We start from the raw sequence: 69743 nt of genomic DNA on the forward strand, positions 1-69743 counted from the left end.
ACAGAGCTGTTTAGATTTTAGGAAATTTATTAACAAAGAAAAACATAACATGGTTTTAAGTATTCAGACCCTTTGATCAGTTTTTAGTAGATCCTCTTGATCTAATACACAGCCATGAGTTGCAAAGATGCAACTTGTTGAAAGTTGAAAGATGGAACGTAAACCTTCGGCCCAGTCTGAGGTCCTGAGCACTCTGGAGAACGAGAAGTCGGGGATATTCCTCCTGTACTTGGGCGCATTCGTCTTTCCTTTGATTGAAACCATTCGTCCTAATCACTGATGCTGTAAAAAAACCCCACAGCATAATGCTGCCAACACCATGCTTTACTGTGAGACTGTACTGGATACGTGATGAGAAAAACACATACCGCTTAAAATTAAGACCAGAAAGTTCTATCTTGGTCTCAATAGACCAGAGAATCTTATTTTTGGAGTCCTTCAGGTGTTTTTTTTAGCAAACTCCATGCAGGCTTTCACTTGTCTTGCATTGAGGAGAGGCTTCCATTGGGCCACTTTGCCATAAAGCCCCGATTAGCAGAGGGATGCAGTGATGGTTGATCTTCTACAACTTTATCCCATCTCCCGACTGCATCTCTGGAGCTCAGCCACAGTGATATTTGGGTTCTTCTTCACCTCCCTCACCAAGGCTCCCCCAATATAGCTCAGTTTGGCCGGTCGGCCAACTCCAGGAAGGGTTCTGGTCGTCCCAAACGTTTTCCGTTGTGTGTTAATTAAGTGAAGCAGAATTTTTATTAACCTTGGCCAGATCTGTGTCTTGCCACAATTCTGTCTCTGAGCTCTTCAGGAGGTTCTTTTGCTCTGACATGCATTGTGAGCTGTAAGGTCTTATATAGACAGGGGTGTGGCTTTCCTAATCAAGTCCGATCAGTATAATTAAACTCAAATGAAGGTGTAGAACCATCTCATTCTGCCAAAATGGGGTGCTATTGGGTGAAAAGATAGTATTCAAAGGGCTTCATACAAAGATTATAAACTCTTACGCCCAGCATTAAAGGATCAAATAATTTTTTTTTTCTGGCCACCCCACTCAAAATTTCCTGGATCCGCCACTATTGGGCAGCAGTGAGGAAGATGTGGTCGGAGGAAATAAGATAAAAAAAAAGCATAAAAAAACAAAACAAAACAAAAATACAAAACAAAATAAAAATTGCGAGCATCAGCTGCGAAAGCAGAATCTTCTACTTCATAGGTTTCTACTGCTACTCATACTCTCAACTCTCATAGGTTTGGGGACCTCACCAGAGGTCGAAAGTGAAAGTGAAGTGATTGTCACATGTGATACACAGCAGCAGCACAGCACACAATGCACACAGTGAAATTTACCCTCTGCATTTAACAAATCACCCTGAGTGAGCAGTGGGCAGCCATGACAGGCGCCCGGGGAGCAGTGTGTGGGGACGGTACTTTGCTCAGTGGTACCTTGGCGGCTCGGGATTCGAACCGGCAACCTTCTGATTACAGGGACGCTTCCTTAACCGCTAGGCCACCACTGGTCCCGCTAGGCGACCACTGTCCCTGGTTGTTCTACATGCAATGCCTCTGGTCTTTTTTGGTGGAGATGGAACTTGAGAATTTTTAGGATCAGAAATCACGTCCTTCTCCATGACGACGTTCCTTTTCCTGCCTCTTCGTGGAATGGAGGAGCCAGTCACCAATGCTGACTTCTGCAGGTCCACCACCATTTTACAAAGGTCAGGATGCCATCTCACAGATTTCTTGGACGCAGTAGCAATGCTGAGCGCCGTGTGAGACAGTTTCTTATTGTCATTTACAGTTTTTTTGACCGATACCCTCACCTTTCTTGGAGGTCTTCCCCGGCCTCTTTTTACAACACGATTACTGGAGTCACATGTTGATACAGCTTTCGTCTCTAGGGTCTTCGTACCTCTCCTGTTCAGATTCTTCTCCGGTTCCACTGATGGACGAACGTCTGTGTTATGGGACAGTTTTGACCGTTTGGTAGAGGTGTACAGATTTGCTTCACATCTTACATTTGCTTTTCTGCCACGTCCAGACCTGAATTCCAATGATTTTTAAGACTTGTCTTTCACAATAACTTTTACCCCAAACGGTAACTGCTTCTGTCCATCCTTCCTGCCACGCCTAGGCCTTACAGATAAAATCTTTATACCGCTTCTTAATTTCATGTTTATGTAGTAAATATATGAATGTGTATTTTTCTATAAATTAATTCATATATTCTAAAGAATTTATAAAGAAGTTTAATTGAATTTCATTTTCTAACTGCTGGATGACAGAATTGACACAAAAAAAAGAAGCCCCCAGAAGCTCACCATCTATTCTGACCAGCTGCATCACCGTCTGTTTTGGGAACTGCACCATATCAGACCACAAGACTTGGTATCGATACTATCCATAATTTGAATCAATCCACTCACCACTTACTGGTGTCCCACCCTTCATCGTGTCCCCAAACAAGATATGGCAAGATGCTACACAGGAATCGCAAAAATGAACAGAATGACATAATATTTGGTTACTATAGACACTAATGACAAATCAAATGCACACTAAAAAATCTTTAATTGCAATTTTTGCCAAATATATTCCATTTCTTTTCATCAAACAAGTACAAATATCACACAACAGTCTAACATGCAGTAAAAGCTAGCGGTATAAAATAACAGATAAAAAAAAAAAAAAAAAACATTTGGAATGATTAAAAAAATAATAATTCAATGATTAAGAACGGCACATAAACGGCAGATTATGTACAACTGGCCGCTTGAATCAGCGGCAGCTCATTTCCGCCTTGTGCGTCTGAGTGGAGCTGCAGGTTCAGAATGGACCAGGGCATCTCCAGGACTCTTCTGACTCCTGCCCCTTCGAAACACTGACTCAGTGCTGACCAATTCTACAGATGAGGAAGATGCGGTCAAAGGAGATAATAATAAAAAAATTAATAAAACAAACAAAAACAAAAAAACCTCACTCACCAGGAGCTGTTTTGCGAGCATCAACTGCGAAAGAAGAATCTTCTACTTCTTCCTGAACTTTTCTCCGTCCCCTCATAGGTTTGGGGACCTCAAGTGTTGATCCTCCAGCCTGGTCTTCAGCCTTTGCTCTTGAGGTTGTTCTACATGCCCTGCCTCTGGTCTTTTTTGGTGGAGATGGAATTTGAGAATTTTTAGGATCGGAAATCACGTCCTCGTCCATGACGACGTTCCTTTTCCTGCCTCTTCGTGGAACGGAGGAGCCAGTTTCTTTAAGAGGTTCAGCTTTGGACTCTTTCATCTGGCAGTCTCCTGCTTCAGGAACCATTGTTAATGGAGGGTTGGGTTTTTTGGCACTCCTTCCCCTCTTGGCGGTTTTAGACTCCAATGCGGGCTTCTGCAGGTCCTCCTGAACCACCACCGTCGCCACCTCTTTTATACAAAGGTCAGGATCCCATTTCACAGATTTCTTGGACGCAGTGGGAATGCTGAGCGCCGTGTGAGACTGTTCGGTATTGTCATTTACGGTTTCTACGTCAGCGACCCTCACCTTTCTTGGAGGTCTTGCCCGGCCTCTTTTTACAACACCATTACTGGAGTCACATGTTGATACAGCTTTCGTCTCTAGGGTCTTTGTACCTCTCCTGTTCAGATTCTTCTCCGGTTCCACTGATGGAGTTTCTGGAGGAACGTCTGTGTTTTGGGACTGTTTTGACTCTTTAGTAGAGGTGTATAGATTTGGTTCACATCTTACACGGCGATTTCTTTTTGCAGGAGCTTCAGCTGATAGCTCAACTTCAACTGGTGCAGCGGCTCTCCTGCCACGACCTGATTTACCCGCGAGTGCTCGTCCCTGTTCCTCGGCTTTTGTGCCTTCCTTTATCGGTTCAACTGATCCTTCACCTTTTGCTTTTCTGCCACGTCCAGACCTGAATTCCGATGACTTTTCAGCCTTGACTTCAGGTTCAGTGTTCGGCTTGTCTTCCACCATAACGTCTGCCTCACACGGTAACTGCTCCTGTCCAGCCTTCCTGCCACGCCTAGGTCTTACAGTTAAAGGCTTCTCGCTCTCCACTCTAGCTGCAGCTTCTGTAACCCTTCGGCCACGCCCAGATTTGACAAGTGGGGTTTGTGAACTTCCCTTCGCTGAAGGAACGGCGTGTAGTTTGGATTCAGTTTCTTGCACTTCCTTCACCTCATTCTGAGAGGTTTCCTGCTTGGTCTTCCTGCCTCGTCCAGGTTTGACTGCTGGGACTACAGGTTCATTTTCTGCAGGGACTTCACCAGACCCAGCCTCAGCCTGGAGTTCACCATCCTGAGCAACGACTTCTTGCAAATGGGTCTGCACTTGGTCTATCTTTATCCTCCTGCCCCTTCCGGACCTGGCGACCTGAGAACCTCTCTGTTCCACCAGCTCTGAAACAGAGGGTCCTGCTGCTGGTTCAACAGCCACAGCCCGAGAATTCGGCTGCCCTCTTCTACCCCTTTTCAGTGTTTGGGTAACAGGGATCACAACTTGGCCACATTCAGAATCTGGGCCAAGATTGCTAGAAAAGTTGCCGAGACGGCCGAGGCTCGAGGTAACAGAGGTTTTTCCTCCTCTTTTGACGTTTACAGGTGATGGGACAGTGGAAGAGGCATTATCTACTCCATCAGTCTCAGCACGTTTGGGATTTCTTCCTCTCCCTGGTTTCCGAGCCGGGCTTTCTAGAAGAGTGTCGTCTCTTGACTTCAGCAATTTCTTCCCTTTTCTGCCTTTAACAAGCACAGAAAATATCTCCACAGTGCCCTGATCATCCACATTTTCATCTTTTTTTGTCCCATCTTCAGATGATTCTTCATTTCCTGTGACTGGAAAAGCAGCAGTGGAGCCGTTCTGAACAGACTGATCATCAATCAGCGTCTCAACCAGAACATCTTCAGCCCTTTCAGCTTCTGTTGGAGCCTGCTGGGTTTCCCCGAGTACGTCTGCAGCCTCCATCTTTTCCTCGCTGCCTTTGATGTCTTCCTCAGGACGAACATTCTCTTTATCTTCCTCTTCAGATGAAATTTCTAAATGAACAACATTAAAGCAATGAGACTACAGGACCACCAAGAACCACCACAGTTTTCTTTTAAAATGATTTATAGTTTTGGCTCACCCTTAGACTCTGATGTGACTGGATAGCTATTTGCTTCTGGTATCTGCAATAAAAAATAAATAAAAATGTCACAGACACACAAAAAAAAAAAAAAAAACAAAAAAAAAAAACAAGGGAACTGCATACCTCTTCTTGGAGAATGACAGTCACAGGCTCTTCCAAAAGTTCTGCAACTCCTGCAAAATCCTCTACTGCGTCTCCCACTTTCTGCTTAGGTGTCTTCATGAGTTTTTTGATGCCAAACTTGTCTGTGACCAGCTGCCCTTTGACCTTTGGAGTCTTCAGCAAATGCTTTACACCAGTCAAGTCCTCAACAGGCTCCACTTTCTCTTTTGGAGTTTTCAACAACCTCTTCAGACCAAACATTTCCTCAACAGGGCCACTTTTCTGCTTTGGAGTCTTCATTAAGTGCTGGACTCCTGTCAGATCTTCCTCAGTAGGTTCCGTTTTCAGTTTAGGTGATTTCATCAACCTTTTGAGAGCAGCAGAACAAACCACTGGACTACTCTTTACTCTTGGGGTCTTCATTCGTTGGATTCCAGCCATGTCCCCCGCTGGTTCACCCTTTACTTTGGGAGTCTTCAGGAGTTCCTTCAGTCCAACCAGGCTTTCATCTGAAGACACTTTGGGTTCTTTGGGAGTTCTCAGTAGTCTTCCTCTCAGGTCTTCCACAGGCTGTGCCTTCTGCTTTGGAGTCTTCATTAGACGCTTGACTCCAGTGAGGCATGATGACACCTGTGGCTGCTGTTTGAATGGTGTGACCATGGAATGGTGCGACACGGCATCAGAAGAAGAGGATGACTCCTGAATTTGGCTTGCAAATGGCTCACAAGAGAAACTAACGTCCTGTTCATCCTGCAGCAATCGTATGACGGCATCACTGTTGTATTTTCTGCATGTGGAGGTGACACTCAGGGGGGAGACCACCATTTCACCTGTGAGCAGAAAATAAAGACGTCGATTCAGTTTTTCATATACATGAATACTAAAATACTATAATACTAGTGCTGCACGATTAATCTAATCGCAATTGTAATCGCGATGTCAGTCTGTGCGATTACATGAACGCAAAAGGCTGCGATTTAAATGTGACGTGCTTGGTCACATGACTTTCAATTCGGTTCAATGGAGACCTCAGATTCGTGACTCACATAGACATATAAGTACACGTACGTCAACGTCGCCGCCATATTGCGATAGGCTGTGTTGTGCAGTGAAGCATATAAATGTCTATGGAGAGACGTGCATAAAAATGCCTCACTCTTGTGCTGCTTGGGGCTGTATAAAATCCCGTTTTATAAGTCTTAACCGTAGCTAAGCTAGGCTAAGCTAGCGAAGCTATGCATTCCTGTGTTCAAGTCATCCTCCAAACAACGTTTTGGCTAAACGTAGGATTTAAATATTTAGACTGTTCTTAGCTGTTTAATTAACTTTTTTCAAAGTTTGAAGGTTTCCTAAAGAAATTCACCTCAGTTAAACTAGCTAAGCTAGGCTAAGCTAGCAAAGTTATGCATCCCTGTGTTCAAGTCAGCCTCCAAACAACGTTTTGGTTAAACATAAGAACTACAATACGGGATTTTATAATGGCCAAATATCATCAAAACAGTTGTTTAGCCAGTAATGTTTTTTTAAAGTAAAGACTTTTTTGTGATTATTTAATTTAGTAGAATATTGTATTTTGAAAGCACTGGGCATTTCAAAGTTGTTATAAGTAGTTTGTATGTTTCACTTTGAAATTAAACATTTCACTATTAGTAATTTGTATGCGACTTTTCATTGATATACAAGCAAGTGCCCTTTATCATATCGCAATCGCAATATTGATCTCAATAATTGCAATATGTCTTTTTCCCCAAATCGTGCAGGCCCTATATGATACTAAATATAACATGTTTAGACCACTCACCAGTTTCCTCTGGAGTGTCCAAAGACATCTTAGAAACCGATGAGGGGTCACTCATAGGGGTTTTAAGATCCCTGCTCTTTCTGCTGACTGATCTCTCCTGCTTAGAGTCTGCAGGAGTGTTGAACATATCAGCAACACCTGAGAGAGAAACATGAAAACATAAAACTATGATAAAAACTAAAGATAAACATAAGAAACAGGAAGAAGTTGCAGTGTTGTACAGGAATGAATGTACAATATTACTTGTACCTGTGAGATCTTCATCCATTTTCATGTCCTTTTTTTGAATGGCAACATTGGTGACCATCTTAGGAGCTCTTCCGAAAGCCTGAGTGCTTCTCACATGGGCTCTGCCCACAACAATCGTGGCAGGGGAGTCTGCATGTCCAGTGCTGAAGGAACTTTTCAGCATCTTTGCAGGGGTCTGAGAAAATGAGACATTTACAGCATTTGGGAGATGCTCTTTTCCAGAGTGACTTACATAAGGGCTTTAAAAAAAAGTCCATCATAGACATCCATTACATTACATTACATTAACAGCATTTATCAGACGCCCTTATCCAGAGCAACTTACAATTGGTAGTTACAGGGGCAGTCCCCCCCTGGAGCAACTCAGGGTTAAGTGTCTTGCTTAGGGACACAATGGTAGTAAGTGGGGTTTGAACCTGAGTCTTCTGGTTCATAGGCGAGTGTGTTACCCACTAGGCTACTACCACCCTACCACATCCCTCATTTGGTTCATTAGGACCCAATCTGTAAAAACCATTATTTTGATAACTCACAACCCAACTGTTTAATTTTAACTTAAGTAGAGTAGAGGTACTTGTTCACAGTCTCATCACTTTCAGTCCATGTCACAAGATACCATTTCCCTGTACGTTTTAGAATTGTTATATTCTATGAAGTAACTAAATGAGGATATGCATTTCTAGGGATTTGCTTCTGTTGAATGTAGAACAACCTGAAGGAAATTTAGATGAAGAATTTATATCCTGTTGTCCTGATTGATCCTCCATCTTGTTCACCTGTTAAACCTATACGAACTCTCCCTGCGACTGATATAAAGCAACAAGACACTAATGTTGTTGTTACTTCCCACATACTTTGGGTTTCGGTGCAGCAGCCCTCTTCTGTTCTTTTCCTCCTGCTGTCGGCTTTTTGGCTACAGCACCAGTTTGAGGTAGGCATTGTCCGAACTTCACAATGTCTGCCCAGGAAGACATAACTAGAAAAAAAAAAAAAGCCAAAAATACAAAAACATGAAATCACATGTGGTAGCCCTTCAGTTTTTTTTAACCAATATGGGTTAATACTCACCCTTCAGATTTGCCCGAGATGCTCCACTGCGTCTGGAACGGACTACCTCAAGGACGCCCTTCTTCAGGCCCTTGGGGGTCTTCGTCGACGAAGCCTTCATGCTCTTCCTCCTCAGGGGGATTTTGGGAGTAACGCAGTTACACGGTAGGACCGGCGACGGGGTGCTGATGCGAGACACTGAGAAGCGTCCTCGCACAGTGGGGGTCTGGTCCAGGGAAGCTGGAGAGGGGGTTTTTGCCAACGTGCTTATGGTCTTGCCTGCAGTGAGGGACCTGGGTGAAGATCTTTCTTTGACATCTGAGGACTTAGTACCCTTTTGGGATCTGCTGGGTGTGTGCTCAGTTGGAGACTTCTTGCTCTTTGGACCCTGTAGTTTATCTTGTAAAGGAGTCGTGGGTGATGCGTTGGTGTTTAAAGATCCAGGATTCTTTGGTTTCTGTGTGGTCGGAGAAGGTGTTTTGGCCTTGGTTGTCCGTTTTGCTGGTGAAGGTGATTTTGCTTTTCTAACATGACCTTGTGCAGCTTTAGGGCTTCCTGGAATTGAGGCCTTGAACTTCAAACAAAGACATATAGGAGGTCACAAAGATAACTCTTGAGAAAATGGAGTTAAAACTTAAAATGATCAGAGGTGAGATTAGAGCCAGTCTATGCTCATTACCTGCAGGAAAGCACCAGCTGATGCCCTCCTGAGAAGGGACTGTGGCTTGTGGAACAGTCCAAGGCTACGCCGGCCTGGGCTCGCCCCACGGCGCAGAGGAGAGTCAGGAGGCAGACGTTTGTCAAACAGCTCAGGGCTCAGTTGCCCTCCAAAGGAAACTCGCTTCCTCTTGGGTAGTGGAGTGGGAACATCCATATCAGGACCACCACTCTTCCGCTTTTTACCAGAAGAACAGTTATGGCCTGGACAGACAAAACGATACGAACCGGTTATCAGATGATCACAAAACCTCTTTGTAATAACACAATATGATGGGGGTTTATTTGAACCTCACCTTCATCAGAAGATTCAATTTCATGCAGAATGTCCTGGACTTTAAACCTCTGTCCAGCGTTGGTTCTGGGTGAAGTCCTGGGTGACTGCTTCACATTGTCCTCACACTTCACCACATCGGCCTGAGAAGTGACCTGACTCCTCCTCCTGGGGGTTGGTTTCGCTGGTTTCTCAGGACTGTGAAGCTCAGTAAGGATCTGCTGAGGTACATCCTCGGCACTGTACTTCTGAGGAGTCAGCGCAGTTTTTGGACTCTTCTGAAGAAAAGGAGTGGGGCTCTGAGGCTGTGCTGAGACCCTTTCTGGGGTGGGTGCTGTGACCATTGAGACCTGTGGCTCCGCCTCTGTTGCAGTCACTTCAACTCTGCTGGAGGATCTGCGCTGCTTCTTCTGGACAGATCTGGGAGTTTCAGGAGCTCTCTGCACAGGTCCCTGACCCACATCACTTGTTACGAGATGTTTCTCTGAGCCGCGACCAGGCACTGGAGTCATGGGTTTTCCTCCCTGCGTTTTCCATGGAGACTTGGTATCCAGGGCCTGTTTGCTGATTTGGTACAGCTCAAAGAACGGAGACATGGCTTGTTTTTTAGAGCTATCTTCCTTCTTAACCTCAACTGTGTCGTCCACGGTGCTCTGCAGAATACTGGCGTCATCTCTAAATCCACTGTCTGTGAGGAGTAAAGAACATTTGCTTTAAATACAGTAATTAAACGTACATTCATAACACAAACACACATTAAATATACACTGCCTGTCCAAAATATAGCAAATAAAGCCTCTCATTGGATAATTACTACATGGAAAATTATGTTTCTCATCTCTTAAACCAGAAGACACACTCGAAACATTATAAGGGTAGAAATTTGTACATGCATCAAAGAAAACATCTAAGGAGATCAAATGATCCACCTATAGTGATGTGAAAGTGATTGTGAAACACTGCAGCACAGCACAAGGTGACAACAAATTGTGTCCTCTGCATTTAACCATCCACCTCAGTGAGCAGTGGGCAGCCATGAAAGGCAGTGGTCTACCTGCTAGGCTTCAATTGGATGTGTTCACTGAACAGACATAAATAATATGCAAACTCTTCACTGAATCTGAACACTCACCAGCACACGGAGCAAAATCCTTAACTTCAGCGGCTACAGTAGAGCTTGTATCTTTTTCCTGGTGTTCTTGTAAGACCTGCAGATATCAGAGGAACCTGATGAGGCTTATGGATGAACCCAGTCCATATGATTATACAAAGCCAACCGGCCATTGAGACTGTATAAAACTTATCAGGATGAGCCCCCTCCCCACCACCACCACATCAAAAAATACATACAATAGACCTGTAATGACCTTAATTTACAGCTGTTGCACAAACCTGAATGCTTTCGTTCTTCCCTGCTGTGGAATTCCGCTTCCTCTTCGGAGTTGGTGGTGGTGGGGATTCAAACCTGAAACAAACAAATGAAAACCCACGTTACCAAGTACCAAGCACAAAGTGCTTGAAAGTGAAGCGATTGTCATTGTGATACACTGCAGCGAAGCACAGCACATGGTTACACAACGAAATGTGTCCTCTGCTTTTAACCCTTGGTGAGCTGTAGCGGTTAATGGCTAGGCCACCACTGTCCCAATGGTTGATGGGTGGATTAAATCAGTGCTCACCTGAAAGAGCGATCAATGACTGTGATTATATCTCCATGCTTCAGGCGCTCCGACTGATGCAAAGGTGCCCCGTTAATACGCGTAGGATTCACCGAACTTAAATTAGTCAGTATGACCTGGAACAACGATACAGGAAACGTCAAACACCCCAGGGGAGAGAAGGAGAAAAAAAAAAAAAAAAAAAAAAAAAAAAACTCCAGCTAAACGTGTGAAATTCATACAATTACCTCTTTGTTCTCATTTAACTCAATCCTGCAATGTTCTTTGGAAACCTGAGTCAGCCGAATACGGATGTCGCAGTCAGGGTTCCTGCAAGGAGAGAGCTGGGTCAAATCAGGGTTTTTTGCATGCTTAAGGAAGCCAAACCTAAGACTTTAAGACCTTTAAGGCAAATTTCATCAAAATTTAAGACCCAAATGTAAGATCGGGGTAGTCAACTACATTTGTCCAAGGGCCAGTATTCTGCTCTTAACGTGTACAGAAACCAACAGATAGCAAACAACTTCAGAGATAGCCAGAAGCTAGAGAAGCGTTACTGTTTGCTCAATTATCCTTAAAAAAAAAAAAAAAAAATTTTATTAAAATAAATAAACGATTTTGACATTATTTACTTTACATATCAAAGACCAGTGCAATGCCAAAATGAACAGAACACAGACTAAACTTTCACAGGGCACAGAGAGCAGTAAACTGGTTACCACCACGAGGCATAGCAAAACACTGCCTAATCATGCGCAGAAGTACGACTCATTAATACCATGGGACTGGATCAGCCTGGATCAGTTGGAGTCAAAAAGTACTCATTTACGTTAGTAGAGGGCGGCAAAACCCGCGGATTACTGACAGATTGAAGGCTTGTTTCATTTGATTGATTGGGTCTGTATTTTTAAGACCTCTGGCTGTAATGATTACTAATAATTTTTACATTTACAGCATTTATCAGACGCCCTTATCCAGAGCGACTTACAATCAGTAGTTACAGGGCCAGTCCCCCCTTGCTCAGGGACACAATGGTAGTAAGTGAGATTTGAACCTGGGTCTTCTGGTTCATAGGCAAGTGTGTTACCCACTCAGCCTCTACCACCCTATGATATTAAGGCCTTCATTTTGAAATTTTGAGGCTTCTGGAATCCCTGATCATATCTGTCAATTTTTACCGATATATTTTTGTTTTACCCAGGGAAAAAAAATTAATAACACCATATGCTCCGCAAAACCAGAAAACTCTCCTGGCCCCTGCATGTTTTGTTTCAGAAGACGAGATCTGCAAAAACCCACATGATTTATGGTTTAAAGTTAGGATGTCCAGACCTCTTTTTGAGACCTGGAATTTGCATCCGGACAGATTTTGAGCATCTTAAACATTGGTCACGACATGGTCATCACTAGTTCACACTAGTGCAAAATGAAAAGAGATAACGGCTGCATTAACTAAACAGAACGCCAAAGATATGGTCCCGATTAGTAAAGTGGAAAAGGCCGGATTTAAAAATCTCTTAAGGACACTGGATATACCTCAAAGTACATTTAACTGAGGGAAAAGTTGATCAACCAGTTAACAAATGTTAACTGTTAAAACCACTTAGACATGTGAAGCTTATCGACATTCAAAGTGAAATGACTGTTTCTTTACACTTCGTTTGAAAATAAGAGCATTTACGATGTTAAGCTTTTGGTTGAATTCATTATATTGGTGTGATTTTACGAAAGTAATGGCTGAATTTCAATATTAATAGTGATTTAGAAAAAATTTGAAGAGACATATATCGTGTATTTTAGTTTTACAATTTTGTGATTTTAGGCTATATTTCCCAGCCCTAAAGGAGAGTGCAATAAATAAATGACACAAAGCACACAAATGACGTGGGGGCAAAACATTCATTCACATTATTCACAACACAAAGAGGAAGACAAGGACGAGTAGTTTGTAGCGCTAGTACGGTCTGACGTCAGACGGGCGTGACGTCACACGCCGCAGAAGAGGCGCCATGCAGCTTTTAACGGGCCTGAACAGGAACGACAATGAAAAGCAGGACAGACCTTCCGATCAGGCAAGGGGCGGTGAGTGGAAATTCGGTGCCGTCCCCTCCGCTCCGCTTGATCACGACGATCTTCCCGTGTAGAGGCATCTTACCTGAATGAGGAGAGGAGTTTCAACTCCGTGTACACTTACAGCATTTACCAGGCGCCCTTATCCAGGTCGCCTTACAATCAGTAGTTACAGGGACAGTCCCCCCCCCCCCCCCCCCCCCCCCCCCCCCCCCTTGGAGACACTCAGGGTTAAGTGTCTTGCTCAGGGACACGATGGCAGCAAGTGGGATTTGTACCTGGGACTTTGTCTTTCTGGTTACGCGCTACTACCGCACATGAAGGCTGCAATTTAAATTCCACAATGGGCGTCAATAGATGACGAAGTAACTAGAAATAGACGCTTCACCGGGACGAGCACGCTTCCAGAAAAAAAAAAAAAACATCACATTTTCTTCTGGAAAATTCTAACAGCAAAACGTGACAGCGGTTAAAGATAACGAGGTATGTAAAAACTGCGAATAAAACAATGGCATGTTTATCGATGAAGCGCAACATCAACGATGAAAGCAAGCCTAAAAAAACAATAAGAATGACAACGTGTAACAAGCAAAATTCACCTTAACCCGCTGTCCTCGTGTCTGCTCTCCACATCTCCCCGTCACTAGAAGCGGTGCTGGGACACTTGCCTGTTAATTATTGCGGTGTATCCATCCGCTACTATCTTTACCAAGGACACAAAACACGGGCCGTTTTTATTCGTTTCTCAACAAATAATAACAGTATAAACAACGTGGTGCATTAAACATGTTTTAAAGCTTGTAAACCAACACACATCATATAAATATAAAATTGGAACTAGTTTGTTTATAAGTGAGCGTAAGGATCCCGGGCGAACCACCACTGTAGGGTGACAGAAATGTTTGAAATTCAGCGCGAAGGCTACTGATTGGCTGGCCGCTTCAGCGTCGCAGCAATAGACGTGAAAGAGGGCGGGGCCTATACACTTCCTGCTTGTATGCTGCAGCAGATCGATCGATCGATTCTTAAGAAGCGTTTTAAAGCGTCCCCTAGGTCTTTTTGAAGCAGGAAAACTAGGAATTTAAGGCTTTGGGTCACTGAAAACTCATTTGTTTTAGGTTAAAAGAGAAAGTGTACAAATAAATATCAATTGTTAGCTTATATGTTTTATTGACATAGAAGAGAATTTTATGAATTGTTTTAAAGGTTATATAATATTATTGCTGAAACATACTCCCCCGGGAAAAAGATAGATAGCTCATAATAATTTATTATGAATCATATCAGAAGGCACTTAAATCATCTTTGTCTGTCCCTACATTAAACATGCCCAAGGTACATATGAGCAGTTCTAAAGTACTACAGTATTTAGTACTAAGACGCACGACGAGAATGAGGGTCTTGCTAAGGGACAAAATGGTATTATAAGTGGGGTTTGAACCTGGGCCTTCTGGTTCGAATGTGTTACCCGCTTGGCTACTAACACCCTAATTTGAACCTAGAACCTTGTGCTAGTGGCTAAGGAAGTGGATCAGAATCCCGGCCCACCAGCTCTTTGTCATAGGTGACCACCAGTGTGGGTGCACAAAGTCGCGATTTTATGAATTGGCTGTACCCAGAGGTGGAAAGTAACGTTTTACATTTACATTATATTTACACACGTTACTGTAATTGAGTAGGTTTGTGAGTAATTTGAAATTGTGTAAGTTGTTTTTGAAATAGGTAATTTTACTCAATTACAAGTTTAGACAAGTATTTTACGTCGCTTCATTGGAGTAATCGTTACTGAGTAAGAAAAAAAAAAGGTAAGGAAATCGCACGGGTTCTAGCGCGGAATATTTCTCAGACCGCGGACCGTAGCTCCTCGACATGAAACAAGCGCTGGGTCCTAAAGCCGGCCATTTACCAGCCAATCAAAAAAAAAAAAAAAAAGGCCTACTCAACAGCCAATCAGAGAACAGCAGTGCTGTATCTGGGCAACGCAACAACCAATGAAAAGGTGTCCGGGAATTCTGTATACTGTTATTCTGCTATTTGTTATAACAAGTTCACAAATGACAAATTGACTGCTGTTAGAGAATGTTGCCCAGATAATTAGCGTCAGCTTTTCAATGCTGAGTGTCTTTTTACAGCTACCACATGCAGCCTGAAAGCATGCAGTAGTAAGTGGAATAGCCTATACAAATAAGGAGCAACGCCTCAGGGCCAGAATCAGCTGTGTACCTTCACCTTAAGGACAAAGGACACTCATTTTTGGACGGGAACGTTCGAATATTGGACAGAGAAGATAGGTGGTTTGAGGTGGAGTGAGGGAAGCTTCGCATGTGCAAATCAACAAACCCTCACTCGAAAGAGGTGGAGCAACTTTCAGACAAATTCACCTGGATGACTGAGAATCTTCACAGACAATAGCCTATACAGTACATCCAGATACTATTCACAGTGAATTCATTTTCCACATTTTATACAGCCTTATTCCAAAATGGATTAAATGTGTTTTTTCCCTCACATTTCAACCCCATAGGCCAGGTGATGTGCCTGGGTTCCTTCAAATGTGACACCTGGCATTCATCCCAAAGACCAGAGAGTTACGTTGATCATGGTTTGAGAGTCCTTCAGGTTGCTTTTGGAATTTACTAAGGGGTGGCTTCCGTCTGGCCACTCTATCATACAGGACTGATTGGTGGACATGCAATCATGGTTGTCCTTCTAGAGGTTTCTCCTCTGTCCACTCTGGAGCTCTGACAGAGTGACCATCGAATACTTGGTCATCTCCCCGACTAAGGCCCTTCTCTCCCGGTTGCCCAGTTGAGGCGGCAGGCCAGCTCTAGGTTTTGAACTCCTTCCACTTATGGATGATGCGGGCTTCTGTGCTCATTGGGACCTTCGAAGCAGCAGAAATTTTTCTGTAATCTTCTCCAGATTTGTCACTCAAGATAATCCTGTCTCAAGAGGTCTACAGACAATTCCTTTGACTTCTTGCTTGGTTTGTGCCCTGACAACTGTCAACTGTGGGACCTTATTTATACAGGTGTGTCCCTTTCCAAATCATGTAAAACCAAGTGTTTTTTTTCCACAGGTGGACTCCAACTAAGCTGCAGAAACATCTAAAGGTAAAATCAGGGGAAACCGGAGGCACCTGAGCTCAATTCTGAGTTTCATGGCAAAGGCTGTGAATAGTTTGGTACCTGTGTTTTCTCAGTTTTTTTATTTTTAACAAATTTGCCAAAACCTTATTAATTTAATCAATTTTGGAATAAGGTGGCAACATAACAAAATGTGGAAAACGTGATGGTGCTGTGAGTACTTTCCGGATGCACTGTATATGCTTTTTGCCTGTGTATTCCATACAAACTAAACAAGAGCCTTACAGTCTAATGCTGTAGTATCATGTCAATATACAACTGTTTGCTATAGAAAGAACAAAAAGCACAATTTATTAATGAGAGAATTGTTGATGGATACTTTGATTTTGGCTTTATTTTCTCTTTTTATTGTAGTGTTTGAGTTGGACCACAATTTGGTACAACAATGCTTAAAAATGTTTTATGGGGTGGTTTGAACATAGTTTGTACATTATACCGCCTAAATGTTATGCTTGATAATGTTAAATTAAAACGACTAGTGCTGTTGAAAGTAAATTCTGTAATTTTTCACTTTTACTCAAGTACATTTTTAGATGGGTACTTTTACTTGAGTTGAATTTAAGCAAAGTAAAGATACTTTTACTTAAATTACATTTTTTCAGTACTCTTTCCACCTCTGGCTGTACCAGGTTAACAATAGCAAGGCACACTTTCAATATCAAATGTTTTGATTTTATTTTTAAATTGAATGTTACTCTTTACAAAATTACAACATATCCTGTGTTCCAAACAGAACGGGCAGAATGCAGTGAAGATAGCATCAGAAACCGGATAATCCCCAAAGTACATTCAAAATCTGCAGGGCATCACCTCCGCAGCCACGCCCCAACACTCCGACATGCTCTTGCCATCAGATGGAGGACTTGTCCGAAGACACAATAATGAAACAGAATGTATGATATCGATCGAAAATTGAAATTGGACTTTCTGAGCTGTGAGATGTGGGAAGGGTGCAGTTTTCCTGAGACATCAGAGAGAACGTGGGATGGTCAACCATACGCGAGTCTGACTGTGCGCTGAAATACAGAACCACAATGACCTTAAACACACTTCCAGTGATGAACGCAGCTTGCTACCCGCCGTTCCTCTTCTGGATGATGAATGTTATTGTGTTACTAGAGGGTCAGAAGACTTCTTATCTGGTCCTCAGTGAAGGTGGAGAATTGAAACATCAACAAAACACAAATACGTAGAAATTATGTACAACCCATGACGTAACGGACATTCACTCCTGTGAATGAATGGAAACTCACCTGCCGCGTCCTTTTTTTTTTTTTTTTTTTTTTTGCAGCAAAATTAAAATTTTTTGACTCATGAAAAGATGAGACAGAATATAATCTCCAAAAAATGTTTTCTTTTAAAAACTCATTCCATACATGGACAACTCCATCACAATCATTCCTTCATTTCTATAATCATAGAGTTATAAATTTCTGTAAGAAATCTCTCTCTCCACGCTGGAAAAGGAAAAGTGTCCATCTACATATTCTTTCATTCAGTCCAGAGTTCAGTTCTGATGGAACCTCCTCTCATTAGAACAGAGCAGCGTCCATGTAGTCTCTTGTCCGACCCACACCTGCACCATCCATGCTGCTACGGCGACTGTGTTGCCGGGCTGCTGTGGGCGGAGCTTGGCGAGAGGCTGGGGCTGCAGCTGCCAGGAGGACGTGCGGTGGGTCTGCTGCCCCCAGTTGAGCTCTCGAGACCTTCAGAATTCTCCAACATCTCCTGGATGAGGGGAGGCATGGAGCCCGGAATCTCCATCTTCAGAGTGATGACCCGCTCCGCACCTGAGGCAGATAAAACCGCATAAGATTAAAACTCACAGGTGTACAGCTACAGTGTGTGTAAGTGAGTGTGAAAATAGGGTCAGAGGTCAAGCTGCCATTGGTCTTTCACCTTTGGCGCTGATGCTCCGTAGGTCTGTGATCTTCATCAGCATCTTGGGGAACATGTGTGGTTTGTGAGGCCTCCTGTTCCTGACGTAGAGCTTCAGAGCCTCCAGCAGAGGCTCCTGCAGAACATCAACCTTGTCCGCTTGCTCCAGGTCCTGCCGGTCTAAACAGACACAAACCAGAACACGGGCATGAACATTCATCAACAGCAAACTAGCAGCTCTGTGTGCGTGTATGTGTGTATACGCACCTCCACAAAGCAGGCAGATGGCACTAAGCAGACCAGTCTCGGCATCATCCATCTCTAGTGGCAGCAGCTGGTTGGCGAAGGCAAAGACCAGGTCGGTGAGCGGCCCGAAGCCGGCGTTGTGCATCTGTGTACGGTTGAGCGTGAGTCCGTCTGAGAACGTCATGGTGTCCTGTTCCGGTGTGTAGCGTGTGCAGATCCTCAAGATCTGGGAGGAAAAGAGCAGTGGAAGGCACCGTTAGAACCAGGAGATGATCGCTAAATAAACTAGCTTGTCGTATTATTGACAGAATAATCGGATGTTCACTGGTGGTTTTGAAATGTAGCTAGGGTGTTAGTAGCCTAGTGGGTAACACACTTGCCTATGAACCAGAAGACCCAGGTTCAAACCCCACTTTCTACCATCGTGTCCCTGAGCAAGACACTTAACACCAGGGGGGGGACTGTCCCTGTAACTACTGATTGTAAGTCGCTCTGGATAAGGGCGTCCGGTAAATGCTGTAAATGTAAATTTAGCTGGAGGAACGTTGCGGAACGTGTTCTGACCAGGATGTCCAGGCAGGCGGCCTTCAGAAGCGTGATCTGGTCAGCGATGGTGAGGGTGGTGAAGCCGGGCAGCTGCTTGGCGAACTCCACCGTCTTGATGATGCACTTGGTTGAAAGCTCGCTGAACTTGTCCCACAGATCCACGTCCAGGGCGACGCGGCGTTCTGAGCTGTTGCTCTGGAGATGGGGGATGGGGGATGTGAGATGTGGCAGATGTGAGCGCCGTTGTGGCTGTGTGTGAGTGGAGAAGGGTGGAGTAAAAACCACTCACCGTGGTGTACTTTCCCAGCTGGCAGAGCGAGGGGAACGTCTCCTGGTGGGCCTTCCTCACCCGGTCAATCATCTCCTCCGTGTCAGGGCTCAGGGTGCAGCCGTCGCCGGGTTCTGCCTTCTTCTCCTCCTTCTTCTTCTTATTCCGGTCATTCCGAACAGCTGCAACACGACACACACACCTGAGTTAAAGTCCACCCACCCCCAGACTGGAGGAGATATGAGGGCTGGAGCTGGTGGAGAAGGTACATGAAACTGGATGGGTTGTGCAGGCGATACACACACACAAACACGCAGACATCTGTGTTGTCATACACACACCCCTTCTTTCAAAACGCACCAGTAAATGAACAGAACCAGTGTGTGTGTGTGTGTGTGTGTGTGCGGGCACGTTTTTATTAACCCCAGAGATCATTTCATGTCGCCTTTAGACACATACCCTGCTGGTTATCACTGGCAGTCAACATGTGTGTGTGTGTGTGTGTGTGTGTGTGTGAGGATAATGGGAAAAAAACATCCTGATATCTCTTCCTGTTCCGTTTCCTTTGTCTCCCTCCAAGACTCCGCCCCCTGCGGCGTTGGCACGGTGAGGGGACGCGGCAGATAAAGAATTCCCTCCTAAATAAAAGTGGCGCCGCATGACCCCGAGTGACAAATGGCCGCTGCAGTCATGAGCTGCACAACAATTTAATGAAGTCATTAAAGGACGATTAGCAGAGCGGCCATCAGTCAACACAGCAACCGACCAATCACAGAGCAGCCAGGGAGGAAATATTGTGTTTGTGTGTGTGTTTGTGTGGCCAATGAGAAACTGCACCTCATCCTTCTCCGAGGTTTAGAGTATGTAATAATAAAAAAGTGCCAAAGGCTGCATATAGATGTGAGTGTGTGTGTGTGTGTGTGTGTGTGTGTGTGTGTGTGTGTGTGTGGAGGCAGTGGGGGAAGACAGGGATAATTTGAGAGGAGAAAATGAAAGTGCTGGCAGCTCGTCCATCACACAGATGAGATCCAATGGGAAGATAAAAATGTCAGAGACACACACACACGCATACACACACGTACACACACGGTGACAACTACTGTTTTGTAGCAGAAAAACCTAACCTCAGTCATTAAGATCAGACAGTTTCTGCTGTACGACCGTAATAAAACAGAATTTATAACCGGTGGCTGTATGTCTGTGGTTGGACTTCACCTCGCATGTCCCCCTGTGTGTCTCATTGTTTGCGTTGGAGTGTAGGAGAGAGGTTATGTGCAGATTTAAATGTACAGTTGCATCTCACACACACAACACACACACACACACACTTGCAGTTAGGTCGGTAACAGCCCTGACACAGATCCTGGTAGACTCAGTCACGCAAGGTCATCATGAAATCCCGCTGCAGCCCAGTCGCCACAGACGGTCACCTCCCTCTGACCCCCGCAGAGTCCGAGACAAGGTCAGCAGACACACAGTCACAGTGGCTGGACGGTGACGCCGCCCGTGCCTCACACTCACGTGGCCGTTTGCGTTGCTGACCACAAGGTGGCGGCGGCGGCACAAACAGAATCGTCGTCCTCAGAGAGGCGGGCAGATGGTACTCACACTCCTTGGACATCCCCACTTCCAGGCATTTCTGCAGCCTGCAGTACTGACAGCGGTTCCGTGTGACTTTGTTGATGATGCAGCTCTTCTCCCGGTGACATGTGTAGACCATGTTCTTCTGAATGCTCCTCCGAAAGAAGCCCTACAACAGAGAGTTCATTAAAGAACGGCAAATTCCAGCTGTGTGATGGAAGGACCGACGGTGGTGGCGATGTTCTGCTGCATCGTTCTCATTTTAAAAAATATTTTACCCGAAGACGGTAAGTCTGAAATGTAAAGATGTCGGACTATTCGGACACAATGGAGTCCTGAGAGCAGCTGACGACACACTTGCAGCGACTCTACACCGCCTCTCTGAGCAGATCTGGAGGAGGTCTGGTGAAGTAAGACTGTTCTACACACTACTGCTCAACCTCTGCAGTGTTAATATGTGTGTGTGTTCCAGCTTCATCTGTTCCGTAACCAGGCCTCAATTCAAACATATGCTGAGCACCATGAGGCTGGGAGCTCCTGCATCAACACTAATCCTTTAAAAGCTTTAACTCCAGCAGCCAGAGGAGGAAACACTGATTCACGACAGCAGTTGACACACCAGCTACACCAACTCACCAGGTGTGTGTGTGTGTGTGTGTGTGTGTGTGGACAGAATCAGGTTAAAAGAGATTAAGTTCCTTGCTGACATCATCCCCATACACACACACACATACACACACATACAGAGAGAGAGAGAGCTGAGTTGAATGTGTTTGGATATTTCACATTTTTGGATTACTTTCAGGTTAATCATCTAAAGATTTAAAACCAGGAGTACAGAACACATGTTCTATAAACCCGAGGTCAGGTCTGGTTTGGTGACAGGGTTCCGCATGAGTGCACCCGGGGCTTGGACCTGTCGGCGCGTGATGATGAGAAGCTGTGTGCAGCGGTGGCCTAGCGGGTAAGGAAGTGAGTTTGTGGGTTGAAATCCCGAACCGCCATGGTTCCACTGAGATTCCCTTGATCAAGGTACCGTGACCACACACTGCTCCCCGGGCGCCTCTCATGGCTGCCCACTGCTCACTAAGGGTGATGGTTAAATACAGAGGACACATTTCACTTTGTCACCGTGTGCTATTTGTCACATGTGACAATGAATAACTTTTTCTTTTAAACAAAGTTCATAAATTCACCTGTAGGGGGTGGTGTGCTGCAGAGCTGTGTGTGTGTCTGTGTGTGTGCTCACCTTGCAGCCCTCGCAGGCACTGACGCCGTAGTGATACCCTGACGACTTGTCCTGACACACGAAACACGGCTTATAGACCCGTGGTGGAGGGGGTGGTGAGGGGGGGCTGGGAACGATCTCCTCCGAACTGGAACTCTGGGTCTCGATGGCTGCAGGGACAGAGAGGAGGAGGAGTCTGATGAGCATCTTCTACATCATCCACAACCAGATATGAAATTCTACTCAACTCAACTAACTGCTGGACAGAAAAGTCGAACTTCATCAAAGTTCACAGCAATATTGGTCAGACATTGGTGGCCTGGTGTGGCAGTGGTGGCCTAGTGGATAAGGAAGTGGACCTGTAATCAGAAGGTTGCCAAGGTGCCACTGAGCAAAGCGCTGTCCCCACACACTGCTCGCCGGGTGCCTGTCATGGCTGCCAACCGCTCACTCAGGGTGATGGTTAAAAGCAGAGGACACATTTCGTGTGCTGTGCTGCAGTGTCACACAATGACAAACACCTCACTTTCACTTTTTTTAATATTAATAGTTTAACTTAAACCTCAACAAGTCAATTCTGGTTACCAGTGTATTAATAACATCAGGACACTTTGAAACAGGTCACCGACCCGATCATCTACTCATCACAATCAACATTTCACTGTCCCCTGCACTGATGGCGCCCAAGAGCATCTGGCTGCAGCCACTGTGAGGTGTGGAAACACGTGACCTTTATCCTTGGTTAGGGTAAGGTGTGGAGGTCACGTGTTTCTGTGCGCTGTGGCTGCGGCCACACCCTTCTCATGCCGCCAAGCCCTCCACTGCACTGCTGTACAGGTTGCTGTTCTGTGTGTCACTGAATAAATCCAGAATAACGGGATTAAGGTCACAGACGCAGCCTGCAGGGACATAAAGGGCCATAGGGAGACCTGTGTGTGTGTGTGTGTGTGTGTGTGTGTGTGTGTGTGTGTGTGTGTGTAATGATGTCAGCCTCTGAACAGTAGAGCTAAATATAGACCTTTTATTTACACACCAGTGCAGCCAGCCCCCCTGGGTTTGCATACACACACACACACACACCAACATGGTTCATCTCCAAGGCTGAGCATTCACAAACACATGTAATCCATGTGTGCAAATAAACACACACACACACTCTTCCCCTTCATCTCTCGACATGCCTGTTGGTCAGTTTGGTTGAATTAGATGAAATGAGCTTTAAAACACAACCAGCCTGAAAAGAGAAAATAGGACAAACAACATTTAAAAGCAGCTGAAGGGTCACACAACAGGAAGTCACACAACACAGTTGCCAGTGAGAATAGGACCATAAATGCGCAGAAACACACTAATGAGAGCTACAGCAGCAGTAATGTGGGACAGGAGGATAAGATGAAGAGCTGCTGCTGTAATTAGACACAAAGGGTTAGTTATGGAATAACACACACACACACACACACACACACACACACACCATGGCCTTTCATATCAACAATAACAGGCCTGTGAGGGCAGAAGGAAGGAGGGAGAATGAACCAGACCACCGTCAACCATCAATCATCCTCAGCACAGACATGGACTACTAGTGACCAGGGTGGTCTTCACAAAGACATGGTCCCAGGAGCAGTGGCTGACATGGTCGCACGGAACCATTCATGCACGTTCAAACCAATTCGACTTCTACAACTTTTACATATTACGCGATTGCTATCAGATGACAATATGAAAGACTTTGCTTTCCCCTAAGTGGAGGTTGCACCCAAGGTAATATGCAAAGTGGTGCTAAGGTATATGGGAATAATGCTAACATCAAGTAAAGATGTTAAAACTCTTTCTAAGCCCTGTGCAACACAGCGTAGTTACGCTGTCAGACTGCTTTATTACAGACATCAGACTGTAATAAAATAAGAATGTATTAATTAATTATGTGTGTGTCCTAATGTTACATATAATTAGCTCATAATGCTGCTGATCACCATAAGCTAAGATGAACAATAGTAAATTGTGCTACATTTATTACTTTATCTGCACGGTTAAGAACACTGAATATATCTGGTCTTTCCCAGCACTACCTGCATTCCAAATATTGCAGAGGTGTGTGGTTTATGTGCTTAAACAGCCCTGTAAGCTTTTGTGAGACATGTATGCCACCCCATAATGATCACAGATCCGTCCTGGCCACCCCACTGAAAATGTCCTGGCTCCGCCACTGCCTGTGAGGAACCAGAGTAGACCTGAGCACATGACTTCTCTAGGGCTGCAACTGATGATCATCTTGGTAATCGACTAATCAGGTGATTATTTTACTTATTTTTCAATTAGTGAAACAGCACATGGTCGACACAGTGAAATGTGTCCTCTGTATTTAACCATCACCCTTGGTGAGCAGTGTGCAGCCATGACAGGCGCTGGGGAGCAGTGTGTGGGGACGGTGCTTTGCTCAATGGCACCTGAGTGGCACCTTGGCGGCCCCGATTATGTTTCGTTTCCTGACCCGCTGGGCCACCATTGCCCCGATTCTGTTCCTGTTCCGTTTACCGTTCCAGCTCACCTGTGAACGTTACGTGTTGTTCAGTTTCTGCTTTAACATGGGTTCCCATGACAAATTTAAACAATGACCCATGCTACAGATGCATTTGGAAATATTTACAATATTAACATATGAAAGATGAAATGCAGGCGTGTGGGCACACATCGGATGTGTATCACAATGACAAATAACACTTTCACTTCATGATCTGTAATGAGGTGATGTTTCCAGCTGCTGAGAGGAAATACCACAACTAAAACAAAGTGAGACTAGTTTTCTGTGACCCGGGCATCACATGGCAAGTTTTCAACCTGCTTGTATGGCTTTTCTCATAACTTTTTATCGAACTACCCAGTAGTAAGGCACGACAAGTACTACATACATGCCACATTTGTTTATTATTCTGACCACTAGTTATGGGGATAAAGTAAGCAAAATGTCCCATGCAGCACATAGAGAATCATTCATTTGTGGCACTCTGGGCCTCAACGGTACAGTGATTTATTGTGGCTGTAATGTCTCATTTTAATTTACTGGTTAAATCAATTCATTTTAGGTCAAATGAATTTGTCACTTCTGACATTTCTTTAATGGAATGCCATTAATTCCTCTGCTACTGAAATCATTAAAATAATCACTTTTATATACACTTATATATACAATATATACACTTTTTTTTTTTGGACATTTATGATTTATCAGATGCTCTTATCCAGAACAACTTACGATCAGTCATGACAGGGACAGTCACTCTGGAGACACTCAGGGACTGTGTCTTCAGACAACCTTTATAATGCAGCACATGTACAACACATTATGGGTAGTGGAGTATTTTCAACCTGTCTAGACAGGGGCAGTCCTAGCCTGTTTGGTGCTCTGGCCGAACACCCCCTTTCGTGCCCAACGTACATGTAACGTACACGTACATTAACATTAAACATATTAGACATTTAAGAATTTTACATTGACAATTTTATAGATGGATATAGATAGATAAACACACACACACACACACACAATGTAAACTAATATACACTTTAGTGCGCAGATTTGGTACGTATTTTGTTTTTCTGCAATTTCGCACTACCTCGAAAAAATGTATTGTGTCGTAATGAGCTCGGACTGACAATATTATGAATGAACTACTACTGCTAAAAAAAACGACTTTATTTGAAGCACCCGCCCCCTCCCCTTTTGACAGATTGTGTGTGAGACTTCAGCCCAGAAGCAGCAGGCGCTCTGAGGGTCCATGCAAACCCAAAAATGCGCTGGCATGATATCGGGGCAGCATGGGCGTGCACAAAAAAATGTATTTGTCACCCCCACCATGATGTCGCCCATGTCAAAAACAGCAATGTGTCTAGCTAACATTGTTGAGAAACTAGCAATCAGAAATTCCCACCAGAATTGGAACTCTTACCTCTACGTGTTTCATGTATTCTTGTAAGACGAAATCGTATGGGGCAGGAAGAGGAATTTTCCTTTTCTACAGCTTTGGAAAAGATCTCAAACAAATGGATGTTCTGGCAAGCTGGACTCCGACATGTTCTCAATCTTAAATGCCGGGCATAAGCATGTTTGTACAACCAGTTGTATAGCAGGTCAATAGCGCATCTTAGTTGTGATCTAAAGGGTCAAAGCTATATCTTTTTCCGATGGGCAAAAACAACAAAACATTACAGTACTACTGATACTAAAATAAAATAACTAGCTTAACTCACTCAAACCGGGCTCCATACCGCCAGGATTCCTATGTTCCTTAGGGCAGTGGCTAAGGAAACGTACCCATAATCAGAAGGTTGCTGGTTCGAATCCCGAGCCACTGAGTTGCTACTGAGCAAAGCATCGTCCCCACACACTGTTCCCCTGTCATGGCTTCCCACTGCTCACTTAGGGTGATTGTAAAATGCAGAGGACACATTTCGTTGAGTCACCGTGTGCTGTGCTGCAGTGTTTCACAATGACAATAGATTAGATTAGATTCAACTTTATTGTCATTACACATGTACACGTACAGGGCAACGAAATGTAGTTTAGGTCTAACCAGAAGTGCAATAAGCAGCAAGGATACAGTTCAAATAAGTTATGTGTATACATAAAGTGATATGTGCAGGATCACTTCACTTTCACTTCATCCCCTGGACATCCTGTAGCGTTACTGTTATTACTAATGTTACTACAGGAGGATTGTATTCCATTTACATGCTTCTGTAATGCAACACATACACATATCAAAACTGTGAGTCGACCATTTCAAATTATCAACTATTTTTTTTCTGCCCTACAACACACACTTCGGGACTGAATTAGATTTCACAATTACATTTAACTGTGTCTGGCAGTGTCTAACCCATCACAACAAAGAGAGAGAGACAGAGACTAAGATCTTCTGACTACTGCATTTAATGCTTAAGAAATTTCATTAGTCTGAGAATGCAGCCAACCCACATTCATCTCTCACACACACACACACACACACACAGGCTGATCCCTGCACACGAGGAGATCCCAGTCCAGGCTCCAGCACTCTTCATGTGGAGACCACTGTGTCTGATAAATGAGCATCATGTGACCTGGTGTCTCCTGGGTAATGAACAGTGAAGTTGATGCATGTTGTAGTGTCTAAATACAAATGTGCTGCTGTCTGTGTGGTGGTGGATGAAAGTGAGGAGGACCTGTCTGTCTGCCTGTCTCTCCCTTCCTCTTCAGAGTTCAGGTCTAGGTTAGGCATCTCTCCATCTCATTAGTTCTCCAGCGCTCCAGCCTCAGACCCAGCTGTGTGGCACATTAATCAGATTTGGGCCGGCCATTAGGAGGGGGTTAAATACGTTAACTTGGAGCAGACTCTGCCCTGGGGGAGGGAGTGAGGGGCGCGCTGCCCTCCACGGAGCTAACAGATCTCTCCTAGATCACAATTCGATTAGAGACGGCAGCCCGCGGCCCACACTACTCTCCAGCCTGGCGGTGGAGGAGAACATTAGCATTTACACATACACACACACGCACATACACACTACAGTAATGCCTTCTGATTACATCCTAATCACTGATATCCCTGAAACCTACCTTCCATCGGGCCACACCACACCATGTATTTTCAGCTGGTGTGTGTGTGTGTGTGTATATATATATATATATATATATATATATGTGTGTGTGTGTGTGTGCGCTTGAGTAAATGCAGGTCACTGGGGAAACACTTGGCTTCTTATCTCCCAGCTCCGCCTTCATTTCTCCTCTCCTCATTGACTCCTCCTTCCCCCCTTGCATTCTCTGACCCAAGCTCTTTAGGGGAAGACCTGAACACGACTCCAGAAATGAAGTCAGCCCCACAGCCTACTGGGTAACGCAGGCTGAGATTGCTGGTCATGTGATGTATGTGCATATGGAGAATGGGAGTGTTCGATGCCATAAAAAAACTACTTGGCGAAGCCAAGACATAAATGTAAATAAGCCAACATTAAAAGTAATATAAATTAACACATACACACACGCAGCACCGCCAAACCCTGTCACATGACTGCATGACCAAACACACACACGCAATCTCACTTAGACATTCTCCAGAGGGGAAATGTTGGCACCTAGTCCTTCACTCTGACAACTGTCAGCTCTAATGATAATCAATGAGGTCCAAAACACACACACATACACACACACACACACACACGATTCAGCAGAGAACCTGAAACAGTGCATTTACGTATGTGTGTTTATCGCATCTGGACCTTGTGGATCAGACAGGGTCTTTCCCTGCAGACACTAATTTCCTGCACAGATCCTGGGATTTGGATCAGCTATAGTGTCACCAAAGAGAAATACACACTCGCGCGTGTGCGCACACACAAACCACGGTTACCAAGGTCACTGTCTCACTCTTGCCATATCATCAACACCCACTATGGCCTTTTGACAGCCCTGATTATTTTGAGATTCTTCACCCCCACTTTCCCTCAGACACACACCCCACACGTGTATGTTAGTTTAGCTCTATCCATTAGGCTAAGTACCACATTCATTATTCAGCTCTTCTGTACTCAATTATTTACACTAGAAGCCTGTCAGGACAGGTTCAAAAGGATGCAACACACACACACACGCAGGATTGAGATATAGGTCATTGTGTACCCGACTGAATTTGCCAACCAACCAGTTCAGTGTGGTGGCACCATGCCAGACCTCCACTAGTCACCACACCACCCGCCTACAACACACACACACACAGACACACACAGACCAGGAGACAGCGTGAGAAACTGTATGTGCGTGTCTATGTGGGTGGTTTGTTGTCGCTCTTTTATTGGGTCGTCTATGACGGGAGCTGCTCCCAGAGTCAGCAGAGGCTTGTGTAACAGAGAGCAGGAGAACGTTCTCTTGTGTTCTATTTCTCTCTCTCTCTCTCATGCACACACACACACACACACACACACACACACAAACACTTATCAGCAACACCAAGGGCAGCATCAGACACCCTCCTGGGTCACCTCATGTCAGAAACAGTGTCACCCTTTTCAGCTTGTCAGCATACATGCAAATCCTGCCCTAAGGGGAGAAAGTAGAACTGCCAAAAACTGCTCCCGTTTAATAATACACAGTCCTACCGTTGCCAAAAACTGATCCCTGATAAATAACACTCCTGCTCTACAGCTACATCTACCTTCACTTTTACTTAGTGGGAGGCTGGCAGTGAAACTGGAACTACTGAGACTGATACACACACAGAACAAATATACAGCAGGAGGGACAATAAAATGGCATCACTTGATAACTGAATATAGTGGACACAAGCTGGACTCTCCTCTGTGGTGCTCTAGTAAACATTCAGAGGAACTGATCTCAGGCAGGCATCTCAGACCAGCTCTCACTGGTCAAAGGTCAAGGGTTATGTCCTATCAAATGAAGTGGCTGCAATGTGGCTCAGCTGTGGTTTTTTGAGTATTTAGAAGAAGTGAAATTGAAAAGTGAAGTGATTGTCATTGTGATACACTGCAGCACAGCACACAGTGACACAACGAAATGTGTTCTCTGCTTTTAACAATCACCCTTAGTGAACAGTGGGCAGCCATTACAGGCGCCCGTGGCAGTGTGTTGAGGACGGATTGGGGTTCAAACCAGCAACCTTCTGATTACGAAGCCACTTTCTTAACTGCTAGGCCACCACAGCCCCAGAAGAAGTTTTCAGTACCCCCAGTACACCTGTCCTCCAGCTCTCCATCACTCCACATCTGACTTATACAATATACATACACACCTACACTCCACTGGTCCTCCATCACTCTACATCTGGCTTATACAATATACATACACACCTACACTCCACTGGTCCTCCATCACTCTACATCTGGCTTATACAATAATCATAAACACCTACACTCCACCGGTCCTCCATCACTCTACATCCGGTTTATACAATAATCATAAACACCTACACTCCACTGGTCCTCCATCACTCTACATCTGGCTTATACAATATACATACACACCTACACTCCACTGGTCCTCCATCACTCTACATCTGGCTTATACAATATACATACACACCTACACTCCACTGGTCCTCCATCACTCTACATCTGGCTTATACAATATACATACACACCTACACTCCACTGGTCCTCCATCACTCCACATCTGGCTTATACAATATACATACACACCTACACTCCACTGGTCCTCCATCACTCTACATTTGGCTTATACAAAATACATACACACCTACACTCCACTGGTCCTCCATCACTCTACATCTGGCTTATACAATATACATACACACCTACACTCCACTGGTCCTCCATCACTCTACATCTGGCTTATACAATAATCATACACACCTACACTCCACCGGTCCTCCATCACTCTACTTCCAGCTTATACAATAATCATACACACCGGCACTCCACCGGTCCTCCATCACTCCACATCCGGCTTATACAATAATCATACACACCGACACTCCACCGGTCTTCCATCACTCTACTTCCAGCTTATACAATAATCATACACACCGACACTCCACCAGTTCTCCATCACTCTACATCCGGTTTATACAAAATACATACACACCTACACTCCACCGGTCCTCCATCACTCTACTTCCAGCTTATACAATAATCATACACACCGACACTCCACCGGTCCTCCATCACTCTATATCCGGTTTATACAATATACATACACACCTATACCCCACCGGTCTTCCATCACTCTACATCCGGCTTATACAATAATCATACACACCTACACTCCACCGGTCCTCCATCACTCCACATCCACCTTATACAATAATCATACACACCTACACTCCACCGGTCCTCAATCACTCCACATCCACCTTATACAATATACTCACACCTTCGCTCCACCTATCCTGCTGCTCTCAATCACTCCACATCCAGCTTATCCAGTATACATACACACCTCCACTCCACTTGTTCTCAATCACTCTGCCTATCATCAATCACTTCATTCAAGTTGCATTCAACTTAAACAATACACATACACCCTCCACTCCACCTGGCCTGCTGCTCTCAATCACTCCATCTGGCTTAAACAATATACAAATACACTGTCGCTTCACCTTTCCTGTCGCCCTCCATCACTCCACATCAGGGTAACAGTTCTTAAAATAAGCAGTCTGGCAACCCTGTTAAACACCACTAACTTTACAGACACACACAGTCTGATGATGAAGTACGTGAACATGCAACTGTATCCAAGAAGGCTGTTTGTGTGGGCTGTACTCTGCTCCTGCTGAGCTGAGAAGGAGGTATGGAACCATTAATGTCCATGAAATGTAATTACCCAGATCAACTAGGGCTCTTACTACTCGCTTTTCATCTGCAGCCATCTGAGATGGTATTCACCACGGCCATCCAGCAGAAGACCCAGCTTTTTAATTAAAATTCCTGAGCCGCCCATTACCATCGGCCTTATATAAGAATGTGCAGCTGCTCCAGTTAAGCAGCAGTAAGGTAATTATACCTGAACACACACAGAAACACACACTAACATAGAGTGATGTCAGACATAATATGAGGACCATAGCCACCATAGCCATGTAGAACAGTGGGGGGTGAAAGCAATGAATCCCCCCCCATGTGGCACATATACTGATCTGACATCAGTTCAGATGGTTCTGATATAACAGGTCATGGTGAGGATTAAGTGTTAAAGGTCAACTGAGGAGAAGAATTGGGGGCAGTGAGGGGCTTGATGTCAGCTGCTGCCCTGAGATGTGCCTGTTAGATAAGACGGGCCTGTTCTCATCAGAAATTAGTCAAAAAAAAAAAAAAAAAAAAGACAGAAGAACAGAGAGGGATTACAAACGAGTACGGGTGGGGGGAGATGAAGGGACAGAAAAGAAACGATGACAAGTAACTATTAATGATTAATGAACGGAAGATTTTCTCCCAGCACCACCTCATTATCAGAAAAACAATGTTCTACTACCCAGTCTCATCAAGCACTCGGTGTAGGGGGGGGTCAAAGGTCATCGGTGAGTCACTGTGTCTGAAACACTCCACCCTGCCGACAATGAACTTGACTCACCTGCAACCACACCGAAGCTCAGATCTGCTTCTCAACATCCGAGACCTGGATGATTTCATAACCATCTCGTCTATCTTCCAGCCCAACCATCTCCTCACAACTATCGCGATCCTCACTGTGATCGACACCAAACTCACTTTTCATCAAGAAAAGGTCAGAGTTCACGAGGAGAGAACCACGAGAATTGTGAACAATGAAGCACTTTGAGATAAGACCCTGCAGGAGCCCTGCAACTTTTAGAGATGCTGCCCAGTCCACCTCAACCAGACCCGTGCACAAACACACACACATGCAACATGGTCAACGAAGCATCTACATCCTCACACTCACAGAAGATAGAAACAGAATGAAATTGTGAACTGATTTTGTTCCTGCAGAAGACCATAAGGCCACATCTCACAAAAACATGGAGTCAAGCCCAGAGAAGGGTGGGAATCCGGCGTGTGTGTGTGTGTGTGTGTGTGTGCGTGTGTGTGTGCGTGTGTCATGTGAGAGCGAATGAGTGCATTCCTTCATGCTTGAGTCCATAATCACTGAGAGCCACGCCCACATGAACCCGGACACAGCTGGGATCAGGGATCAAGTGGACGTGATCCTTATCAGCTCTGCTTGGTCTGAGCTCCTCCGCTCCCAGAACACATTCTCCACCAGTCACCTTTCCAGGTCACCCAGATCTGATCCTGAGCTAGCTGCAGATGTATGTAGGTTGCCGGCCCGACCCACTCCCCTTGCGGCTTGCGGCCACTGCCATTGGCTGATGGGCTTCTGGAGGCATTAGTTAATGAAACAGGGCTGTTACTGGGATTTACCTCGTGTTAGGACGCCTGATCTGATTACAGCTGGCACGACCTCCGGCATCCACAAATAAGTTGAATATATCGCCCCAATAGGCACACCGAGCGTCGGTAACGATACCCAATCAAACGGAATACTAAAAAAGGCCCGATCACGTGATGTCTGTATTGCGCGCAACTATGCAGCGTCAATCAACACATCGGTCACGTGACAGCGGGTTTACTTCTACAATCCCAGCAAGCCGGGGATGTGGCACAGGTTTTAAACTACAGCATGACACAAAAACGTGAAGCAGGCATGCGTGTGTGTGTGTGTGTAGCACCTACAGTGGTTGGAGCCGCTCCAGTGCGGGTTGCGGAGGGACGAGCTGCTGGCAACCAGTCCTTTCTCCGGTACCAGGCAGGTTCGGTTCTGGTTGTAAAAATCCATCATAAGGAACGGGTTCGATCCGGGATTCAGCCCCACGACGTCCACGCTCTCGTACATGGTGGAACGCGGTGCGCGCAGGAATCTGGGTTCGTTGTTGATAAAGTGCGGGTCACAACGGCAGAAGTGCGTCGGGTTTTAACGCGAGCCGACCGCGGCGACCTACAGTAGCAGCGCGGGACGACCGCCGCGACCGAACGGGTCCAGAACCGGCGCCGACCTCATGTCGGAGGGAGGAGGACTCGGCCTGTCGCGGGTTGGAATCCTGGTCCGGTCCGGTCCTGCAGATCAGCGCCAACTCCACGCGCGCGTCCGCAGACCGGGAGCCGCACGAGACGAGACCCGCATCAGCCGACAGCGCGCGCGCTCCCGGCGGCCTGTCCCGCGCCGCGGTTCGGTTCCGGCTCCACGTTCCGCTCCCCGGCGGGTCTGCTCTGTTAATCCTCTTCGGCCCCCTTGCACAACCGCTGCTCCGTGTTTACACTGCTGTGCCGCTGTCGCGCTCTGTGGGCCGAGATGAGGGAGAGCAGCTGTTCCGCTGCGCCCCGCCCAGACTCCGCCCCCGCCCAGAGAAGCCACGCCCCGTGTTAACCCTTCACAAGATTTTTTTTTTATTGAATCGAGGAATATTCAAATTATTGACGCTTAATCATTTCTTGCTTTGTTAAAAATTAAAACTGTATTTGATGTAAACTACTCCGTGTTACCACACCGGGCCTGGAAGTGGAAGATGTAATATGTCCAGATTAATAACTCGTGATATTTCAGAAGTGTGTAGGAGCTGCTGAAAGCTTCTGCCCCCTGAAGACCCTCACCTTCTCACTCCTCTGAACGTCATTTGCCTAATGCTATGCGCCTGAACTCTCCCTGAACTCACCTCCTGGTGACCCGTTCTCATCTGACATCATCCGCGGGGTTCCCACCTTACACCGCTCTTATCTGCTCTCCTTTTCAGCAAAGGAGAATAACAATAACCAAATAAAGACTGTCTGTTTACTGAAATGTGTACAGAGTGTGTGTGTGTGTGTGTGTGTGTGTGTGTGTGTGTGAAATCAACCCCCAATGAAGAGCTCTGTGGACATTACCGGAACAGTCTTTACCTGAACACCATCTGACCGTGATGGATGACAGCTGGGGGCAGGCGGCATGGAGCGCAGTGTTTACCCCACGCGATAACATTCCTCAGCAGCACTGTCACCACGCCACCAGCCTGGGTTAACTGGGTTAACTCAGGGCGCTCAGCTGCTGGAGAGAAGTGGCTCTCGGGACAGAGATCTGCAGCTCAGGCAAGGTGTGACAGAGCCCACACCTGTGGAACGTGCTGGAAAAAGTCAAGTCTGTAGTACGTCGGGTTCTGCGGCATTAAGGAATCAGGGAATCCATGTGTAGATCATGCACGAAAAAAGCACACCAATCTATGTCAGTTTGTCAGATGTTTCCCCACACTGAGGGACAGATACAGAGCCTCTCTCCCATCAAGCTTCCTTCCGAGTGGAATTCCTGAATAACTGAAGTGGAGGCGGTTCCAACCTGTGAAAGTATCTCACGCTGGTCCACCTGTCCTCCATCCTTGCTCTGCACAGGACAGCGGAGAGTGTTGGAGAAACAGGCGATGGGGGCAACAGGAAGGAGCAGACGTGGATTCAAAGAGGGTTTATGATACAGGGGCTCGGAGGGTGTTGAGCTATTTTTACAGCCCATCCTAAAGGGCTCCAATCCAGGGTGCTGATGAGGCCATAAAGCGAAAACCAGGAGACGCAGGTTACATTGGAGCAAGAAAAGCAACTAGAGGTTCATGTTGTATCTGTATAAGAATGTAACTAGAGTGGTAGTAGCCTAGTGGTTAACACACTCGCCTATGAACCAGAAGACCAAGGTTCAAATTCCCACTTACTACCAACCCTAAGTTGCTCCAGGGGGGGACTGTCCCTGTAACTACTGATTGTAAGTCGCTCTGGTAAATGCTGTAAATGTAAATGTCCTGTAAATGTAACTGAAAAGAGGCATCGCGCCTGTTTAGAGTTCTTCTTACTGTCATGATTATTTGCTGTTAGCCACTGCTATTACAAATGAAGCAGTTGTAGAGCTGATATAGCAGAATTGTAACAGAACATTAAAGATGATGGCTGTCAACAGTATACTTATACTGGACCACCTTAAATTCTTTTAACTGCATTATGTAGTTACAGCTTCACAATGTAGATTTATTTCAGCACATCTCTAAAGAGACTCTTTACAACACATGCTTTTAAAAAATAACAGAATCTATATATTCTGTTCAAATAGATATCATTCCTTAAAAAAGAAAAAAAAATCTAAATATTAAATAAAAAAATTAGCACTTTCTAATAACACCATCAAAGTGTCCAAGTTATGTGGTGTCACATCACGCTATTGTTTAAATTATATAATGTTATAATGAGGAGGGGCCCTTGCAGCCCAAACTTCAGACCGACCCATCGGGAATTGACCCGGCCCTCTCAATTATCAATAAGGCAATCCAGACTGTTCATGGATGTATATTTGTTTTGTTCAGTTTTTTTTGTGTGTGTGATTTTTAAATGAAAAATTATGGCGTCCTATTGGTGCTTCATTTGTGAGAACAAAACATAGTATTCAGTGCAGAGAAAATTTTATTAGAGGAAACAAAAATGTATTCTACGCTCACTTATGTGTTTGTTCAACTTCAGCTACATTCAACTCCTGAATTCAAATTAATTTAGCTGGCTAAACTTTACTAAACACATTCAAAAACTAAAACTAAACGATTGGGGGATTGCAAACTCAATGTTCATGGTGTTCAAAAACTTTATTGGTATGCAAAGAGATATTGGACTACACATAATATTTATAATATCATAATAGATAAATATAATAATATTTAAGCCTAGACAGCAACATTAAATGCATAACCTATGACTAACTTCTATTTATCAACAAAAGATCATGTGAGTGTTATGTGAGAACTACCCACATCATGGTTTGTGTGTGTATGCGTGTGTGTGCAAGAGAAAGACAGAAAGATGTGATCTTTAACACTAAATTTGTGCATGTCATCACTTCAAAAGTCTGAGTCACTCTAAAAAACAGGTAAGTAACTACAATGAAGATCAATGGGTAATGAGGAGGGGTGAGAAGGGAGAGTAATGAGGAGAGAGGATGAGTATTTTTAAGGATGACTATTTGAGGAGAGATGAGTATTGAGGGGGGATGAGTATTGAGGGATAGGGTTTGACTGAAAATTGAGGAGGGATGAGAATTTAAGGAAGGATGAGTATTGTAGATATTATCACTAGGATAGCATCCTTTCACCTTAGAAATATTGCAAAAATAAGAAACATCATCTGAATGAATGATGCAGAAAAGTTGGTCCATGCCTTTACTACATGAAGGTTACATTACTGCAACGCATTACTGTCTGGATGCTCTAGTAGGTGCATGAGTGAACTCCAGCTAGTTCAGAATGCTGCAGCCTGAGTTTTAACTAGAACTAGGAAATTTGACCACATCACCCCAGTCTTACAGTCACTGCACTGGTTACCCATCAAATTTAGGCTTGACTACAAAACCCTACTTTTAACCTATAAAGCTCTAAATGGTCTCGCCCCACAGTACCTGAGTGAACTTTTAGTTCTTTACAACCCAGCACGCCCCCTGTGATCATTTACATTTACATTTACAGCATTTATCAGACGCCCTTATCCAGAGCGACTTACAATCAGTAGTTACAGGGACAGTCTCCCTGGAGCAACTTAGGGTTAAGTGTCTTGCTCAGGGACACAATGGTAGTAAGTGGGATTTGAACCCGGGTCTTCTGGTTCATAGGCGAGTGTGTTACCCACTAGGCTACTACCACCCTGATCAACGAGTACGGGGTCACTACTGGTACCCAAAGTACAGAAGATCACAGCTGGGAGCAGATCCTTCTCATATAGAGCTCCACAGTTGTGGAACAACTCAGGAGATCAGGACTCAGACACAGTCTCAGTGTTTAAATCTAAACTGAAAACACTCCGAGACACAGAATCAAGCGGACAGACCACCAGCAGACTCCAGTGAAGAGACCAGCAGATAAAGCCTGGTTCCTGGCAACTGTTAAACGACAGCCAGAGGGTTACCACAGCCACCACTGTAACAACTAAAGCTTCAGGGATTTTCAAATGGACCAGTAGCATCATAATGGACACGTAATGTACACCATGACTTCTCCACCTCTACAACTGTAGGACTTTTTCTCTTATTGGACAAACCATCACAACCTTGCACTGACACCACTCGCAGGTCTCACTCTACCCTGGAAGGGGGTCCCTCTCTGTATCACTCCTTCTTTTTTTCTCTCTTCTAGAGATTTTTTGTGTGGAGTTTTTTCTTGTGTGCAAGGCCTGTCAAAGCCCATTGAGACATACTGTATGTGATTTTGGTTATATAAGAAATACAAATAATGTTATTGAGGGAGATGAGTATTGAGGGTTAGGGTTAGGCTGAGTATTGAGTAGGGATGAGGAGGGAAAGTACTGAGGAGAGATGAGTATTGAGGAGGGATAAATATTGAAAAGGGGTGAGTATTGAGGGTTAGAGTTAGGCTAGAGTTAAGGGTTAGAGTTGAGGGTTAGAGTTAAGGAGGGATGGGTATTTGAGTTGGATGACTATTGAGGAGGGTGAGTATTGAGGGTTAGGCTGAGTAGTGAGGAGGGATGAGTATGATGAGTATTGAGGTTTAGGGTTGGGCTGAGCATTAAGGAGGGATGAGTGTTTGAAGGAGTATTGAGGAGGGGTGAGGAGGGAGTGTACTGAGGAGAGATGAATATTAAGGAGAGATGAATATTGAGAAGTGGTTAGAATTTAAAGATGTATTTTATTTCAGGAGGGATGAGTATTTGAGGGGATGAGTATTGAGGAGGGTTGAGTATTGAGGGGGTGAGTATTTGAGGGGGGTGAGTATTGAGGAGGGATGAATATTAAGGAGATGAATATTGAGAAGTGGTGAGTATTTAAAGAGGTATTTTATTTAGGGAGGGATGAGTATTTGAGGGGATGAGTATTGATGGGGGTTGAGTATTGAAGGGGATGAGTATTTGAAGGGGGTGAGTATTGAGGAGGGGTGAGGAGGGAGTGTACTGAGGAGAGATGAGTATTGAGGAGGGATGAATATTAAGGAGAGATGAATATTGAGAAGTGGTTAGAATTTAAAGAGGTATTTTATTTGAGGAGGGATGAGTATTTGAGGGGGATGAGTATTGAAGAGGGGTGAGGAGGGAGTGTAATGAGGAGAGATGAGTATTGAGGAGGGATGAAAATTGAGGAGGGATGAATATTGAGAAGTGGTGAGTATTTAAAGAGGTATTTTATTTGAGGAGGGATGAGTATTTGAGGGGATGAGTATTGAGGGGGGTTGAGTATTGAGGGGGATGAGTATTTGAAGGGGGTGAGTATTGAGGAGGGGTAAGGAGGGAGTGTACTGAGGAGAGATGAGTATTGAGGAGGGATGAATATTAAGGAGAGATGAATATTGAGAAGTGGTTAGAATTTAAAGAGGTATTTTATTTGAGGAGGGATGAGTATTTGAGGGGGATGAGTATTGAAGAGGGGTGAGGAGGGAGTGTAATGAGGAGAGATGAGTATTGAGGAGGGATGAAAATTGAGGAGGGATGAATATTGAGAAGTGGTGAGTATTTAAAGAGGTATTTTATTTGAGAAGGTATGAGTATTTGAGGAGGGTGATCGAGAGAGTGATGTAAGAATGTGCAGAGGCAGGGAGCGTCCGTTCAAATGCTAATGGAACATCTGAAATCCCCAGCTTAGCCAGCAGACTGGGAACAAAAGCCCAGAAAGGGCATGAGGCTGCAGAGCCATGAGCATGACAAATAGCACTGGGGGGTCCGCAAGGGGGTAGAAGAGGTCTGGGTGATGGGACTGGAATGGATAACCTCAACAGAACCCCCTTAAAGAGAGAAGAGCAGGGACAGGAGTGTCTGTGTGTCTGTGTGTGTTTGTTTGGGGCAGAAGGGAGGGGCTAGCGTAAGCATTTCAAAAGGACAGGAGACAGAGGAAGAGGCATGGTGAAGGTGGGGGTGCTGATAGTGAGAGTGTCTCCCCCTCCTCCTCATCACTATACACCACAAAAGTGGGTCTAAGACCTTTCGAAGACCTGCAGCTTCTAAAAATGTGTGTGTGTGTGGGGGGGGGGGGGGGGGGGGGGGGAATACTAAATTCCCTTTCTAATCCCACCAATCCTGAACTCAACATGAAGGCCTTATCATTAGAACAAGTGTACTGTGGTGCTGCTACATTGTTTCTGTTTCATATTTTAATAGTGTGCAACGTTCATCTGAACACCTGAGACACATGGCATTTGTCCCAGCTCCAACTTCTCAGTCGGCCCCAAAATGGGTTCAGGTGGAGGATGCCAGGAACCGGCCGATTTCAGCCCTGTTTTATATACAAATCTTAAATCCAGGACATGCTGGGTGGAGGTGAATGCAGGTCATGGTGGATGTGGTGGGGGTGGGTCTGCAGCCAGAACCCCTATCAGAGACCTCATTACCATTTAAATGTGTCTGATAGTGATGTTGTTATCAGCACATTCTGACTTCATCTGTGCTCTAATCATTACAACAACATGACCCCGCAGACACCTCCACCCACACTGAGGAACAAAAATGAGAAAAAAAATCGCACTGTAGAATACTGCATCATTACAATGCTGAGATCATGACATGATATTTTATTTCTGCATTGGTGGTTCACATAGTAGTTCTAGATGTTTACCACAGTTTTACCAGTCGGGTATTGATGCACTGAGGGTCCTCTGGTGACTTGGCATCTTCAGCACTAAGCTTCGAAAGTGTTGCAGCACCTTCATCTTTGGCTGATATCAGTTCATGTCCCATGAGGCATTCTCAGAGCTGAATTCAATTTTCTTTGTATGAGAAAAATTAATAAAAAAATGTAACGTAATGTAACCAGCTAATGTCCCAGCTTCAGCTCTTCAATGCAACAGACATTTAGACTTAGTACAGTGTAGAATATTGATATTTTATATGCAGCATTTCACCGAGGTTCACCACACCCATGGTGTTCCCAGTGGCTGGGAACAGTGATGTGGTTCTTATTGAGATTTGAGATCAGTGTTGTGATGAACGTGTGAAAGCCTCTGGAGGGGATCTCATTAGGCTTTTCTCTCTTCTCTGCTGCCATGTGTGAGGATGACGGATGAAGCACAAGACTGATAATATTTAACCAGCAGAGCAGCACCATCAATCCGAGCCTCCGTCTTTCTCTGCTCTCTCTGGTAGGGCATTGTCATGACAAAGACCTCCACCCCCATTCCTGTCTTTACTAACTCTCACTGCAATTTAAACACATTCATAATTTTTTTTTCTCTCACTGTTTCTTTTAGTTTATTGCTTTCATAATTAAATTACACTCTGTCATAATCTGTCAATGTCCTGTTTCCATGCTGCCCTCAATTCTCTGATCTTTTTCACCATTTTGCTGGGTTCATTCCGGATTCTTCTTCTGAAATTAGCCACACACCCGCACACACATACACATAGCCACAAACACACACACACACACACACACACACACACACACACACACACTGACCTCTTGCCCAGTTGCTTCTGAATATAAAAGAAGATCATTTATCTGACTGTTCCTCTGAGCAGTTCTTAGTCCTCAGATCCCTCACCAGCATGCAGGAATGCAGACAAATATGTGTATGCTACACACACACACACACACACACACACACACACACACAGACACTCACAAAGCAAGCATAAAACGTTGCGCCACAATTTTCCACAGTTTGCAGATTAAACCACTAATATTCAGTTTATATTTTTGTCTTTCAGACATGTCAAGTCGAAGAAACAGCAAACAGTACAAAGACCTCTTTCGTAAAAGTATCAAATCACATAAAGATGAATAGTGATTCATCTTTATAGTTACATTTACACTTATGGCATTTGGCAGACCCCCTTATCCAGAGCGACTTACAACGTTATTACCATCGATGAAGTAATCAGTTCTGGTTCACTAGGACTCAAACCATAAATACAATCATTTTATTGTGCACAGTCTAATGCTCCCACCCTTTATTTATTATGTATATATATCTCTTATTTCTACTATCTGTGTATGTTTGGAGAGTTGACTGATCATTTAAACCATCAGCGTGCTAAACTGACCACATGGAAATTGCAAATTGGACATTTGGACACGGGGCATGAGCTTCTTAAATGAAGATAAATTCTTAGTGCTGGTAGTGAACACAACAGGAATGCTTGTTTCTATATATTTAAAGTTGGACAACGGGTCCAGGACAGGAGGAGACATTCTCCAGGACCTCTAGCAGGGAACTATTGGCAAGGAGAGGAGAGAAGGAAGAAAAAACAGAATGATAGAAGAATGAGAACGATGACGGAGTAGAAGAGAAAGGGATGAAGGAGAATTTGCCGTGGGATCAGAAACAGGACCCAGGTGGCTCTGGAGGCTGCCTGTCTGCTGGCAGGTATCTCTCTGGGCGCCAGTCTAAATAGTTGGGCAATCTATACCTGAACCTGATCCCCATCAACGCTGCTGAACGTGTGTGTGTGTGTGTGGAGAGTAAAAGAGACAAACACAGAAAAGATCCATTAGAAGATGCAGGTTCTATAACATCCCCGCCGTTTCTGTTGCATGTCACACGTGTTTGCGAAATGCAAGAGGTTATTACGTTTATTGCATTTGGCAGACTCCCAGTTATTAATTAATTTCATGCAGATTTAACAAATCTGCCAGCGAAATCAGGTGAAGAAGCAGAAAGAGCAAAAATACAATAATCCATACGCTGTTTTGTCTCTGTGTGTGTGTGTGTAGTAGAAATGAGCCAATAGACTTTTCTGACAGGGAAGAGCAGAACTGTGCAGTAAAACAGATTGAGAGGAACTCAGGAATCCAATAGAGCTCCTCCATGATCACACTGAGCCACAACAATCCCCCAAGCAACACCCTGTCTCACTCTCTCTCTGACACACACACACACACACAAACACACACCATCGCCACCAGCAGGTCGCGTGGTCACATTTCATATCCCCATGTTTTCTTTAGTGTACGGGTAATTGTTGATGTGTGAGTGAATACAGTTCTCCTGCTGACAATCACACCGGTTTTACACTGAAAACCTGTTCATTCCGTCACTATGGCAGTGGCCATGGGCCACTCTGATGATTTCCGGTGTGTGTTGCAGGAAGCCCTGTGAGTTCATTACTGATATAAGCCTGCTTTCTTTTTCCTGTTCCAATCTCTCTTAAATAGTCACTTAACGAATGTCATTTCACTTCACTTACCATATCTATTTATTTCATTCCAGTGGCAGAAATATTACTGATTGAATTCTCACTATGTTCAGTACTGTGAGCAGTACTGAACAGCAGTAAGGAATACGGATGAGAAATTTACAGTAGTTATCTGCTGTGAACAGAACTGAACATCTGTAAACCACCATGAACAGTGGTGAACACTAGTACACAGCCGTGAACAGTAGTGAACACTTGTGGGACACACAGAAATGAACAGTAGTGAATAGCTGTGAACCACAATGAACAGTAGTGAATACTAGTAAACAGAAATGAGTAGTCAACAGCTGTGAACAGCAGTGCACAGTGAACAGTCTATATGAGACATGCTCTGACATGTCTCATATAGACTGGTATGAGGCTTTCCTAATCAAGTCCAATCAGTAGAATCAACCACACCTAGACTCAAATAAAGGTGTAGAACCATCTCAAGGATGATCAGAAGAATTGGACAGCTAAAAGCAAGACAGTTAATGGACAGTTAAATATATGAGTGTTAATAAATCTGGAAAAATGTCAACAATTCCGTGTTTTTCTGTCAATATGGGGTGCTGTGTGCACATTAATGAGGGAAAAAAAGAACTTAAATGATTTTAGAAAATGGCTGCAACATAATAAAGAGTGAAAGAATTAGTAAAACATTGAAGAGCTATGAAGCCCCACCAAAAAGAAGAATTGTCTCATCCACCCGCCTCCTCACTGTACCACACTGTGGTCTACCTCACTAACTTAACAACACACACACACACACACACACACACACACACACTCTGTCATACAGACCACTGGTACTGAGTGAGTTTTTATATTATACAAATATAATTCCATACTGCATTCGAGTCATAAAGCAGTTAGTGTAACAGGACTAAAACTGACAGACACACACACACATACAGAGTTATTACACTACAATCCTGTGTACACAGATCAGTGCACGAGTGACCTGAATAAAGCAACCCAGTCTGAGAGGTTGGGGCAGACAGGAAAACAGAGAGGGAGAAAGAGAGAGAGGGCGAGCGTTCTCTTACTACTTGCCCTTAAAAGCCATGATCTATGATCAGTGTGATGTGGAGAGGGGCGTAAATCTGTTCCCTCCTGAATAAAGTGAAGCAGGTCTTCATTGTGAGATCCACCCCAAGGGGATTCTGGGTAAACACTCAGGCTAGTCAAAATCCATTAATGGCCCCGCAGCCTCACATGATGGATACCCCCAAGTTCAAGAGCACCACTAAATCCAGTCTTAGCACACACACACACACACTCTAACCAGGTCACAACTCATTTCCTGACCAGAACATCACAACCACCACTCAGGTCTCAGTGCTGTACCTCCCATAACACAGAGTGACACGATGGTGTAATTGTCATGCAGAAATCACAGGCTGCTGTACATGTCCTGCACCGGTCAGAAGTTGTTGTCATTACGTTATGCTCATTTGTCCACAGCAGCTTACAAACGAGGACTAGCGAAGACTAAGCATCAAGATGACTGGAGACATGTACTGACCTTCCCCAATCACTACTTGCAATACCCAGCATGCGACAGGTGTAAGGAAGGTACTCACTGGCTGGGGACGGGCTGCTGTACCCACCGAGGCGCAGTCCTGGCAGGGAAGGCGGGGAAAGACCTCTGAGGATGTGTGGGAAAAAGTAGGAGTAGTGGGGCACAGGAAAGCCATTGAGATGAGGGCTGGGGTTGCCCTTACCAGACATGGTGCTGGGGGCTTCTGTGCACCCACAGTTCAGCATCAGAGGTCTGAAAATCCAGACTTTACTCCCCCATTGAGGAAGGTGGGCTTCTCTCAGCTGTGCCTCAGGGGTTAAATCGGCCCCATCGACCTCATCCAGCAGGAGGTTCTCCTGGTCTCCTCACCCTGCAGGAGGTGAAGAGGCAACTAGGTGGCTCCTCACACAGCCCCCTGAGGTCCGATAGGAGAAGAGAAACCGGTCACATCTTCCACAGAGGATCCAATGCTCAGATCTTTCTTATGTGTTTCACCTACAGAGAGAGAAAGAGAGGGACAGTTATGCTGTAGAAAATACAGTCAAAGTTGGGACATTTGTTGTAATCAACAGTTTACGATTTAAAAATAATTTTAGATTTTTGATTACTTATTGAAAATTTTGATCAATTCAGATAAAAACACACATCACATGAAATAAAAATGTCTAATGGAAAAGGCAACATTTCTGTTTTCAGGGGAGAAGCAAGTTGCACGCTGCCTGATCAGACTTGGCTAGAGACGGATTCCATTGGTCCATGTAAATCTGTGTGTGTGTGCGTGAGTGTGCGTGTGAGTGTATGGTGGTGACGACGACATATGACCTTGTGATGTCACTGGGGGATATGATGAGGACATGTTGTCAGAGGAGGAGGAGGACGGAGGAAAGACAAGACCTTGAAGTCTCCACTGAGCTATTATGAAGAGATGACCACAGCAAGAGTGTAACACACACACACACACACTTCTGTAAATGAACATGCATAGCACATTAATCTGAATCATGATAAACATGTAAAAGTATGTCTGAATACTGAGTGCATGTGAGAGAGTGTGTGAGAGTGCATGTGTGTGTGTGAGGGAGTTTGGAGGTTGATCTGACCTGACAGCTAAAAATAGAGAATAATAAATCTAACAAAAAAAAAAAGAGAAATGGGGCAGCGGGGTCTCACACACCAACCATCATTCACTGGTCACATATATCACCACACACACAACGTCTATTGTGGACCCCTCTCTCTCACTGTATTTCTACCAGAACTAACACACCACACCTGGACCTCTGGTTCCAGACCTACACCAGACCAGACAAGACTAGACCTATACTAGACCCAGACCAGAACAAACTTACACCAGGACTACACCAGACCTTTTGCTTTGGTCTGAATAATTCTGTGTAACATTGTATGATTTTCCTCTTGGTTTCGTTTCCTTTCACACAGGGAAAAATCCAAGCATGCAGGAACTTTCTCTCCGCTGATTGGTATCACTGTGGGAACAACAAAAGTAAATACAGGAAGCAGACGACATTGAAACTGACCTATAATGTTCTCAAATCATGATGGCATTTGGTCCTGTTTTGGTTCAGTACGGGTTCTCACCAGGTGGACCACAGCAGAGTTCACGATTTGATTCGCAAAAGTTGGCAACCCTAACAGATATTTGCACCATAGATATATATACACTAGCTGCATTCAGCCTCTCAGCATGCGTCAATACCGGCATCATATTTGGACGGGTTTCCAAGCTCATTCAATCACGCTTCTCTGACGGTAGGAGCGAAGATGCCAGACCTTTGCGCTGTGTATGGCTATAAAAACGAGCAAATGAAGAATCAATGAATAACATTTCATAAGTAAGATTTTATTTGATCATCTTGTATGTTATGAAATTTTGTGGTCGACAAATTATTATTTACATCTGTCTTCTCACCCCCCACCCCATAGGAGAGGCACAGCGTCTGTTCTGACACCTCTATATATTTAGGGCCCTACGATTTCCGGGATGGGGACAATGCGGAATCCAATGTGACATTCCACATTTGAGGTAAACAATGGCCACCTTCATACACCAGTCATGAGTGTTGTCAGATTAAATGGATTTTAACAGTAATGGGTGAATTCTAAAATCCTAAATGATGATACCAATCCAGGAATGGATAACGTGATAACAACACTTGTATCTATGCTCAGTGTCTATCTGAACACTGTCTATCTGAAACACATTTTATGATTCTTATGAGTAAACAACATTTTAAAATGTTCTGTTTACCATAGCAGCATAGTACCTAGAGCAGCATCTGCTGATGTTGATCTGTGAAGTCCAGTGGATGGGAGCGATTCGTCCCAAACAACAACCTTATTACAATTATGAAGGTTGTGAAGAGTGCAGCAGTCAGAATTTCCTCCTGCGAGGTTTGAATTGCTGCCATTCCAACCATCAGCACCATGCTCTTCCACCCGTAGGAGGAGCTGCCCTGTGACATTTCTGCCTCCATCAAAAAGGTCAGGCCTTAATTATCTCAAATGCCAGCAAGCACGCACCTGCACAGCATGTCAATGTGAGCCCACACACACACATACATTCATCATTTCTACTCAGGTGGGAGCGTCACATGCCCTGAATAGGTCTGACCTGACAGCCAGCTATGCTCATACACACTGGAGAAAGCCAGAAATGTGTTCTGAGTTCCAGAGGTCACACTAAATCAGTTCAGAAAGAGTCAGGTATTGAGTGATGAGGTGAACATGCGATGCAGGAGCCTAAATACCAAAAATGAATCAGTCACCCAAACCAGCCAAGCTACTGCGCCGGGACTACTCCACCCCTCTGCTCTACAGTGAGCAACATCACTTCTCCCATGTTCCTCTGGGCCTGAGCGGGTCAATATTGTCCCAGTGTGAGGAACGGGTGGTGCATTCTCTTACACATACAAAACGTATTACAGGACCCAAACAAAAAGATCCATGCATCAGCGACAGGCCCAGTGTTTACTGAGCGAAGCCCCGCCCCCATACATGTTTACTCAGCTGCGCCAGTGGAAAAGATTGCTTCATATGAAATATGAAGAAATCAGAAGAGGTGTGGACAAAGGAAGGAAGGAGGGAGGAGGGAGAGGAAATAAAGAAGTTAAAACTCCTACTTTTGGAGAAACCCAGTTGCACGTCCTGGGCCACGTTATGGATCCAGAATCAAACAGAGCAGGATAAAACAGAACGTGGAACATGCCGGTTCTGACCCTGTTAAATAAGAACTGCTCTAGATGCCGGTTCCTCATTCTCGGGCCACAATGTAGCAGCAGAGTTTTTAAAGCACAGCAGAGGCCACTGACCCCTGTGTTATACACACAAACACACACACACACACACACACACACACACTTCCAGGAAGAAGACAGCACAGGGAATTCCACGGCGTCTGTCGTCACACTCTTAAGAAGGGGCCCCTTCCTAATGAAAAACATATTTCCTAAAGGTCCCATTCCTTGAACTACATCCACAACCACCTTCCTACACACATGCACACACACAATGACCTGTGCGGCGTGTCTGTATTGTGGTTATAAGGCAGCTGGTCCCCATTAAAGACTCTGAGTTGAATCTCTGCTGTAGCAGAGCGACTTCATCACCTGAATCACCAGCCAGTTACAACATGCAGACCTCTGTGTGTAAATGTGTGTTTGTATACACATGTATGTGCATGTGTGTAACATACACTGAATATGACTGCAGGATTAGGGTGGTAGTAGCCTAGTGGGTAACACACTCGCCTACTCACCAGACGACCCAGGTTCAAATCCCGCGTAAAAACATTGTGTCCCTGAGCAAGACACTTAACCCCGAGTGTCTCCAGGGGGACTGTCCCTGTAACTACTGATTGTAAGTCGCTCTGGATAAGGGCGTCCGGTAAATGCTGTAAATGTAAATGGAAACGAAGACAAGACAACAAGAACTGTCCTTTAGGTAAGAGGCTCCTGCTCCTCATTGAAGTCAGATGATGGCGGCCATCAGGTGATAATTTAACATGAGTGTGAAATATATATTTGATCTTATTTGAACTTATTTGAAAATTGACACACCCTCCCCAAGGAGATTTATTATGATCTTTTCACAGCTGCCCCTAGCTGTTTCCATGGAATTGACAGAGCTGTGTGTGAATGGTGTTGTGTTGTTTTAGTGTTTTAGTGAAAATGGTGGGCAGTGGTGTTGATTGCTGGTGGGTAGTGGTTTGCATGAATTGGGTGATGCCGGGTGGTGCTGAGTGATGATGGTTAGGGGTGTTGGGTGTTGTTGGCTGGTGGCGACATATGAAGGTGTGTGTACATGTAGGTATTGATGGTGGTGGGTGGTGTTGTTGGCTGTTGGTGCCGTATGGAGGTGTGTGAACATGTAGTTTATGATGGTGTTGGGTGGTGTTGTTGGCTGGTGTGTGTACACATAGGTATTGATGGTGGTGGGTGGAGTTGTTGGCTGTTGGTGCCGAATGGAGGTGTGTGAACATGTAGTTTATGATGGTGTTGGGTGGTGTTGTTGGCTGGTGTGTGTACACGTAGGTATTGATAGTGGTGGGTGGCGTTGTTGGCTGTTGGTGCCGAATGGAGGTGTGTGAACATGTAGTTTATGATGGTGTTGGGTGGTGTTGTTGGCTGGTGATGACGTATGAAGGTGTGTGAACATGTAGTTTATGATGGTGTTGGGTGGTGTTGTTGGCTGGTGTGTGTACATGTAGGTATTGATGGTGGTGGGTGGTGTTGTTGGCTGTTGGTGCCGTATGGAGGTGTGTGAACATGTAGTTTATGATGGTGTTGGGTGGTGTTGTTGGCTGGTGGTAAGAAGTTGTGTGTACAAGTAGCTATATAACCTACGAAGGTTTTTCCGTTGTGTATCAGTAGGTGGAGAGGAATGGAACCTTTGGGTGGAGGGGAATGTTGATTTTATAGCTGAGCCAGAGAGAGGGGGATGATGGGATATGGGAGACAAATGGGCTTGATGGCGCTGTTTCTGGTCATGTGATCACTGTAGGAGAGCGAGGGGGTGGAGATCAACGGTTCATCCATCATGACGGGTCTCATGCTGCGCTGATATTACAGCCAGAAAAAAAATGACATCTGCAGCACTTTCATTCTCCACACACACACACACACACACACACACACACACACACACACACACACACACACACACACACACACAGCTGCTGTTAGTCGGTTCTTAACACTGCCTGTGCAGATCGTAATTTTAGCCTGGATCACGGTGAAACATACAATGAAGCAATAAAAGAAGGAGAGAGATAAAGAGGGAGAGAGACATAAAAAGAGAGAGAGGGAGGGGGAGAGACATGGGAGTGCATGGATGAGTGAGACAGGACAGTTCCATTTTTCCTTCACTACATTTGCACAAAACTTTCATTACCACCAATTTACAGGAGGGGCAGGGGGGCGTCTCTGTTCCATTACAGCTGCTCTCCATAAATCAGCTCCGCCCGGCAGCAGGGCTCTTAATGACACAGCCGCCTCCATCACCTCCACCACCATCATCATCATCACCTCCACCGCCACAACACAGCACCAGCACCACCACACGCACACCCAACACAGCAAAGACAGACAGATGGGAGATTATAGAGACGCAGGGAGAGAGAGGTGGGGGTGGTGGAGGCTGTACTGGGTCTGATTTATAAACTTCACCGATGGCTGCAGACGACCGATGAGTAGGAAAACTACAGCCAAGCACCAGTCCCTATCATAACTACACACCCTGCAGCCATACACACAGCCAAATCACAGCAACTTTACAAATACACCACAACCAAATACAGTTATTCACAGAGACTCCATCCATCACACACACACACACAATACCCTGATAAGAAACAAGATGGATGGAGTTACACCAGGCTCTGCCATATTTGGCATGAGTGGGTGTGATTATGTGTTGAGATTTATGGTTACAGCTGTCTTATTAAAAACAATTTCTTTCTCTATCATGCACACACACACACACACACACACACACACACACACAGCATAATAGCTTCATGCCAATTAAAAAGCATTAATACATATGAGGTGTGACCAACACACATTTATAATTAAATTACTCTGAGGCAGAAACAAACATATTTCATTCTAAATGAATGAAAAACGTTTATTCTCCTCTCCTCCACCCCTCCCCAGGGTCGGCCTGTGTGCTACATCAAAGGTGACATAGTGATTCTCTGTGGAGTTCTCTGGAGAGGAAACTGAAATGATAATATCAGTGTTTATTTATCTCTCTCTCTCTCACACACACACACAGACACACACACAGACACACACACATCTTCACTCAAATCTGACCGACTAAGGCTTTTCACAAAGCTCCACCAGTAAAAGCCCATAATCCCCACTCATAAAAACTGAGACTCCCAGCACGGGTGGAGACGCCTACAACACAGTCAGGGGCGGAGCTACACAGCAAAGAAACACAGCAAAGAAACTAAACTTGTGAGTAGCAGTGACATGTGTAGTTGTGATGTGTGGTATGGAAAGCTGAGTGAGCATTTGTTCCATATCCTTGATAAGTAATGATTTACTTTAAGTAAGTAATGATAATTTACTTCAATAACTAATGAAAATGCCCAGCATTTGAGAAAATTGTCTAACGTGCTTTGCCAAAGTCTTTACACGTTTGATACAGTGTCTGACTAGTGAGACACAATGTCTTCTACTAGTCAACCAGTGAGGACAATATTGGTGTCACTAGTTCACAAATGAATGTTTTTATGCTAAACTAGTACAACTAGGAAGACAATTTGTATGCAGCTAGTTAACAACTTGCACTAGTAAAACTAGTGGCATTTTGGTTCTGACTAGTTATCTAGAAAATACATTTTTATCTCACTAGTAAACTAGTAAGGCATAAAGCAGTGCTGGCTAGTGTCACTAGTGGCTATTTTGAACCTCACTAGTACTACTAGTAAGGCCGAAACAGTCAAATTAGTGTGACTAGTGGACATTTGGCCCTCACTAGTTAACATGTTTTCTCACTAGTAAACCTGTGTTCTTTACTTTACTTTACTTTACTTTACTTTATTTAGCAGGCGCTTTTATCCAAAGCAACTTACAAGAGGAAGACACCAGCAATTCTCGTTCGATTTCTATAGAATATTGAGTTTACAAACTAAGAGCCCTGATAAGGCTCAACTTGTCAGCGAAGAGCATGCTCAGAGATTGTGCTAGATGAAGAAAAAATTCTAATGTATATATACATTTTTGTATTGTTTTGTGCAATGTGCACGCATGTGCATGTGTAAGTGTTGTAAGTGTTCGTGTGTAAGTGTTCTGAAATGATGTGTGTAGTAGCGATGTGTACTTGTGATGTGTGTAATAGTGATGTGTAGTAGCGATGTGTATAATAGCGATGTGTAGTAGTTGTGATTTGTGTAAAAGTGATACGTAGTTGTGATGTGTAGTAGTAATGCGTGTAATAGTGATATGTAGTTGTGATGTGTGTAATTAGGCACTATGATTTCTGCAATGCGGCAAAAGCAGGACAGAATCACGGAATCCAGCAAATAAATCTGCTATAAAATGCGGAATTGTGTATAATTGCCGTTTCTGGCCGCTGCAGCCAACTACATGTTTTTCCCGTTGAAGTGGGACGCGATGTAAATGCACGGTTAGCAATGGTGAAGAGGCAGTCAGGGCCGAATCCGGACCACTTGCCCAAACGGATCCACGCATGCGCACGCATACACAAAGTATACAACAATTCCAGATTTGACTCTGTAATGTAAATGGTTTACAAAAGCAAAGATTAAATGCCCGAGACCTTTGTTGAAAAGTTATTAAATGTGATTTGTCATATTGCAGGTAATTCTTTCCCCACCCACTCCATAATCACATAGTTTTTAGGTGAATAAATATGTTTATAACAGAAAACATGGAATTCAGAAGAATTAAAATGGAAAAAAAATTATTTAGGAATAAATAAAATGAAATTTTGGAAAAAAATTAACATTTCATAGTGATGTGTGCAATAGTGATGTCTGTAGTAGTGATGTGTGTAATGATGATGTGTAGTAGAACTATGTAGTAGTAGTGATGTGTGTAGTAGTGATGTGTAATAGAGATGTGTAATCTAGTAGAGATTGTGTAGTAGAGATGTGTAGCAGTAGTGATGTGTGTAATAATGATGTGTAGTAGAAATATGTAGTAGTAGTGATGTGTGTAGTAGTGATGTGTAATAGAGATGTGTAGCAGTAGCGATGTGTGTAATAATGATGTGTAGTAGAAATATGTAGTAGTTGTGATGTGTGTAGTAGCGATGTGTAATCTAGTAGAGATTGTGTAGTAGAGATGTGTAGCAGTAGTGATGTGTGTAATAATGATGTGTAGTAGAAATATGTAGTAGTAGTGATGTGTGTAGTAGTGATGTGTAATAGAGATGTGTAGCAGTAGCGATGTGTGTAATAATGATGTGTAGTAGAAATATGTAGTAGTTGTGATGTGTGTAGTAGCGATGTGTAATAGAGTAGTGATGTGTAATCTAGTAGAGATTGTGTAGTAGAGATGTGTGTAGTAATGATGTGTAGTAGAGATGTGTAGCAGTAGCGATGTGTGTAAAATGATGTGTAGTAGAAATGTGTAGTAGTTGTGATGTGTGTAATGGTGATGTGTAGAAATGTGTAGTAGTGATGTGTAATAGTAGTGATGTGTGTAGTAGTTCTGTGTAGTTGTAAATTAGAGCTCATCTCCATCAGTCTTCACTGCAGGATATCAGGACCCACTGATATTCTCTTCATATCCTGAATCTAGAAGAATCCGGCCAAAGAGAAAGGAGAGAAGAAAACAGGGCGGGTATTTCTCATCCCTCCAGCCTGTCTGAGGGAAGCTCAGCTGCTAATGTCTATTGTGTCTGCAGTGTGTGTGTGAGGGTGGTGTCTGAGAATGATACCCTACTTGTTAGAAAGTCTGCAAGTGCTTTAGTGTGTGTGTGTGTGTGTGTGTGTGTGTGTGTGTGTGTGTGAGTGTGTGTGAGTCAGACAGACTCTCCTCCCCGTTCAGGAATCAGATGGGTAATGAGATCCATTATGAATCATGTGCCAGGAGAGGGAGCGGCACAACAAAGAGTCAGTGTGTGTGTGTGTCTACATGAAAGTACATTTGTACATTTCCACCATTCAGCATGCAGTTGTGACCTACACTCATAAAATCCTCTGGAGATGTTTTTGCCAGTAACTACAGTGAAAGTGAAGTGATTGTCATTGTGAGGCACTGCAGCACAGCACACTAGAAGATGTCCGGAATTCATTTCATAACATCGACAGAGTGCAACTCGGCCAGATTCTTCACCCTCAACAGGTTATCAGGACCATGACCTCTGACCTCTGTGGATAATTATGGTAATGAAGTGTGCTGCCTCTGGTGAGTGATGAAGTTCTTCCAGCTGCACAATCCTTCACCCCAGCAGCAGAAACAACCCAGCAGACATTCCTTGGTAAATAATAATGAACTCACAATTAACACAGAACTTAACTGAAGAACTGACCTGAGAACAGGCTGAGCAGCCACAAGAATAAATGCACAGCGGCAGGAACATGGCGAACTCTGAGCTGGCGGACCTGAAAACCTTGTAGGTGGATGAGGTGGTGTGGATCAGATGTTCATGTTTGTGGAATCCTGATCAGGTTTTTTGTAATAATGAGTGGCATGGATGGATGGATGGATGGATGGATGGATGAGTGGGTGAATGAGAATAACCAACATGAGGACATTCCCTCTGTCTGTCGATATCTTTCTCGTGAAGGAAGACACGCCTCTGATTTGTTCATCAATACGACAACTTCCTCCCAGACCCATTAACATCTCCACCACCACCTCCACCCAATGGGTCCTTCGGGCGAGGCTTCACCATCCATCATTGTGACCACCACTGACCACCGCCGTGGTCATCCTTCTCAAACTGACAGAAGTTTGGAATGAATGGATCACTGCCCCCATTTCCTGGTCAATCGTAGATCTGTGGCTCCTGGGAACCTTTTACTGATTATACAGGATGGATGGAACTGGGATTCAGGAAAAAAAAAAAAAAAAAAAGCACACATGCTCATGACTCCACCTGCAGAGGGTAATGGAATGTGCACGGGTAGAACATTCATCAAGGTGAGAAACTAATTCAATTGGCAGAACATGGATGGACTGTGTTTTGTGCTGAGAATAAAGACCACATGACTGACTGGTGCTCTCATGATGCCATGACCCCATTACCAGGCAAAATCACATTCATCACTAATTCGGAAAAACCTTCCTCCCAGGAGAGAGGTTCTTATGGATGTGAAAATGCACAAAAAATGTAAAAAGCCAGCAGAAGATAAATGGTTGCAGCAGGACAGTTGGTAATGGACGGCGACCTGTAGGGGTCAGAGAGCACCAGGCCGTTCCTGAAACCGGAGCCAATCACAACAGGCGCTGCTGAGCTGACGATGGCCCGAAGGTGCAGGGCGCGTACACACACACACACACACACACACACACACACACACATGCACGCGCACAGGAGATCCAACCCACAGGTTGATGCCAGATGACACTGCAGACAGTGGGTGAGATGTACATGAAAGCAAAATAAAGTTATTAATAACCCCAAAATGTAGTAATTATTATAAAAAGAGACCTTGCAACAGCACCGCCGGGTCCTGTTCAGGCAATACTTCCTTCCTGAAGGACCTTCCCTGACAACACGGAACCGATCTACAGCCCATTTATTCGCCGTCTTACAACAGAACATTAATTTGTGTGCGTGTGTGTGCGCAACACACGTGGTTTGGTTTATCTTTGCGTACCTCTTATCTGCTGAAGAAAAGAACTCGTCCCTCTTTGTCTCAAGCATCATTAATCAAACACAGACCAACCAAAGCAGAAAAGCAGATGAGGGACAAAAGGAAGAGGCTGCGGCAGTGGCCATAGGTCAGAGGCCGCCGACCTGTAAACCAGGTCCCTATAAATCAGAGGTAAACTATCAATCACACGCATTCTTTAATGTAGCAGAGGTGGAGTCCGGTCAACAGGAGAAACACAAGCCAGACACCCCATTCTGCCTCCATCCGTCCTCCAACACCTCCAACCAGCCCCGAGGGACCCGGGACGGTCCCCAGGACGTTTTGGGCCATCGTTTTCATCTTCACCTGCGCAAGATCTGTCCGAGCCCCACCCACCTCCAGAGCGGTCGGCGCAGACGCTGTCGGGGAGGTGTGAGCTTTTGGGAGGAGTTACGGTATGTGGCGAGTTGACGGCGAGCTGCTTGTCTGTTCTGCTGCCCTGTCGTAGCACCGAGGCGCCGAATAGCAGCAGGACAATGCGCGTTTCATCCGGCAGCCGTCTCCTGCTCCCATTACGAGGGGGGTTTGGGGTAAGTGGCAGGTAAAGACTGCAGAGGCAGACTGTATCGACTCACTATCAAGAGCCTTTTAACGTCGTTTTATTAGAGTGGTACAATAATGAGAAACAAGCGCAAACTGACAACGTAAGAAGTATAAAGGACTGGTTTTAAGGAGAAAATGAAATCCCGCTTTAATCCCAGATAACCCAGAGCACGAACGTGCCTTTAGCCCAGAAGGGGAGTCAACCATGGTAGTTCGTCCAACTTTAAAGCACTTAAAAGCACTTCGTACCAGAGGCACGCGTCCAGCTCAGTAAAATGAATCAAATTAGGCGCGGGATCTTTCCTGGCATCCAGTGGCCGACTCCGAGGCTCCCACACAAAATCACGACAAAACCATTCGGAGAAATGAAATCCTTCTTTTTTAGGTCCTACTCCCATCATTAAAGCTGGGATGAAAATGGACGTTTGGATGATGTTATGGAGACATGGCACTATTATGGTCTGACCAAATGCCTTTAACAGTTGTTATGAAAGGGCTGTGAGATGCCAGAGGCGTCCAGCATCTCCATCCAACAAATAAAACGAGAGAAACGAAGAGAAAAGAAGTGAAACCTCCTCCAGCTGATCAAAAGAGGCTGCAGTGTGGAGACCCCATCGGCCTGGCAGAACGTTTAACAGTCTGACGGCCCACAATCCCCTCTGCGGCGGCCTCCCTGCTCCAGCGATTAAGTTTCCTCAACCTTGGATCGTTACCAGGACCGAACTTACAATACTGGCTCTGTACTGTACAGGCATAACAGAGCGAGAGAGAGAGAGAGAGAGGAGACAGACAGTCAGGGACGGGTGGGGTCCCTCCTCATCGTCTCATTAACAGAGACCCTCATCAGCCCCATTACACCTCCACCCTGCTTCCTCACCGCTTTCCAGCTACAGGACACACACAGGAACAAAACTCATTATGACACAACTGCTGACGTGGCTGTCACTGAAATAACAAATAATAAATGAAGACGAAATAAATCCGACGTAGACGTTCATACACATCAAAACGTGTCACTTTCTGTCCACTAAATCGGCATTTTGTGGAACTCACGCCTCACCTGACCTACACAGCAGCAGCTTATAGAGCCTGGAAGGAAATGAAAGAAATAGGGGGTTTATAATGCTTCAAATGTCTCTCCTGCCCAGAACTTCCTCTGGAAGAGGAGGTCACCAGTGTGATTGTGTGCCCGGTAATGTGTGATGAAATTTTCTGTGTGTGTGTGTGTGTGTGTGTGTGTGTGTGTGCGTTATGAGTAAATCACAACATTCCCTCGTGGAACTATTCACAGCTCAGCATGGGGATGAGAGTCGGCACCCAAATACCAGCCGGACTCGACTCTACAGAACCGCTGCCAGACCCGCCCTCCTTCAAACACACAAGACCTACAACGGAGCCCCTGTGTCAATTTTACACTCGGCACACGCACATTTCATCTGGGACACAACGTAGCAAGAACCCACACAGGTTCCTATCGGTTCCATACATCCTTTTGACTGCATTTAACACGAATATTGCCCCGTAACATGAAGATATGAGTGATTTGATAAGGAAATGCTGATCCAACCTCCACTAAGTTCCACTTCAGCTCCAGCAGGATCTCCACTCGGCTCTCGTGGACTCTCCACCGCTCTCTCTCTCTCTCTCTCTCTCTCTCTACGACCGCAACTCAATTACAGCAATGAGAGTCAGGCGGTGCGGAGAAATCCCCTCCATGGGACGGGGCCTGTACACAGGCCATGTGACTCGGCAGCGAACACGTAAAGAGTGAGACAAGGACACCGAGAAGATCAGGAGAAAACTGCATTACATTTCGCACACAGTATTTCAGACGCACCAGATTACACACACACACACACACACACACACTCCCTCTTAAGCATCATATTCTGACTCTATGCGCCACAGGTCCCCATCAGGAGGGTGGGACGTCCCTCTAACCACCACTGACAGCCTCTGCAGTCCTGCTGAGGGATAAATACATCAGAGCCGCGAGGAAGAGGATGATCGAGGAAGAGAATGAGACGCCCAGGGGTTTCTTCCAGAAATGCCAGCTCCCGCAGTGAAGCCGTGAGCTGGAGGCAGAAGCGCTGCGTGGCAGAGCGTCACGTGGCCCCAGACAGCCAGTGGAGCGCTGTGATCCGAGGAACGCTGGGGGCCCTTCGCGCCACGCCTCTCGGGCCATCATGCAAACGGGTTGATGATCAGCACGCACGTTTATTAATCAATACGCACTCTGGATGGCCACTGCGCCCGCACACGTCCCATTTCACTCTGAAGACCAGTGATGCTCAGACGTGATTCATCCTAACTCCCTGAAGGTGCGAGCTCTTCGGCAGTAATTAGGCTCACCCTGAGGTCCCCTGAGGATTTACCCTCAATCCCCCTCTCTGTCAAGACATGGGCTCCATAATGAGGCCATGCCACCTTCTGCTCCTCACTGCCATTATCATGCTAATGTCGGTAACAGTTTGCATTTGAGCTGCCTGGTAGAAGATGATTTAAGGCGGCAGGGTTGCTTCAGTCGTTTCTTCTGTTTTTCTTACTTCGCAGGAGAAGGAGGATGTACATCACAGACCTCATTAATCAATTAACGTCACCCGTCTGATCTCCAGCAACAGAAACACAGACACGTCCCAGACTCATCAGGTCCAATTCTCACACACAAGAGAGATCACCACACAGACCACATCAAAGATCAACCATGTGGGCCACCCTGTGCATCACCCTACAGATCACCCTACAGATCCAACATAGAGCCTGTTTCTCATCAGTTTTCTGCTCTCATTATCTGAAGGTTCTTCACCCTCTCACTCCCCTTCAACATCTGGTGTTTTGTGGGCAGGGAGGCATGAATCTTAAGTCAGAAACAGAATTCAGTAGTGATTTCAGCACCATCATATAGAACAGATACTGGGATCTACAGAAAAAAAAAAAAACATCAGAAAAAGATCTGATCTAAGAAGTCTACAATGAAGCTGAAAAGAGCCCACCTGAGAGAAGAATGGGTTTGAGAGAAGAGAAGGAGAACAATGAGCTAAAGCTGATTATCTCCAGGTTCATGGCACAGATGATGCACTCCTCAGACATGAGAAAATTCTGAAGATACTCTCTGGGTTTGGCTGGAACAGTGATGCATCTCCAGAATTCCATCTATGTTTAGATGGTAGTAGCCTAGTGGGTAACACACTCGCCTATGAACAAGAAGACCCGGGTTCGAATCCCACTAACTACCATTGTGTCCCTGAGCAAGATACTTAACCCTGAGTGTCTCCAGGGGGGACTGTCCTTGTAACTACTGATTGTAAGTAGCTCTGGATAAGGGCGTCTGCCAAATGCCTTAAATGTAAATGTAAATGTAAATGTACAGGAAAGTCTTTAGGGGCAGTGGTGTCATGGCTGCCCACTGCTCACTCAGGGTGATGGGTTAAATGCAGAGGACAAATTTCACTGTGTGCACTGTGTGCTGTGTATCACAATGACAATCACTTCACTTTATCACTTATGTAGCGTCTGCGTAGGATCACAGATGGTTGATCTTCAAAGAACCTTTTAACCTGTGACATTTACATACCAATTACAACCCTGGACCCTCACTCTGATCGTCCCGTCTTCCCCCACTGTCACAAATGTAGCGTCTGCGTAGGATCATAGATGGTTGATCTTCAAAGAACCTTTTAACCTTTGACATTTACATACAAATTACAACCTGGACCCTCAGCCTGATTGTCCCGTCTGCCCCCACTGTCACCAAGACGATGCAAAACAGACGGGGTCTGCAAACTGCTCATCGGGGCTCCAAGCTTCAAAGCATTCCAAAGACCTCCTGCCTGGCCCCACCGTCGCAATACACAATCACGCACACACTTAAAACATATTGTCTGTATCTTGTGCTAGGAATATGTGATTATAAGTGGATCCCGTATATGCACGCGTTGTGTGTACGTTCCCTTGTATGAATTATACTAGTTACAACTTTCTATTGTACATTAGGTAAACTTTAATTACCTATAATTAAGTGTATAAGTGTATCTCTACTTTCCTACCTCCTAAAGGTCCCTTTCTTGGTGTCAGAAGGAACTTCTCTTTACTACTGGAACAGTGATGCATACCATGTGATCACAAAATACATCATACAATTTCTATAAGGTAGAAATTGTAACTGCAACAAACTACAGTCTCTCTCTGGACCAGCCATAAACATTCCGGTCAGTCGTAAACCCGGACAAAGGGAACTTCTCCCGCCAAAATGTCACACTTGTGATTGGCTATTCAGGCCACATGATGGGCGTGCCAGAAAACATTCAAAAAGGAGCGTCACACAGGCACGAATGCTCAGAACTTCTCTTCTTCCTTCCGAGACACCTTTTCTTTCAACACTTTGTTACTCTTTGGCAATATTTACCTTCAAGGAGAACCTCCAACGCCAGACCTACGGATCAAGGATCGTGACCCTACAGCATCAGGACTCTTTGCATGAAATAAGGACCAATGCAAGTAACTATGCACGTCTAAACCCCTTTTTAAGGTGAACATAAGAATTCTCTGACGATTCTCATTAGGCTGTGGTTAATTGATGTGTAATACTGCCATTCTCTTTTCATCACTTTCCTTTACCCTGTATGTATATGTTTGTCTAATTGTTGTATGTTAGCTATAGCCGTGTTTATTAAAATCTTTAAATTCACAATCGTTTGTTTCTGTGTGCTGCTCACAGCTGAGTCACTGAACGTTGACCTTTTAAGCTACATGCTAAGTTACTGCTAGTGGGAAAGCTACCTTTCCTGGCAAGAGGGGGGATAATCGTTCCCAGAATTGATAAATAATTATATTATCTGCTCCGTGGACGGACAGATCAAGTAATTGTAACATTAATTCTGCTACAGTTTATCCCAAAATCTAATCTAAATGTTTATTGTTAATTATAACCAGTTATAATTAATTATAGATATTTCCTCTTGAGCTAATTCGTTACATTTAATGGTGGAGAATGCGGGCACGTTCAAACTTATTTTGTGAGCAAACTCAGTAACAATCTTTTTGTGTTTTTATGCAAGCTTAAAGTGAGGCAAGACTCACTCTCGTGATTGGTTGGTTCAAGACCACCTCCATATGTGTATTTCAACAGCCATTGTCTGTTAAAGTACACAGCCATTAGTTCATAATATTAAAATTGTGCTGTAAAGACGAAGAAATCTCTTTGCTGTACATTTTAATATTATCAGATCGCCTGTTGGAACGAAGAAATCTTCCTTCATCGCGATAAAGATTGATTTGAGCGACGTTCCTCTTGTCATCTTTTTATAGGCCTTATTCGTACATGAGAGCCCTAAATGCATATGTGTAGAAACAGCTAAGGAACCCTGTTTTTAATTGTTAGTGTGTAAGAGGCGGCGAAGAAATCCTGCCCACACATTGCTGTGCAACTAACTGCATTTGTGTAAAAACGGCGAAGAAATCCCGTTTTTAATTTTTAGTGTGTAACGGCAGCGAAGAAATCCTGCCACACACCCCTTTTGGTGCAGCTAAATTGCATTTGTTTTAAAGCAGCGAAGAATTCCTGTTTTTAATTGTTAATGTGTGAAAGGCAGCGAAGAAGTCCTGCCACACCCTGTCTAACACTCCTAAATTCCAACTCCACCCCCTCTGTTCTAACCCTTGGGGCTCACCCACGCCACCTTGTGGCCGGTCTCAGTAGGTGGGTTTTCTTGGTTGGTTGGCCTAAGCCTGCCAGTTTATCTGAAAGGCTTAGTCTGACTCTTTGCCTCTTAACTTGATTATTGTTATTACTGAGTCAAGCCTCTCCCTCTCCTGTTTAGATTTATTTAAATTTAGTCTAAACAGTGTTTGAATTTAAATTTAGAATCGATTTCTATATTCTACACCTGTGTGTTTACTCATAGGTAGTGCTCCCCCTCAATCCTATACCTCTCCTCTGTGTTTGGCGTATTTGTTTGTTTGTCTTCACCTGGTTTCTGTTTGTTTACCAAACCTTTGAGAATCATCAGGGAAGGCTGAGTAATACATTGACAACCCAAGCTGCCAAAGTCTTAAGACTGTCACACGGTCAAATCTAAGTACTATAGGCGCAGTCATTAACACTGGTAGGACTTGCATTGGTTTTGTTTTGTGCTGTCCCTCCCTCTCGCTCCCTTTCTCTCCCTCTCTCGCCTGACCAGCAAGCCAACATGTCTCGATCATCCAGCCCTGAGGCCCACTGGGATCGTCTAGAAGTCTGGCTGAACGCCCTGACTAGCAATCTTCTTCATGAACCCACCGGGGACCTGCAGAACCTGAACCAAGAGCAGATTGACGACAACCTGAGCATCTTGATGGCCCGCGATCCAACGCAGGACTACAGCCACAAGGAGCTGGCCAAGATCACCGCATCACTGGCTCACAACCTCCTCGGCCAGGCAAAGCTGAGTGAAGCAACAATCCACCACCAGGAACGGCGGACTGCAGCACTAAAGCTTCAGGATGAGAGAGCACAGAGGAATCTGACGCTCGTTCGAAGACAACTGGAGCAACTGGAGACTCAGGACAGGACAGCACACAAACAGCACCCAGAGCTACAGGAGGAATTGGAGAGACTCCAGAACGCCTTGACTGATCTCCGCGCGGACACAGCACACCGGGAAGAGCAGGAAAAGGACGCCAGAGAAGAGCTGAGGGAAGAACTCAACGAGGCTAAGACCCTCCTGATGAGAGCAGAGACTGAACTTAAAGAAAGAGAAGCCTGGGCAAGGGCCTGTGAGGGCCACCTGCAAACTGCCCGGGCCGAGGTCAGTACTCTGTCCCAACAAAGAGACTATCTGAAAGATGAACTTGACACAGTTCGCAGAGAGCTCAAACACTCATACAGACTGCAAGGTGACCCTGAAAGAGAGATACACCCCACAGAGTTTCCCCTAACCAGCAGCAAAAGGGAGGAGAGCCCAGTGCTCAGGACATCACCTGCCAGCATCCCAAACCCCCCGCCAGCAGCAAGGGGGTGGGAACCCTCTCAAAGACTACATTCCAGTCATGGCGTGTCAACCAAGGAACTGGATAAGCTGGCGAGGAACATTCCTATTTTCACTCCTAACCCTGCAGGAGGCCATGATGTCCACTCATACCTCGATGATGTGGACTTCCACTTGCAAACTGTCGCTAACGCTACCACACGCGACAGACTTTATCTACTCAGAATCACTGCTAGCCGTGAGGTGCGCAGTTTCCTGGACCGACAGCCAGAGAGCGTCAAAGGGGATCATCAGCAACTGCAGCAAGCGCTAATCAGGGAGTTCTCCGACCCAGAGTCAGAGCATGGACTGATCACTGCCATGGACCTTAAACAGGGCAGACAGGAAACCACGCAAGCCTACTACAACAGACTCCGACAGGCCTACTTCGGAGCACGCAACGAGCCAGGAATGGAGGACGATTTCAATTTCAGATCCCTGTTCCTCCGGAACCTGCACCCCACAGTAAGTCACTATCTGGGGGTTCTGGCATGCCCACGGACGATGTCCACCCAACAGCTGAGAGACTTGGCCCACAAGGCCTTCGCCAAACAAAGAGCTGTCTCGGAAAAGACAGCGAAAACCCACACCATCTATCCTGTCTCCACTCAGAGTGCAGAACTCACTCTAGAGGGCGCCGAGCAAAGCCACCATGACAACAGATGGTCACGAACCTTTCCAGCCAACAGGGGGCAGCGTGGACATGACGGGGCCCGACACAAACACCAAACTGGTCATTCCGGAAGATCCTGGGACAGGTCACAACCACCCTCCAACCCAAGGGATGAAGCCACATGGGAAGGAAAGAGACGACCCAGAAGGAGCCAATTTTCAGCAACACAAGCGTCAAGATCAGATTGGCAGCAGCCGAACCCTTCTCAACACTCTCTGGATCAGTCCAGATTTAAATCACCAGCAGGACCAAACTGGGAAGCCACATCTGAAGCAGCAGAGATTATGAGAGTTTTGAGGGAACTCCTCCAGGAAAGGCACTACAGGGGGGACAAAAAGGATGAGTCAGATCAGGCATGACTAAGCGTGCAGTCTGACCCTATCACCCAATCAAAGTCCCCTCAACATAATCCTCCCAACCAACTCAAACATAATCCTCTGCTGACCACAGAACGAGAGGTCCCACCACCAAGTGATATCACGCAACCACAGCAGATTACTATGGAACCATCAGAACCAGCCAACTCCCAGCATCACACCTCAAGCCAGGACCTTGATGTACCTGAGAGTGCTGTCTTGGTGGTCTGTCTGCCGGAAGAGTCACGGGAGACTGGTCCTGACTGCTTACCGATTACCACACAAGCCCCAATACCAAGACTGTTGGGGAACCTAATTGAAAGGGGGGTAGCCAAGAAACTGTACCTGACCACCACTTTGGAGAATGAGGTAAGGCTAGAGGCCCTGGTGGACACGGGAGCAGACCTGACTCTGATGTCAGCCCAGCTTTTCGACAGACTTCAGATTGCTGCCAAGAGACAGAATCGAACTCTCGAATATAAGAACTGTGTGCTGAACGTACAATCATACAGCCAAAATGATGTACAACTAGAACAACTAGCTCCCATTCACCTAACCATCGGCCCTATGACTTTAGTACACCCTGTGTACATCTCTCCATTTGACACATACCCTCTCCTTATTGGAAAAGACCTGCTAGACCGCTTTGAGCCCCTATTGGACTTCAAACAGCTAAAAATTTGGGCTCAAGTGCGAGAACCTCTGCCTCCTCAGTCACCAAGATCACGCCAGACAGACTGCCAGGTCACAAAGGCCACAGAAGGTCTCGCCAACAACTGCGGGAACACACCGACCCAAGAGCAAGGTTCAAGGTCATCACTATGCACTTTCCAGCTGGCTACAGCAGGTGCACTACACGGCGAGTTATGGCATCCACCTTCCCACCCACCCACCCTTAATGTGGCTGCCATAACCCGCAGCAAACAGACTCTGCCCACTTCAATGACCGCCTCACAGCCGCTTACGCTGGCTCCTCAAATCACCACCATGGACATTGCTGACATGCAGGCCTCTGACCCAGCTATACACACTATCCCTCACCACCTCTCTGACCCCTCCAACCGCCCTATCACAGCTGCACAAATGGCCAATACGCCAACCCTCAAAGCACTACTCAACGTGAAACCTATGCGGTGTGTGACGCACAATATTCTTGGGTACTGCCCTGATGACGTCACTGCGCCAAGGCTTGTGGTGCCACAGTGCCTAAGGGGGGTCATGCTAATATATGCTCACGACACACCAAGCGCGAGACACCACGGCACAAGTACCACGTATGAGACACTAGAACAAGCGGCATACCGGCCCAGCATGCAGCAAGATTTGGCAGAGTATGTGAAAGAATTCTTTCCTTGTTACCAATTCCAACCAACAAAAACAAACCACAGAGCCTCACTGCAGCGCAGAGGAGTCACATCTCCTTGGTCAGACCTCCAAAGTGACTGGGTTGGACCCCTGCCTAGGTCAACTAGAGGCTACAAGTATTTCCTCACAGTCGTATTCCAGTTCACAAAGTTCGGGCTGCCACTGAGAGTCAACTCAGACAAGGGCACCAACTTCACAGCTGAGATTATACAGCAAACCTGGAAACTTCTGGGAATACAAGTACACCTGCTATACCAGCCAGGAGACACCAACTACACCACTCACCAGTACCTTGAGGAACCGCACCGGCATTTGAGAACCGCATTTGCTTTTGCCCAACAACGACTCCAAAAGAGTGCAGACGGCCAGAAAGCATATTACAACTGGAAGGCATCACACCAAGAACTGGACGTGGGCGACAAGATCAAGCAAAGCCGTGGACAGAAAGAACCAGCGTTCAAATGGTTCCATCGTAACCAGATCAAGAGACATGTGGCTTCTGGCAGGGAAAGACAAAGGGGGGTGCTGCTGTGGCTGTCCTTGCTATGCCTCCAGCTAACCAGAGGACAACCACAACCTGAGATCACATCCCCAGGTCCAGCATCCGGCATTGCACTGAGGGACCAACATGGACTTCTCATCACCAACGACCGTAACCCACAAGTATACCTGGCGTTGTACCACCTTCCGAGCGATGAGTACCAGTCCGCGGTGGAACTTCCATCTTTTTTTTTTCAAGGATCACAGTCTCACCCTGGAGCCCGAATTGGAACAGAGCATTGAGGAAGGGGGGGTCTCAGATAATTGATATCACCCCAATCGACACAGCCCTCCAAGCATTGTCTAGGCAACCTGTCCAGACCAACTTTCCTGTTGCCCGATCCTGGACTGCGGCCGACACAGCTCTTTGCCTCGCCACAGCGATCAGTTGCACCCTAACTCTCGGCCTTGCCTCCGTCCTGTTTAACAGAGTAAATTTGGTGCAAAGGTCCATGAACCGGTGCACGGCTGCATTTCCCCGGACCTTTCAAGAAAAACCGCCGTAGGAGAGTACCCCAGGCAGAGGCAGTGCTGAACTTGACCAAGGGAACACCCGGGTGGAAGACCCAAAGGCTTGCTGGTCCACCTGCCATCTGACTTACAGGATCCATCTGTCATCCCACCTTCATGATCCAATGTGTCTGATAAGGTTTCTAGTTGAACACTTTTCAGCCACAAGGGGGGATTTGTAGCGTCTGCGTAGGATCACAGATGGTTGATCTTCAAAGAACCTTTTAACCTGTGACATTTACATACCAATTACAACCCTGGACCCTCACTCTGATCGTCCCGTCTTCCCCCACTGTCACAAATGTAGCGTCTGCGTAGGATCATAGATGGTTGATCTTCAAAGAACCTTTTAACCTTTGACATTTACATACAAATTACAACCTGGACCCTCAGCCTGATTGTCCCGTCTGCCCCCACTGTCACCAAGACGATGCAAACAGACGGGGGTCTGCAAACTGCTCATCGGGGCTCCAAGCTTCAAAGCATTCCAAAGACCTCCTGCCTGGCCCCACCGTCGCAATACACAATCACGCACACACTTAAAACATATTGTCTGTATCTTGTGCTAGGAATATGTGATTATAAGTGGATCCCGTATATGCACGCGTTGTGTGTACGTTCCCTTGTATGAATTATACTAGTTACAACTTTCTATTGTACATTAGGTAAACTTTTAATTACCTATAATTAAGTGTATAAGTGTATATCTACTTTCCTACCTCCTAAAGGTCCCTTTCTTGGTGTCAGAAGGAACTTCTCTTTACTACTGGAACAGTGATGCATACCATGTGATCACAAAATACATCATACAATTTCTATAAGGTAGAAATTGTAACTGCAACAAACTACAGTCTCTCTCTGGACCAGCCATAAACATTCCGGTCAGTCGTAAACCCGGACAAAGGGAACTTCTCCCGCCAAAATGTCACACTTGTGATTGGCTATTCAGGCCACATGATGGGCGTGCCAGAAAACATTCAAAAAGGAGCGTCACACAGGCACGAATGCTCAGAACTTCTCTTCTTCCTTCCGAGACACCTTTTCTTTCAACACTTTGTTACTCTTTGGCAATATTTACCTTCAAGGAGAACCTCCAACGCCAGACCTACGGATCAAGGATCGTGACCCTACAGCATCAGGACTCTTTGCATGAAATAAGGACCAATGCAAGTAACTATGCACGTCTAAACCCCTTTTTAAGGTGAACATAAGAATTCTCTGACGATTCTCATTAGGCTGTGGTTAATTGATGTGTAATACTGCCATTCTCTTTCATCACTTTCCTTTACCCTGTATGTATATGTTTGTCTAATTGTTGTATGTTAGCTATAGCCGTGTTTATTAAAATCTTTAAATTCACAATCGTTTGTTTCTGTGTGCTGCTCACAGCTGAGTCACTGAACGTTGACCTTTTAAGCTACATGCTAAGTTACTGCTAGTGGGAAAGCTACCTTTCCTGGCAAGAGGGGGGATAATCGTTCCCAGAATTGATAAATAATTATATTATCTGCTCCGTGGACGGACAGATCAAGTAATTGTAACATTAATTCTGCTACAGTTTATCCCAAAATCTAATCTAAATGTTTATTGTTAATTATAACCAGTTATAATTAATTATAGATATTTCCTCTTGAGCTAATTCGTTACACTTATTTAGAACACAGTTCATCGGCTCAAACATGAATGTGGGAAACAGAATAAAAAGTAATAATTCCTGCTGGATGTTGAACTTTCCTTACTGTGTATTTGATCTGACTTTTTTCATAAACCCAATTTTTCATAAAACCCACGTGTGTGAAGGCCACTTGACCACTACAGGGGAACCATCATTTACATTCACAGCATTTATCAGAGGTGAATATTAAATAATACCGACGCTTCTGGTTAATTCACGTCGAGACCGGATCTACTCCTCCAACCCCCGGGTGGGACACCAGACAGGGAGGCTCAGATTCAGCAGTGTTCCTCAGGTGAAGTACAGGCAAGAGAACTCAAATCAGGAGAAGGTTGAGATGGGCCACGACTGACACGGCTTCCTGCTCTGGTACAAGGACTTCTAACCACGAGTGAACCGCTGGGTACCGCCCAACTGAACGTGGAGAAGAAACGGGATATTTAACAGCGTCACTCTTCAAATCAGAGGCAGTTGGAGGTCACAGGTCACCACACAGGTCACCACACAGTCTCCTGTGCGGGCCCGGGGCTCTGCTGCTGCTCAAGATGTGCCCCGGAACTTTGGTGCCAAGAAATGCTGCCGCTGCTGCTAACACTCCTGTCTTCAGGCATCAGGTCACGGAGATCAGAGCCATGAGGAAAGGTCAGCGAAACGTCTCTCGTGTTTCCTCCACCTGCACCTGCAGGAAACATGAAGATGTTCGGCACAAATAATCCCACATGAAACTCCACAGCTCCACAGTCAGGAGCTGTCTGGGTGATTTAGAACATTTTGGGTTTTGGCCCATTCGGAGCCTTTAGTCGCAACGCCTCTTCAGCTGGGGGAATGAAAACGCTGCTCCTTGAAGATGATGAACGGGGGCTTTATGGGTCAGAATTGGATTATTCCAGCCTACAATGACACGTACATGATGGGAGGACAGGGAGGGGGACACCATCACAAAACGTCTCCACAAAAACCAAAACCACAAATCAGCACAAACAGCAGCATTAATCACTGGACAACATTGCGAGAGTGACAGGTCGTGGGGGACAGAGGAGAGCACCGGTCAGCAGGGAAGCAGCTGGTCTTCACCGTATGGACATTGTGTGGGTCTGGCGAAGTGGGCCGACTGAACGAGGGTCGTTGTGCTGCAGTGCGGCATTCCCATCATCACACAAGGCTCCACAACGAGGCCCTTTCAGAAGTCCTGCGTAGCGCCGGCACGCTGCAGCAGACAAACACGTCCATTTCCACAGAATTTCCACAGGGTCCACATGGAACAAGGCTTTCAGATGAAGTCGATTCCAACCAAAACGTGGGTTCAAACACCGCAGAAACAGGAGAGATCTCCACTTTAAATAATGACATGTTTGCTGCATGATGATGGCAACGTTACTGCTCAGGAGGTCAACGTTTGACCTTTCACTTTCAGATGAGGCTCCACACTGTAGGACACTGCGGCGGCAGATCAGACCCCACTGTTCCATCCAGACCTTCTTGTTTGTGTTAAAATCCCCGTATTACTATACTTTTATTCAGGGGGTCCGTAGGTGGTCCCCTAATACAGTATCTAAAGGCCTTGGTGCAGAATTACAGGCCCTTTGATCCAGTCACACAATGAGATTTCCCAGGACACGCCGTTTCGGTGTCTGTAGCTTTAAATGCTAATGAGGAGCAGAGCGGCCTATAGAAGTGAGCGGGCATTCGCGGAAATTACGTCACCAGCACTTCCTGTTTTGGCGCAAACAGGAAGTCGTGTCGCCATTTTCTAAAAAAAAAAAAAAAAAAAAAACGAAACCTTAAAGAAGTCTTGCTTGACTGAACTAAAATATACATTTGTGCTCATTTTTACATCCAATCACCGAGCAACTGCAATGCTTCGCACATTTTGAAGTGAAAGTGATTGTCACATGTGATACAGGGCAGCACAGCACACGGTGCACACAGTGAAATTTGTCCTCTGCATTTAACCCATCACCCTTGGTGAGCAGTGGGCAGCCATGACAGGCGCCCGGGGAGCAGTGTGTGGGGACGGCGCTTTGCTCAGTGGCACCTTGTGCGGATCGGGATTCGAACCGATTTGATTCGATTCGATTCCTCTTCCTTAATCGCTAGGCCACCACTGCCCCATTTTCACGCCATGACGGTTGGTTT

The 69743-nt window shown here is 45.2% G+C and overlaps 2 protein-coding genes across 4 annotated transcripts; both read right to left on the reverse strand.

Moving 5' to 3' along the window:
• Positions 1-2757: 2757 nt before the first annotated feature.
• On the reverse strand, positions 2758-13677 carry mki67 (marker of proliferation Ki-67). The gene is made up of 16 exons (XM_028965154.1): positions 13637-13677; positions 13029-13122; positions 11216-11297; positions 10989-11104; positions 10702-10774; positions 10442-10517; positions 9332-9997; positions 8998-9239; positions 8340-8892; positions 8126-8247; positions 7272-7446; positions 7023-7160; positions 5243-6051; positions 5117-5159; positions 2979-5027; positions 2758-2896 (listed from the first exon to the last, which is right to left on the reverse strand). Exons 2-16 carry the CDS (start codon positions 13115-13117, stop codon positions 2784-2786), a joined length of 5346 nt encoding a protein of 1781 aa, XP_028820987.1. The 5' UTR covers positions 13118-13122; positions 13637-13677; the 3' UTR covers positions 2758-2783.
• A 3770-nt stretch (positions 13678-17447) lies between these two features.
• LOC114771944 (retinoic acid receptor alpha) lies at positions 17448-57068 on the reverse strand. 3 transcript variants are annotated; one of them, XM_028965151.1, is made up of 10 exons: positions 57052-57066; positions 44286-44578; positions 44145-44207; positions 21952-22100; positions 20730-20871; positions 19143-19303; positions 18872-19048; positions 18329-18533; positions 18083-18241; positions 17448-17973 (listed from the first exon to the last, which is right to left on the reverse strand). In XM_028965151.1, exons 2-10 carry the CDS (start codon positions 44326-44328, stop codon positions 17777-17779), a joined length of 1296 nt encoding a protein of 431 aa, XP_028820984.1. In that variant the 5' UTR covers positions 44329-44578; positions 57052-57066; the 3' UTR covers positions 17448-17776. The 3 variants fall into 3 exon arrangements, with proteins under 3 accessions (XP_028820984.1, XP_028820982.1, XP_028820983.1); XM_028965149.1 differs by having other exon boundaries at positions 44145-44578; positions 57052-57068; XM_028965150.1 differs by lacking the exons at positions 44145-44207; positions 44286-44578; positions 57052-57066 and adding an exon at positions 33133-33753 and having other exon boundaries at positions 17777-17973.
• Positions 57069-69743: the final 12675 nt, after the last annotated feature.

The sequence above is a fragment of the Denticeps clupeoides genome, unplaced genomic scaffold (genome assembly GCF_900700375.1).
Source record: "Denticeps clupeoides unplaced genomic scaffold, fDenClu1.1, whole genome shotgun sequence".
Classification (NCBI taxonomy): Eukaryota; Metazoa; Chordata; class Actinopteri; order Clupeiformes; family Denticipitidae; genus Denticeps; species Denticeps clupeoides.

What these genes read in the sequence shown, in the direction of transcription:
- mki67 (XM_028965154.1), bottom strand. Translation starts at nt 13,117, where the DNA reads ATGCCTCTACACGGGAAGATCGTCGTGATCAAGCGGAGCGGAGGGGAC. An exon ending in GGACACTCCAGAGGAAACTG is followed by an intron (nt 6,052 to 7,022) that starts GTGAGTGGTCTA and finishes TTCTGCTCACAG; the next exon opens with GTGAAATGGTGGTCTCCCCC. An exon ending in CTGTCATTCTCCAAGAAGAG is followed by an intron (nt 5,160 to 5,242) that starts GTATGCAGTTCC and finishes TTTTTATTGCAG; the next exon opens with ATACCAGAAGCAAATAGCTA.
- LOC114771944 (XM_028965149.1), bottom strand. Translation starts at nt 44,328, where the DNA reads ATGCTGAACTGTGGGTGCACAGAAGCCCCCAGCACCATGTCTGGTAAG. An exon ending in CAGCAGCCCGTCCCCAGCCA is followed by an intron (nt 22,101 to 44,144) that starts GTGAGTACCTTC and finishes CTGTCCCTGCAG; the next exon opens with CCATCGAGACCCAGAGTTCC. An exon ending in CCGCCTGCCTGGACATCCTG is followed by an intron (nt 18,534 to 18,871) that starts GTCAGAACACGT and finishes TTTTCCTCCCAG; the next exon opens with ATCTTGAGGATCTGCACACG.